The 60,948-nt window shown below is 33.1% G+C and overlaps 4 protein-coding genes across 6 annotated transcripts; all 4 read left to right on the forward strand.

The window, feature by feature from the left end:
* The first annotated feature begins 26,560 nt into the window (after nucleotides 1-26,560).
* LOC123562919 (ankyrin repeat and SOCS box protein 8-like) lies at nucleotides 26,561-29,593 on the forward strand. Its single transcript, XM_045355505.2, has 3 exons — nucleotides 26,561-26,867; nucleotides 27,199-27,687; nucleotides 28,341-29,593. Exons 2-3 carry the CDS (start codon nucleotides 27,199-27,201, stop codon nucleotides 28,941-28,943), a joined length of 1,092 nt encoding a protein of 363 aa, XP_045211440.2. The 5' UTR covers nucleotides 26,561-26,867; the 3' UTR covers nucleotides 28,944-29,593.
* Nucleotides 29,594-35,407: 5,814 nt separating this feature from the next.
* Nucleotides 35,408-38,817, forward strand: LOC123564673 (serine/threonine-protein phosphatase 6 regulatory ankyrin repeat subunit B-like). 3 transcript variants are annotated; one of them, XM_045358413.2, is made up of 3 exons: nucleotides 35,408-35,558; nucleotides 37,171-37,813; nucleotides 38,053-38,817. In XM_045358413.2, exons 2-3 carry the CDS (start codon nucleotides 37,325-37,327, stop codon nucleotides 38,647-38,649), a joined length of 1,086 nt encoding a protein of 361 aa, XP_045214348.1. In that variant the 5' UTR covers nucleotides 35,408-35,558; nucleotides 37,171-37,324; the 3' UTR covers nucleotides 38,650-38,817. The 3 variants fall into 3 exon arrangements, with proteins under 3 accessions (XP_045214348.1, XP_045214346.1, XP_045214349.1); XM_045358411.2 differs by having other exon boundaries at nucleotides 35,412-35,820; XM_045358414.2 differs by lacking the exon at nucleotides 35,408-35,558 and adding an exon at nucleotides 35,900-36,079.
* A 6,402-nt stretch (nucleotides 38,818-45,219) lies between these two features.
* LOC123564672 (ankyrin repeat, PH and SEC7 domain containing protein secG-like) lies at nucleotides 45,220-48,352 on the forward strand. The gene is made up of 3 exons (XM_045358410.2): nucleotides 45,220-45,383; nucleotides 45,741-46,229; nucleotides 47,550-48,352. Exons 2-3 carry the CDS (start codon nucleotides 45,741-45,743, stop codon nucleotides 48,150-48,152), a joined length of 1,092 nt encoding a protein of 363 aa, XP_045214345.1. The 5' UTR covers nucleotides 45,220-45,383; the 3' UTR covers nucleotides 48,153-48,352.
* An 8,656-nt stretch (nucleotides 48,353-57,008) lies between these two features.
* LOC123533743 (uncharacterized) lies at nucleotides 57,009-59,763 on the forward strand. Its single transcript, XM_045315574.2, has 2 exons — nucleotides 57,009-57,358; nucleotides 58,427-59,763. The coding sequence occupies exons 1-2, from the start codon at nucleotides 57,154-57,156 to the stop codon at nucleotides 59,608-59,610; spliced, it is 1,389 nt and encodes a 462-aa protein (XP_045171509.2). The 5' UTR covers nucleotides 57,009-57,153; the 3' UTR covers nucleotides 59,611-59,763.
* Nucleotides 59,764-60,948: the final 1,185 nt, after the last annotated feature.

Genomic DNA, 60,948 nt, shown 5'->3' on the forward strand with positions numbered 1-60,948 from the left:
TAAATCCTGATCTTGTATAGTTACTGTATGAAATAAACACCAATAAAGCTCTTGTTGACAATATTTTCAAAAAAACAGAGTAAATTCTGGTAATCATGAAAAAAGACAAAGGCCAAAATTCTGATTGCCTTGAGAATTGTTAGGTGTTCAGTTATATTGTAAATTAGAATACATAAATACCAGCTTGTGCTGTTGTGAATGACTGTTCTTTTGGATAAATGCGTTCCAAATTGTTATGTCATGTTATTAGACATCTAAATAAATAAATGCAGAAAATTTTAACACTGTTTGGTCTGAAACATACATGTATCTGGAGGGATTATGAACTTTTTTGGTGGTTACATAGGCACGGTGTATGATCAAACCTATATTTCGTGGATGAAACCCGCTTTCTTACCATTTACTTTTTTCCCATTTTCAACGTGGACATATATTGTAACTGTTTTTCTGGAACAAAACGTCCATACTGTTTAAGTATCAGTTATGGTAGGTTATCTGTTGGGCTGATACTTTCTGCAACATTTATTTTAAAAGTTCAATTCCATAAATGTATTAATATATGTATAAACATGTAGATATAATATTAGTAATTAGATTTTACCTACCGTTGTTTGCGGTAATGTTGTTGCAATGTTTGAAAATCCCGTAATATGTTGAGATCACTATTTACAACATTTTATGACAAAGTAATATATGATGCATAAACATAAGTTTTGAGTACCGCGACCGGTACATTATAATATAATGGTTTAACTATCACAACAGCAATCTTCAAGTGCCGTGTGGCGGCTGTAAAAAAGTCTCCCAGTACTTGGATTCAGTGTTGTTATATTTCTGGTCCTTTGGGATCATGGAGTCCATTCAACATATGTGAAATTGAATTCCACTTAAGCCAGTTTTAGGGGGCGTGAGAGGTGTTGCACATTTCATTACCTCCCATGAAACAGACTCAATCAAACAGAGTCTGCTATTATTCTTCTTGGTTGCATTATTTGCTTCCAAAGGATCGTTTTACAGATTTTATTGTACAGCGGAGCTTACCGCGATATTTTTCAGATTTAACTCTAAAGTACATAATACTATAATGAGAAAATAGTCTTAATTTTAGAGTATTCAAACTTTATGTTAAAGGAGGTCTTGCTATGTGTCGACAATGTTTGATAGAAATGACGTGAAATGGTGAACAATTATTCATCGTTCAGGGGTTTAAACATTGTCAGGAAGTAGCAATGATAGTGCTTTGTATTTCTGTCTACACTCTGTTTGTTTTTGCCTGCCTTGTAGAGCTACTAAGGTTTTTAAAAATGATAGATTCAAAGAATCAGTATGTTATGGCCTTATTACAGATGAATAGATCTAAAATTGAATGCTTCTTGTAATCTATTTCGAGACGAGTGTTGTTTGGTGCCCAGTATCAAGTTACAACTGCCAATGCCATAACTTAAAAATAAAGGATAACTGACATGTCGTGTAAACATATCGTGACATCAGATTACATACGTCATTTCCTTCAGTTGTGCTGAAAAGCTCTGTATGACCTATATGCGATAATTAAACTTCTTTGTAATACCGAGATTATGATAATATTAATCGATAATATATATTATTTTATTTCCTAAAACTAGTTTTAGATAGGATATATCTTATACAGAACATCAAAGGGAATTTGTGTGCTGATGCGTATGTTACATGAATCTTTTCAAAAAGAGGGAGGTGCCTGTATAAGTGTTCATTCTTAAAATGAAGGTGCCTGATATTTGAGGACGTACAGTCTTTACTACACTATAAACAAAAACCAACATACCTGTAGTCTTTTGTAACGCATCCTCCGATTAAAAGAAATACATATAATTGCAGAAAAATGCATGGAAATCAACACGAATGTTAAAGAATGGTTATAATACACTGTTAGTTCCCACATGTGCATAAATGAGCTCCAATTGTGAGGCTAATTTCTCAAAATTGCTGAATATATGGACATTTTCTTTACAGATGTTTAGTCCTGGTAGTTCATTATGCTCGTTATTGTAACTGTAAAATCAATTTAAGTGTGTGAAGTGATATTTTTGGATGATTTCGTTTGCTGTTAAATGATTGCTCGGTTTTCATCTGAATAATTTAATACTGTGCTTATCCGAAAAAGTGAAGGCACCGTAAGTTTCATCCACGTTTGATCACAAACTGTGATAGGGCGATATACATGTAACTAGAACCTACGATTGCGATACCATTTCTTGTTCTATGGCTTTGACGTTTCTGCAAATTGATAGTTCAGTCACTAAGAACTGTAAAGGAGGAAGAAAGGCCTATAGTGAAATAGTTATTTACGCTGAATGTTCTGCACGAATAATGTAATAATGTTGTGTTATTTTACAGGCATTGGATGGAGTCCGTTTGTGATTCCAAAAGAACAGAAAATATATTTTAACACAGAGTCCATAAATTAGATGTACACCAGTGTTTATTCAAACAATGGTAGACAAAGAATAGTTTACAGTGAACGTTTTAAACAAAACATTTATATGTTTTATACGATTTTAAACTTCTCATGTGCAGGTCAAAAAATATATGTTACTCATTACAATCGTATTACGTTATATATATTCATAGTGTTGTTGAACACAGACTACCCTCTAAGGGGAAAAACTCTTCCGTCTTTTGAAAATGTTATGTCATGAATGTCTCTCCCTTTCATTGTCAATATGAGTTATACTGAGAACATGCGTACGTTAGTTTTACACGTGCATTTCTGAGTTTCACATTATCATTGCCTCCGTTAGGGATTGGCTTAGCGAGAATAATTTTTAATTTTACAACGTCAACAGGGTAAGGGTTTTAGTTAGGTTTCGGGCTTATCATTATCCGGTTTAATTTTACTTCATAAATGTATTTTTGTGTAAAATTCAATCCTATATACCGTCCCCTTAATGCAAAAAGGTACCATGAGCATATGAATAATGAAGGCACTTGGTACCTTTTTGCATTAAGGGGACGATAATACGCTGTTGTAGGGATTCGTTTTGGGATGGAACGTAGCTATTTGCTTTTGAATTTTTGTTTTGGCACTGATTTTTATTGTTATCGAAGAACATTCTGAATAAAAACTCAGATACAGTGTGTAAATCTAGCTGAATAATGATGTTCACTTCTTTACATTGGTAGAAGAATTGAAACATAAGTAGGGGCCTACTAGAAGGAAATAAATCGAAACCTCAAGGAAGAATAGGCAGTTTCGATTTAACTTTTGTGTAATTTTAGGAAATGTTGTTCATACTAAAGAAATTTCTTAAAACGAGCTGTCGCCATTGATTTTTAAGCATGGAGTAAGCTTTTACGTATTGAGTCCATACAGTGAGTTATAGCATTCTAACTAATATCTTGGAATCGTTAAGCATTTTTTTTTAAATTTCTTCTCCGCTTTGAAGTAAAAACATTTGATAAGAAACATTGAATGACATATATAATTGATAAAATGAGTTAGCCAGAAAATGACCAGATTTTGGCTAAAATGATCTTTCAATAAAAAAAGTTTAGTCATATTATGAACATTACAATATTAGTTTTTGTTTCTAAACTATCTTAAAAATGTCATATCAAGGAAAAATGATGCCCGCGTCGGGAATCGAACCCAGGCCGCCGTTGCAATAAAAACTTTTCCGCTGTCTTTACAGCACATCACGGAGGAGTTTGTGTTTTAGCTCGTTAAATGTAGATATTTATATTTAAGGCATTTTACCACGAGTAAAGCGTTACAACCGCTTTTCGATTTTCATTGTAAAAATTAGTAAAAAATAACTAATTCCCATGTGTTTCATAACATATAGTCTGCCAGTAATTAAGTTTCAAAGCATTCTTTAGAAATATAGCATTAATTTCCTAAAACCTATCTTTTTTTATTTTGTTGTCGTACGATCTTGAGACCAGTGCCTTTAATATATACTTTTATGATTGTTTTGGTCCAGTTATAGTAGATGTGATGATGATACAATTTAACTGATAACAGAAAATCCTTGTTTAAACTTAATGCCAAATATTATGATTAAATGGAATTGGCACAAAATAGAATGAGATTTAAAGAGTTTTTTTAACTGACATTCATTTATTTTTATTTTTATGTTTAGGCTTGAGTTTCTTTGAAGCACTCGAAAGCGTTTAAACATTGTTCCATTCACTTAGTGTGAATGCTATAACGGTAATGCGATTTTACATAGAATATGTGCTGAATCAAGCCTTTTTGTTAATACACCTAAGTATGATTTAGAATAATAAATATCTTAAGCGGTTAAACAATGCTATCTATTTCATTTTTACGACATAATTGTCTGATTAAATAAGTACGGACAAATATATAAAACACTGAAATCGTAATAATAATATTATTTTCGAGCATAGATAAAAGAAAACGTCGTCAGACTTTTTTGTCTGCGTAAATGAAATGTACTTGCAATTGATAAGCGTAACAGAAATGTCTCAGCATCAATTAAAAATAAGTATCTATAAATCATTCCATAATCGTCTGTCATTCAAACTACATAAACACGACAAAAATAGACCTTAGAATTCAACATCTGAAAGTGCCAGTATGAATTAGAAAAAAATGGAAATGCCAAATTCACGCGGGTGCAGACAGAAAAACTTTATCAAATACTCAATGCTTCTTTCAGATATTCCAAGCTTTTTTCTTTCAAGTAATATGAGACTGATTCAATAAAAAACAATAACGTTAATATTCACCGTTTAAAAAGATTTAAAGCTAGCGCGCCTCGTGAGATCCGATCTGGTAAAAATCCACGCGAGCCGAATACAGCATCCCAGATCGAGCTACTGTTATAATAACCCTACTGTATACATAGTCTGAAAATTTAGTTAAGGTGAAAAAACACTCCCATTTCAAGTATAAGTATCGATTCGTTTGTTGTTGTTTTTTTGTTTGTTTGTTTTTTTTTTTGTTGTTTTTTTTTTGTCGTTTTTTTTTCTGCTAAGGTCAAATGTATATAAGTATTTGTTTTAATTTCAGTACTATTGCTAATTTTCTATATGATTTACATGTTGTCGATTTCTAGTATTCTTATCCAGACATTTTCATACAAAATTGCTTGGACAACCGTCAGTACATGCTGACGTGAGTTTGGTATTTGTGGGAGCATAACCAGTTCAAAATACGTCAGAAAAAAAAACAAGATAAATATTCACGTGAATCTTAATTAAAGATATTTTATGACATGCGTACAAAACAGATAAACAGATAAACAATTTGATAAAAATGTCATAGTTTTGTATAGTTTTTGTTGTTGTTTTTTGTACGGTAAACTATCATTAGAGTACTGCATGTATTTGCGACCTTCTGACATATCTTTGGTTCTTGCGGCGGTGATAATAAAACGCAAATCATGATTCAATTTCCTTGCTAAACATACTGATTATATGGCTTAAGTATGTTTGAAAGAAAATATAAGCCAGCAATTTGTTAGAAAATGATTTTTGTCACATTGCGTCAACTGGTAGCTTACATTCAAATGCTTTATTCGTTAATAAAAGTACAAGGAATAAAATTAAACAAAATGGAAAACTTTTTACTATGTATATATCGGTAATGGTGTTGATATTTAAAAAATATAAAATGGTACACTTTTTTGCACACTATTTTTATACAAATTTTATTATTTTTATATAAATACATGATTGAGATGTTATAAAGCTCCACATATTAATATATGGTTGTTACATATTCACAGAACAGTAATTCAACATACGTGTTTTGAGAACAAGTCATCTCGCTTCTTAAGTAAGGAAAGCAAAACATGTATTCAATTCGACTAGCATGTAATCACAAAAGTATTACTGGTACTCGTAGTTAGAAACATCTATACAGGTGAGATAAAACACACAAAAAATGTATTTGGAAAACATTCGTGAGATCTATGTTAGTTACTTATAAGTTACTATAACTCATTTATGGATAAATAATACCGATCCAGATACTAAGGGTCACTGTATATCATGAAAGTAAAATTAGACAGTTAGCATCGAAACTTATTACAATATTTAAACACATTTAGGCATACAAAACTAAAATGTTCGTGAGGTTCTAATGGTTTAAGTTACTAATTTGTGAAACAAAAGGAAACCAGTTTAGTCTCTCAAACAATTAATTCAACTAATTTTTGATCAGGGTAATGTTGTTGGCATTAGAGTTTTCAACGCGATTTAGACAGATCCAGGTTATTCAGAATGAAGAACACCTCTCAATAATTTAAATAGTGACAGCAATTATTTGAAGAGAGTGTTTCAAATTATAAAGTATTATAAACAATTTGAGACTCAGAGGGATACGACGTTTAGTTATTACTTTGTTGTATTTTTCTGAAGTAACAGTGATTCTCCGATTGTCAGTCGAGCGAAATTCTGCAAGCATGCTGGTGCATTCAGGGACACGCAAAGGCATTTCTTTGTGGGTGTCTTTACAGATGTCATATAAAATATTGACGTCATTCCTGTGTCAAATTATTTAGACTAGAGCGCCTGCAGCGTTCTTAGCAGCAAACTGAATAGGCGATGCTTTAACTAGAGGGTTTGCATCAAGTATGGTTACTTCTTGCTGGACCCTGAAATATTAATTAGATGGAATGAGAAAAAATGAACAGAACAGGATGATGACATTTATAACAAATATCATCTTACCCGATTCCAGTAGATTTATATCTATTTTTATTTTCACAATCTCATGTCTTGAAAATATCGTCCCAGTTGTTCCTAGAGTTAAATTATTCCCACATACATTCATTATAATATGATTAATCAAAGCACTTTACATAATCATATTATCAATATTGCTCCTAAATCAATTTAACAAATTATTTGAAACATATATACATTTTTATATTTATGTGTTTTATTTTGTTGGGTTTAACGTCGCACCAACACAATTATAGGTCATATGGCGACTTTCCAGCTTTGATGGTGGAGGAAGATCTCAGGTGCCCCTACGTGCATTATTTCGTCACGAGCGGGCACCTGGGTAGAACCACCGACCTTCCGTAAGGCAGTTTGATGAAGAATTCAACGCCCCGAGTGAGGCTCGAATCCACATCGATGAGGGGCAAGTAATTTGAAGTCACCGACTTTAACCACTCGGCCACGGAGGCCCTACAGTTTTATTCGCTACAATGACCTTACTTAGTAATTTAGCCCTTAGCCTGCTAAATTTCTATAATGGACTGGTCCATCATTCAATTTCGGCAGGGGTGTTTACTGAATATTTACTGACTGAATAGCGAACAGTGCAGACCACGATCAGCCTGCATGCATGCTAAACTTGGTCTGCGCTGGTCGCAAAGGAAGAATCGCTTGCCGCCAACAGGCTAAAGGTTAAATACTGATCCAAACAGTAGTGTAATTTACAATACAGTCAAAAGCCTAAGCGCTTTAACATAGACCATTTCTACAATGACATCAATTTCGGTTTTGAATTTTATTGCCTAATTGAATAAAGGAAACATTGAAATTTTGATAATGAGAATTCGATTATAGAAAGAAAATAAATCAATATAAATGTCAGTCAGTAATTAAAACTCAAAATATTATCATTTTTGGACGAATATATTATTATTTAGCTACTACATTAAATAACAAGTTAATCTTTAAATCAACTATCATTTTGGGGAATTGTTTCTTCTACGCAACTAATTAATTACCCGGCCGGATTGGATCATTATCTGTTTTGCAAATTTAGATGTATCTTAATTGCATAAAGGATAAATTGAAAAAAAATAACCTCTTTTCTCTAGAACATCTACAATGGTATTTTAATTATGTATTCCACCAAGGCGTTAACTACGCTCACAAAAATCCAGATTGCAACACTTTAAAATTATATAAAAATACAGAAAGCAATATTTCATTAGTTAATCCCCGTAAATATGTTTTTGAAGATGTATTAAAATGTGTTTAAGTACTGTATCTAATTAATGGCCTAACTTGCATTTTTTCAATACGGGTTTAATCTTTTTTATGGCAGCTTTCAATGAATCTCGTAAGAGGTAATCAGTTGAGTTGATATTATTGAGATGTTGTAATTTCATTGGGTCGGTAAATACAAAGAAAAAGTTCACGTCCGTTGCCTAATATGTTTTTGTACTCCATGCACTCATGAATATTGGGTACAAAGTCTATGAACTCTTTCACTGGGAATGTATATATGTCTACCAGTGGCATAAATTATATTAATGCTGGCCATTATAGGAATAGTGATTTTCAGAGTTTCCCCGTGATACAATCAGATCTATTTATATGTCATATCGACCCAACCATTTATGCTAGGTGAAGTAATTGTTTGAAAGATGCCTTTTTTCAGTGCACAAGTACTCAAATACATTCAGAACATATTCTGAAATTGTGTTACCTAACATCATTTAGTTCTACCTATAACATGTCACTCCTCTAAATACACGGGGGAGGAAGTGTCACACGAAGGATGGAGTTCTTCTGATAACCTGTCATGTTTTCTTCTGATAACTGTTACGGAGTTCCTGGAAAACGTTACAGAGTTCGTCTGATTTCTGAATGACGTGCCAAGGAATCGTAGGAAGAAATGGTAATTATTTATCTTTAAATAGAGAGAATGGGGTGTAAAACTAAAGTTTGATGATCAAGGTTGCCCGATGTCTTGTGCTATGCGTCAGAAAAAAATGTTTAGTCTAATAATCAGCACCACTACTTTGAAAAAAAGATATTTTGACTAAAATATCGAAATCGTTTGCTCATTCATACATATTATTCTTCTTATTCATGTTCTTCATCCGCAGCACATGCAATAGAATAATTTTAGTGCAAAGTTGCAAGCATATACCACTTTCTAACAATTTTATGCCCGATTTTTCAAATGTTACAGAATTCCGGTGATAACTCTGAAGATGTCACAGAGTTCTTATGATAACTTTTATTACTGCCAGGGTGTTTCTTGAGCTATGTTAAGATACTTTTTAGCTAATTTTATTATTTAAAAAGGGTGTTAACGATGTTCTAACGTAATATATTTATCCAAGGCACAGTATTGTGGTTATATAACGTACGGTATGTATCTTTTGTAAAGTTTAAAACTATATGCAGTATAATGACATATATAGTAAAATACGAATAGATAATAAATGCAGTAAATTGTATTTTTTCGTTCAATCAATGGATGTGTTAATGTTCGTGAACAACGATTTATTGGTTTCCGTTTTGATTGATCACTGAATTGAAATCAAATCCGTTATCTTTAATTTAGGGTACATCTATTTGCTGCATTTGCAGAGGCTGTCTTTTTCTGAAGTGGTTGATCGGATTAATATGTATGACTGCTGTTGTCATTGCATGCAATTCAATTGCTTGTCTAATTATGCATATTAATACTATGGCCTTTACGTTAAGTTAATATGTGGTAGGTTGAAAAGGCCAATATGCTAGGTTAAGCTATAGATAATTGTCCTTTGTTTCAGGATGCGACAGTCAGATGTAAATACTGTCACAAAAGATTCCCGACACCGTCTGAAGCAGTTGCTCATGTTGTAAATATTCATCCTGAAAGGAAAGCCGCAATTACAACATTGAGGCCATGTGGCAAATTTTAAACACGGACGTTTGATTTACTTGGGGAAGACATTGGACAGGACGAATCAAAAATATCTTATGATGAAGAAAGTGGCTTGATACAAGTGTTGACGAAAGAAACTACAGAAAGTCCTGTACAAAAACTAAAAAGAATAAACACACCAACCAAGACTGTGCATAAACAGTTGTTTAAGGACGATGGTCAGCTTGAAGCTAAAGATTCTGATATCAAAGATAAAGACCTGTTTAAAGTTAAAAATTTTATAAAATAGTTAATATTTGGTCCTTATTTGTATTTGTTAACAATTGCTTTGTTGCAGAAAAACTATACTGTTGATACTGTCCATAATAAAAGTGTAGTGGATATAATCCTAAAATAATTAATGAAACTGTGTATGGGAACGCGATATCGAACAACGCAATTGCCGTGTCATGCTATGACTTTTGAACAGGAAATGCGAAAGCGGTCCAAGCGATAGATCTTAATTCAATGTAGGCCATATCGTAAAAGGTTTGCCTGTTAAATTATATTTATACGAGAACCCAGTATTGTCAACTTGAGATTATCTGCTACCTAGAAATTTACTTTCTCAAATAAAATGCTGTCGCAGGACATTCCAGGTATTTTTTTATACGCCCGTTTAAAAACGGGACGTAATATGGGAACGCCCCTGGCGGGCGGGCGGGCTTCGTCCACAGACTTTGTCCGGAGCATATCTTTTACATGCAAGGAGGGATTTTGATGAAACATGGCACAGTTGTTCACCATCATGAGACGGAGTTTCATGCGGAAAAATTAGGTCCCTAGGTCTAAGGTCAAGGTCACACTTAGAGGTCAAAGGTCAAATTCAAGAATGACTTTGTCCTGAGCATATCTTCTTCATGCATGGAGGGATTTTGATGAAATTGGGCACAATTGTTCATCATCATGTGTCGGGGTGACATGCGCAAGAATCAGATCCCTAGGTCTAAGGTCAAGGTCACACTTAGAGGTCAAAGGATACAAGAATGAAAACCTTGTCCGGAGCATTTCTTCTTCATGCATGGAGGGATATTGATATAACTTGGCACAAATGTTCACCACCACTAGACGGTGTGTCAGGTGCAAAAACCAGGTCCCTAGGTCTAAGGTCAAGGTCACACTTAGAAGCCATTAGTGACAGCTCTTGCTTCTATTCTGAAATCTTAATGTTAAAGGGTTGTAAATTATGATATATCTCTTTATTTCTGAAATCTTAATTAAAAAGAGTTTTGATTTATGATTATGTTGTTTTCAGTTTTAAATTTTTAATTATAAGAATTGTGAATTATGAGTTGATTTAGTTTTAAAATCTTTAGATAAAAGGTTGTGAATTATGAGATGTTTTGGGTTTATTTGAGAAAGTAAATTTCAAGGTAGCAGATAATCTCAAGTTGACAATACTGCGATATCGTATAAATATAATTTAACAGGCAAACCTTTTACGATATGGCCTACATTGAATTAAGATCAATCGCTTGGACCGCTTTCGCATTTCCTGTTCAAAAGTCATAGCATGACACGGAAATTGCGTTGTTCGATATCGCATTCCCATACACAGTTTCATTAATTATTTTAGGATTATATCCACTACACTTCTATTATGGACAATATCAACAGTATAGTTTTTTTTGCAACAAAGCAATTGTTAACAAATACAAATAAGGACCAAATATTAACTATTTTATAAAAAATTTAACTTTAAACAGGTCTTTACCTTTCATATCAGAATCTTTAGCTTCAAACTGACCATCGTCCTTAAACAACTGTTTATGCACAGTCTTGGTTGGTGTATTTATTCTTTTTAATTTTTGTACAGGACTTTCTGTAGTTTCTTTCGTCAACACTTGTATCAAGCCACTTTCTTCATCATAAGATATTTTTGATTCGTCCTGTCCAATGTCTTCCCCAAGTAAATCAAACGTCCGTGTTTAAAATTTGCCACATGGCCTCAATGTTGTAATTGCGACTTTCTTTCAGAATGAATATTTACAACATGAGCAACTGCTTCAGACGGTGTCGGGAATCTTTTGTGACAGTATTTACATCTGACTGTCGTATCCTGAAACAAAGGACAATTATCTATAGCTTTACCTAGCATATTGGCCTTTTCAACCTACCACATATTAACTTAACGTAAAGGCCATAGTATTAATATGCATAATTAGACAAGCAATTAAATTGCATGCAATGACAACAGCAGTCATACATATTAATCCGATCAACCACTTCAGAAAAAGACAGCCTCTGCAAATGCAGCAAATAGATGTACCCTAAATTAAAGATAACGGATTTGATTTCAATTCAGTGATCAATCAAAACGGAAACCAATAAATCGTTGTTCACGAACATTAGCACATCCATTGATAGAACGAAAAAATACAATTTACTGCATTTATTATCTATTCGTATTTTACTATATATGTCATTATACTGCATATAGTTTTAAACTTTTCAAAAGATACATACCGTACGTTATATAACCACAATACTGTGCCTGGATAAATATATTACGTTAGAACATCGTTAACACCCTTTTTAAATAATAAAATTAGCTAAAAAGTATCTTAACATAGCTCAAGAAACACCCTGGCAGTAATAAAAGTTATCATAAGAACTCTGTGACATCTTCAGAGTTATCACCGGAATTCCGTAACATTTGAAAAATCGGGCATAAAATTGTTAGAAAGTGGTATATGTTTGCAACTTTGCACTAAAATTATTCTATTGCATGTGCTGCGGATGAAGAACGTGAATAAGAAGAATAATATGTATGAATGAGCAAACGATTTCGATATTTTACACAAAATGTCTTCTTTTCAATGTAGTGGCGCTGATTAATAGACTAAACAGTTTTTTCTGACGCATAGCACAAGACATCGGGCAACCTTGATCATCAAACTTTAGTTTTACACCCCATTCTCTCTATTTAAAGATAAATAATTACCATTCTTCCTACGATTCCTTGGCACGTCATTCAGAAATCAGACGAACTTTGTAACGTTTTCCAGGAACTCCGTAACAGTTATCAGAAGAAAACATGACAGGTTATCAGAAGAACTCCATCCTTCGTGTGACACTTCCTCCCCCGTGAAATAAGCGACTATAGCTGTCGCATGTTAAACTCGCTTACACTAATTAGAATTGATAGAACATGTGTAATAACCTTTACTTCTATACTCTTGAGGTGTGGCATTCCCTACGATATACTTTCGACGAATTTTATAATACTATCATTGACTAATGGTCGTCGCTATATGGTCTATGGCACCCAATACACCTACGACTTTAGGACTGATTAAGTAGAACGGATGATTCAATTGCTTTTCCTTAATCATCTAAATTATGACACTTGATAATAATTCGGAAATTTGAGATGACTTATGACCTGTGGAGTTTCCACTTTTTCTATTTTATGATACGCTTTCAGGTTTTTGTCAAAGTTTTTCTTTGTTAACACATGTAAGAAAATGTATTATATAACGCGAGTATTAAAGGGGTGTTTAGTAAAGGAATATTCCAAGTAAAATATATGCCACAACAGCCTCTGGATATTTTTTCTCTTTTATTTTGCAAAATTTAAAATGAACATATATTAATGGTTACAGTATTAATACTACTAATTCTCTTCGCATTGGAAAATCTGCAGTTTCGTTTGAATTTAGGTATACAAAAAATAACGATTCAAGCTGAAAATTTTTCACGCACACAAAAACAAATCACAACACATGTAAACTATCAAAATTTCTAAAAGCAGTACTTTAATCTAAGTCTCAATAATTTAGCAAGCTAAGTTTCTGTTTGAGTTAACACGTGCACTTCATAATATATGGATGGACCTGTGGGACTAGTTTGACAAAACAATAGATAGCTATATAACAGCGGCAAAATATTATACATTAAAGTGTTATTATAATAATTGAATTTATTCTTGCTAATTAGGAAGCTGCTGATGCTGACAGCATTTTATAATGAATAATATATAAGACGTAGGCTGACATGTATCCACTTTATTATATACCTACGAATTTTCTGTCTGAAATACAACATGTATTTCACTAACGAACACAGGACCCTGTATTCGACTCCCACTGGATACGGAAAAATATTCAGTGGTTGGACTATTTGCTTTAATTGTGACGTGAAATATAATGTCAAAATAACGTAATGATGCTGTATAGGCTTTCTCTGCGTCAAAACGTTCACTGTTACGTGTTTTAAGACTTATCTGCCTATAATAGTCAATTTTGTGATATAACAGTAGAAAAAGGTATAGATCTATGTATGGAGATTTAGACTTGGCAAAATCCACTTGAGCCATTACCAAAATTGTAGATCAAGGTACTGTAATAAAAGCCCTATGATACTTACAACGTTTAAAATGTTATTGGGTGATATAACTTACTGGATTCAGTATTAGGTACATTTATTTCTTTTCAAATGTGACTATTACATTCGGGAGTTTACCCTGCAATGTATCAAATGATGAGCAGATAATGGTGAATCTACTGCATTGTAAGAACATTTGAGACTTCATTAAAGGCGTCCTTAAGAAAGACATTTATTAAGTGATGACTTCTCAAAACGGCGCAGTGAAGTCATTAGGGTCATTTTCTGTGCACTGGACCAAAACGCACCAGCAAAGAAGAAAATATTAAGTTCCTTTAAAAGTTGCTTCGCAGTCTATCGAAATAGGAGACAGTGAGATTATTATAGACTTAATTGATAAAGTTGTTAACTTTAACATTTATTTTTAAAAGAATGTTTCTACAGCTGCTTGTCGTGGTCACTCTAAAAAGGTTACAGAGTTTGTGAAAGCAAGCCGGGAGTGATGTACATAGTGACAATGGACGTTGATATGACATCATTCATTCCATATGGATCTCACTGTTAAATTAGCCTACCTTCTATAACATAAGGTAAATCCGGAAAGAATGTATCAATAAATAAACATAATATAGAATATTTGGAATGTTAATTAGCATATATGTCATGAATATGTTGAATATATACATTGTAAAAGCAAATATTGATATTGATATAGTTTAATAGACACTATAAAACAGAACGGATTGTATTAAAACAATTTGATTATCTTACATACTTCAACAGTGGCAGCTAATTAATATTCGTTGGGGTCAATTTTCGTGAATTTCAAGGTTGCGTCAATCTATAAAATTGAACCCCGGCGAAATCATATTTTCAATTAATGTTACCTTTGCGAAACCGTGATTTCACTGTTTCTTCTATCAATTCAAACATATCATCATTATAAAGACACTAATTCAAGTAAATCAAGCTCCGATTCATTATTCCTTTGTGAGTGGATGAAGTTATATTGAATAAAAATGAATATTATGTAAATAGGGTCATCAATATATTTCATCCATATCAAATGTTTCAGGGACCTATGGTAAGACGGGTAATCACCGTGCAGAACTTCGAGTCAAATCATCCTGAGGAAAATTCAGTCTGGCTGCTGAAGACTCTCCAGACGTTCTAGCCGATTTGTTTCCGAGACGGGCATGACATTAAAGTCCTTGATGGCGTCTATAAAGAAACGTTTTTTCATATTGCGTGTGGGGCAGCATAAGGAGAAACTATTTTTGAAATTATTCAGTCTGGATGTCACTTCAAAATGAATAACGAGGATGGACACACACTTGTTTCATAATCAACGGTTTACAAAGATAATAGGTAAGGTCAGATTTCTCGGAAGCACAATACACCACAAACACAGCCTCAGAGCCACGCATTTGCAAAGCAGGCCCACAACAAAAAGAAGCTGTTACAGTAACGGAAAAATATTATAGACGGGTTGCTTCAAAAATCTAACAAGTACATTTTAATTTTATGCAAAATATAGAAAAAGGGGTGGGGGTAGTAGGAGGGGGCGGTTGAAGGGGAAAGTGGAACAAGGATGAATATTCAAAAGGGAATGCTACGTTCCTTAATCACAGTTACCCTACAACGTAAACCACAGCAGCGCAGACACTTACGTACAAAAGACAAACACACAGACACACACACATAACTAACTAATATGGATAAACAGGTAAGTAAGATATAATAACACTGTATGGCACCGCTTAAGCCCTACCGACGCACAAACACACACACACGCACACATAAGCAGGTAAAAAAAACCAACAATCGGGCACCGCTTTAGGATTTTGGCAGCCAAAATTAAGGTGAGAACGATAACTTACTCATAGTAAAAGGGGAGGGGATGCCAAAGGAAGGGAGCTAAAATGCAAGGGGAAAGAATTGTGGGGTGGGGGTCGATAGGGGGAGTGAGGAGAAAGAGGAAAGAAACGCTAACAACAAACAAGACAGCATACGCAACACAAAATACAAGACCGACAGAAAACAAGTTGAAAATAGGTCAGTAACCTATATAAAAGAAATCGGGGCTTTAAACGCGTTAAGGGCATGCCAACTTCGCACTTACAAGCAATATCCATGATTTATGCATGGAAACTTGCTTGAATATTGCAAAGGTGTTAATTTCTGTTGGATTTGGAATGAATCACCGATGTCAAAAGGGATGTGACAAATAGTGTTACAGATACAGCTCTCTCAAAATGCCTCTGAATATACAGCCATGCTGACAAGGTCTTGCTCGGATGGCGTTGAAAGAATCTCACTTACAGGGATTGCAGATAACCAAAATGAAATCGATAAACTTTATATCCCTATAAATCATATATTTTATATTGTTTCATGATTTGAAAATCTAGATCTGTTTTATTTACCATATAATTACTACCACAAGCGTTGAAATGTATAAGAATCTCGCGGGTGTTTATGTTCTTGCTTTAGCTAATTCTTAGATGTTGCAGTTAGTTCTAGTGATAACTGTAATGTTATTTCTCATGATCACAAACTAGTTCAATTGGTAACTAACCAGTTTCGTAATTTGAAAATCTTAATTGATTCCCTTTTTCATAAACATATAGCTATAGTCATTAGAATGTCATAAAACATCATATACAAGTTTTTGTGACATTCAATATTTTTGAGCAACAGAACGATGCATGAGATCACTAAAATATTATTGGCAGTTAACACCAGGTAAGGTAAATATAACACATAATTGAAGTTCTAAAGATATTGGCAGTAAACACAACAACTAATTACACTTAAGTATGGCAATGCTAAATATTAATTTTATAGTTACTTTAAGTTCTTATTCCGCCAGAATTATTTTTGTGACATGTCAGTCAAATTAAATATAAGCTACACCAACAGCAACTGTACTGTCTTTGATTTGTCCTTCGTTTTAAGTAGGAGATGATTTGTTTAACAGTGTGGCTACGACATTAGAACAAGGTATGTGAAAATTCAACAGCCCGAATTCATAATCTCGTATTTTCTAGATGAAGTATCTATTTGACTTGTACATAATTATGTATTTTACAACAAAAATTGTATTTATTCATTCTTAATATTCTTCCAAAAACATTTGGATTCATAAATGAAAAACGTAATGCGAGAAGAAATAAGTTTGGTGATAACTACTATTGAAGCACATTTCATTTAATCATTGCGTTTGGCAAGAAAACTGAATCATGATTTAGCATTTTATTAACATTGCCAAATTTACTAAGACATGAATCAGATCAATCATATCAAAATTTTCTATTTAATATATTTTATAAAGCCGTTGGTCTGTTTATATGTCTATAATGATATATCTTGCATTTAGATTAACGCGGCTATTTATCAGACTTTAAAAGAGTATTGTTTTCTGACGACTTTAAATACTACAACAAGAACCATATTTTATCACAGGTTAGAAAATGCGTAATATTGCCATAAATAAATCATCATACGCTGTGCAGACGTTTGCCAAAGTTCTTTATATTGTGATGGCTGTCAAATATTGCTAAGAAACCTCTGAACTCAAAACTTTCAATGGACAAAATATTTAATAATGTATAGCATTAACCATTATAAAACATGTTCTCCCGTACGCATAACCTCCAATAAAATGTATGTTTTAAACAAGCATCTCCCATTTTTTTTCCATTAAATATTAAAAACAAACAGTTGATTTTCAAGCATTTGTATTTAAGTTTAAAATATAACAATGCATTTTATGTTCAACGAAAGGTCAAATAATGACCAGTACAAAAACAGGTTTACATGTCTTTCATTTGATCATTTTCTTCTTTCTACATCCACTTTAAATGAAATGGATATATAAATTATTCAAGAGATTTATAATTGTATGATCTATGTGACATTCTAAATGCACGTATTGAAGTTGTTCGAAATTCTTCCTAATGGCCTACCTGGGCACGACACGTTACCGATGACTTAACTTTCTAAATATTCAATAAATCGTTCTTAACCTTTTTTATGATAGTTGTCAATGTCAGATATAAGAGGTATTTAGATGAATTGATATCATTCAAACCATGTAATTTCATTGACAAGGTGCACGAAAAGAAGTCTACGCGAGAAAAAAAAATGCCCTTAATAACTGCCTTGTACTCCATATACTTAGGAAATGAATCACAATTTAATACTTTTCATTCAGGTTCACAGGGGCTTGTCTGAAGTGACTGCACATGTACTTTAAGCACTATTTTCAGCAAACAAAATCAAACGTAGCATCAGCGAAAAAGCAATGAAGAACATTTATTATACAAAACTTAATAAAGCCAGCTCACATCAAATTTAGAAGGAAGGAAAGTATTTGAAAGTAAGCACAATAACCAGGGAAATTATTTCTGTTGTTTTAATCATACAGCTTAAATTGATTAATTCAGATCTTTGTGTCATAAAAATAAAAACGGTCATTTTAAATTTTATTTATGTGTCTTTACAGAGCATCATTTTCTTACACTTGGCTTTCATGAAAGTTCTTTCAAATTCACATTCTATCACACATTGGCGATAAAAAAGATAATGGGGAGTCTTAATGTCAGTCGGTCGCGATCTACTATTGTAAAATTAACGCAAATCCAAAATCCATAAACAATATTTGATATTTGTAACATTCTGTAGTCACACATACGCGAAAATATGAGCCAATTTTCCACAAAAAAAAATCTCATACTTGGCCTGTTTGCAAAAAAGTTAGAGGAAAAGCAAGACTGTGACAATGCATAGTGTCTTGCATAAAAAATCTCTCCGATAGCTATTCAGCATAAGAAATGTCCATTCTAGAGCACCAAAATACGCACTGGCTACTAACTGGAAGGAAAACAGGGACTTTAATTTTGACATTTACTTTTATTTTAGATCCTGGCCAGTTCGCATCTAGGGCTGGAAAATACCAGCTGCTACCTAAATGCCTACTTTCTGTTCCGATTAACAAACTTTCCATCGTGAGAGAATAAACATGAAACCCATTCCTTTTTTGCAGAATACACTCTAGCTGTGACAAAAATCCGTTTTAGCACCCGTTCAACACGAAAATGCACACAAAAATTGAAAAAAATAGGACATACATGTTTTATACAAAGGAAATATACTTTTTGACCGAAATACTGACTTCATTCCTATACATCGGTAGCAATGTATCCACTGAAATATTATTCTCTGTCTGAGTGACTACAACAATACTTAAGAATTCAAGGAAAACGAAGTATGCGTTTTCTTTTGCCATCCATGTTTTGCTTACATGCACGTGAATTTGGAATTTGCAGTTGAGTTAGATTATACAAACGGTTAACGGATATCAACAATTTATTTTTCTATCATGTTCGTTCAGTTTTACTCTATAACGCGTATGATTTCTATTTCGCTTTTGATTGTTGAGGGAAAACCCTATTATCACTCTGGGCATTATTTTAGACAAGAGCGGGAACCTGGGTAGAACCACCGACTTTACGTAAGCCAGCTGGATGGCTTCTTCTCTGTAAATAATTCTTTATCTCAAACGAGCTTTTGAACCCACAGTGCTTAGGGCCAAATGAGTTGATGTTAGCGACTTCAACTTCTCAGCCACTGAAGCACCCTAATAACAGTAGTATAAAACATGATGTTGTATACAACCACTTAGTTCCCATAACATGATGTTGTTGTATACAACCACTTAGTTCCCAACTAGATACGATCCGATGAGAACGCTTTGGTTATGTGAACATCTATGTCTAGTTGATATCAACTGTTCCGTTTCCTTTACGATTACTTTATAATTGAACATTTAAACAAAATTATAAATTTTATACATTATCTTAGTGTATTTTGTCTCTTAAACAAAATTCCCCTAAATTCTAGGACCTTAAATGTTTTTAGAACCCGTACTTGAACTTTCTGATTGGCGTACACAGATAACTCAAGGCAGATGTATTTGAAGTAACTATACTGTATGAACTTTAACTGATTGATTAAATTCAATATGTCAATAATTACTTTAATAGTTAAAGGATATGGCATGTCGTAGGATACACCTGAGGGATCGGTTTAGAAAAATATTATTATATGACCGAGTGCGAAGTGTGTTTTAGTCTGGTAATAAAACCATTAAGTTCAAAGCAAGTTTAAAGAATAGTTTAATTTATGGTGCTTTTTTTAATCCTTTAAATGTATAAAATGCTACTTTAAATAGGTATACGTTTTTTGTGCCGATAATGACTCTATACTAAGTTAGAATACTAGTATACGTTCTTCCACAATGAATATGACGTTGTCTCTGAAATATTCTCACGAACCATAAATTTATCTGAACAATAACATTATTTTCAGATTGGAATAAAATAATAATAATGTTTGGTTTTTCATAATGCCTTTGTTTTTTGCATTTGGGATATTTATACACGTTCTACTAAGCGGTTAAGGTTGCTTACCCCTTTTTGATGTTATTTCGAATCCTCGCTTCAGCTTTTGTTTGTTTTTAATGTGAGGAAGACATCAAGCTAACGGAAGATCGGTTATTTTATCAAGCTGCCCGCTAGTGCCTGACAGAAATACCCGAAGGAGCAAATGGGGGGTTCCTCCACAATCAATAGCGACATGGATACCATAGAAACATAGAGTACAACTGAAATATGGAGATATATGGCGACACAGAATTTTCTGTTGTGCGACAGACGGGATATTTTTGACGTTGTAAAATGGTTATATATAAGTTGTTATTTTAAAGGAAAACCTTACTTATAGCCGCCTGTAAGAGTCATTTGGTCATTACATATACATGTACAAACTAAGTAACACATGGCGAAGTGTCAAAATATATATAATATGAATATGTTAGTCATTGTGAAAGAAATATACAGCAAACATAGGTTCTAAGGATAGTTCCAGAACATTACATCAATTATAATGCTTTTATTGCATAAATTTGACATTGATAATGTCAACAAAGTTTCTGATTAAATGAATGCAGATTTATTGATACCCCACTCAAATAACATTTCAGGGCCAAATCGTTTGACGGGTTATCGATCTTGGAACTGATCCTCGAGTAAAGTCCTCTTCAAGAAAATTATAAATTCACCTAGAACGGTCTGGATGATCTAGTCGACCTTATTTGAGACGGTATGGCATAAAAAAGAAACACCTTTGCACAACCTGAAGGGAAACAAGTCTGACAAGAATTCAGTATTGATGAAGCTTCTAAGGACAAGGTGTTAATGTCATGATTTCCATACAAAAACAAAAGTGTGATTTGCTATTGGGTTCCATATTAACGGCCATAAAACTTCTATTTCTTTTTATAAAGAAACCTTAAACACCAAGATGTCTCTTAAAATAGTTCAGGTTTACTGACTGGGTATTCCTATGAATGAATCTCACACCATTTATATTTCATGATTTAAAACGTAGTTATTGTCAATATCGATAATTATTTACAATCTCACTGATTTATTTGGGGTTTTTTTCTCTACATCTTGTGTTTTATTTAAATAAAAGTTTTATATTTAGTTCTGGTTTTAACTGTTAGTACCAATGACATTTCCTCTGTCGTACTTTTTAGTACACGGTGTGGATTTTCTATTCTCGGTCCTTACGAAGTACTCGTTTCTAATTTGAATCATTCACAGTTGTTTTCCAATGTGAAGTCATCTTTATTTGCCTGCAAACTGAGAAGTTTAATGTTATTTGTGTACCAGTCGATCCTCAGAGTGTGTGAAACCATCCGATACGCTTTATCTTTATTGCTAACAACTTAAAGTTGTAGAACTAAAAAAGCCTTTTCTAAATGGCCACCAATTTTAATTTGCCATGGACAATATTTGGCAAAAAACGCCTAGTACTTCTACAAAGTCTAGAAACTTAGACATGGTACTGAATGATATCCCATACCTACCATAAACCAACCAATAACTTTCACTATTCTAGTCTTATTATATTTGTAAATATTGCTATTCCAATATTATGTTTCTCATGGAAAATTGCCACTTTCCTATGCGAAACGGTCACTTCCCCTATTAAAACCCATTGTAAACATTTGGGAGGATTTTCCCATGGGAATTTCCCATGGGAAATTGTTATTTTTTATTTTCATTTCATAAAAATGTTCTTATGGAACATGCTAGTTTATTTGTTGTTGGTATTTTTAAGATTATTTAGTTTTCCCGTGGGAAAGAATTCCTATGGGAATCCATAGGGAATTGTTCCCTAGGGAAAAGTTTCCCATGGAATGCGAGGAATTTTTCCCTAGGGTAGAATTGTTCACTAAAAATTATATGTAATTGAAATTTAAGGACAGCATGAAAAATGCGGAATGCCGTTTTTAGCAGCCCGTCTGCTTAGCTCAAAAGGGAGAAAGCAGATCTACGGAACGCGGGGTCGTGAGTTCAATTCTCGCGAGAGGCGCAATCAGCACTATGTTCTCCGTGACGATTGGATTAAAGACATTGTGTCTGAAATCATTTGTAATCCACCTCTGATTCATATATGTGGGGAAGTTGGCAGTTAGACTTGCGGAGAACAGATTTATACTGGTACATAATCCAGAAACACTGGTTAGGTTAACTGTCCGCCGTTACATAACAAAAAAACTGTTGAAAAAGTAGATGGAAAGTAGGAGAAGATAGACATGCTACCATATGACACAATCATTGTGTACACTAGGGTAGCGGTTTCATACTGACGCACTGACGAAAGCAGTGACGTCACTCTCTATGTATAAAATGATGACACAATCGCTTTGGATATAGACTATTTATTGGCAATTACAGGTTAACGCCTCTCCTGAGGCTGCCATGGCATTTTCTTTTCACTAACCGCTAACGTGTCATGGTTTATCGAGCTAATGCCATTTGATCATAACATTTTGCAATAACTTCAAATTATGACGTGTTTTCATCACTATCGTCACTATATCTAAAATAATACGACCACAACAGTGACAAAATCGTACATTAAATCAACGACTGTCAATTATTTGATCAGATATGAGTATAATATTAACAACGTTGTTCTGTTTAGCACAAATATAAATAGGTAACATGTAACCTACGTGGCTATCTGCTCTATTTAAAATTAGTGCAAAAAGACAATGTTTATTTGCTATGCACAATGAAACGTGTTTTGATATATTTTATGCACAGAAAATGTTTTTACGAAATTGCCATGCCAAGAAATAGAGAATGCTCTTCATATATTATATATAACAAAGCAATTATCAGTTTATGAAAATGAAGATATTATTGTGTGCGTATTTTTATATTTAATTCCGATGATAAGACATTTTTGGGTCAAATTACTTTTTGATAATATTGTACTCCAAGATCCACTTCAAACAAAGATTTGAAGTTGTTCTTGTCATTCAAAATGATATATGACATATGACGTTCTATCAAGTATATTTTTTAAGCACTTCAGTATAATCTTTTAAAGGTTTTATTAAAGGGGTGCTATTGAATCGATAACTTCCTCGATTAATATTTTATGCTTTGTGATAAAATTGACAATGTCGAATTGCAATAAGTAAACAAATGTTTGATTATCGTTCAAATATTTATATTTATTAAAAAACGACACGATGGGAATGTCTATATTCCATTCTGTGCAAAATATATTTGTACAGAATAGAGCAAAAGACTAATTTGTATTTTCCTTGCCTTTATTTAATTCCTGACAATGTATACGCTCAATATCAAAAGTGATAGATTTTTGTTATTTTACTGTGTTTTCTATGGTATTGAAAAATAAATATTTGCAATGTCAATAAAAATTCAATAATAAATTGTTTTTAAGTAAGCTTTTGATGTAACTACAAATAGTCAACAAGAGCCGAAGTTTACGATCACAAAGGGTATGTCCCATGAAAGAATTCTAACATTTACGTATAGTATATGTACATTACTGCAAATGTATACGAAAGCTCCAGTATGTGTGACCTGTGAAAAATACAACATGCCACATTTGTGTTATAAAGCCAAATGTTTTGATTAAAGGGAAGTCAAAAATCTTTAGAGTTTGCAAATAAAACCAAAGTATATATCTATCGTTTTTTTTTTCACTTTAAATATTAGACATTACCATTTATGTCATACATCATTCTAAAGACTTAAGTAGTCGTATTATCACGTTTTAAAATTTGCAAAATATCTTGTATTTTCAATTATCTTAAAAATAGTTTTGTTGGGGTACTTTCCTCTGTAACAGTTCAGCCATTTTGGATACTAACAATTTTAAAATTTTCAATTTTGGCTTTGTTTGTTGACAATTTTAATGAACGTTTCAGGATGTCAAACCTATCATATAAGCAAAATTACATGTGTATTTCCTTTTTTTCAAAATTGACCAAGTACTAGAATTTTGCGCAAGAAAAAATACTTTTTTTGTGTCCAAATGAAACAATTTAACATCTTCCATTAGTCAAACATCAAAATCAAAAGTTTTGCGTGAAAGTAATTATCAAGTTGTACCTCAGTCAACAAACCTACAGAAATAAGCAATTTAGATAAATCTTTGTTAAAACTAATATATATATTATTGCTTTTTGACTAGAAAATTCCGTTCAAGTTTTGCAAATGACTATCAAACTGTATCTCAGTAATTACCTTGTATATTGAATTTTAACTTTGCAGGCATCAAGCCTACTGAATGAGCTGACACTTTGTTAAATTTAATCTAACTTATGAACGTTTTAAAACTTAAATGCTTGCGTGTAACTAAATATCAAGCTGCTTCTATATGGAACAGAGTGAAACTTCTCACACTGCTTCTCAGTCATCAGACCTACTGAAATAAACAAATAAAACAAGAAAATACACTTTTGTTGAATCATATCTAAATTATTTCCGTTTATGACAGAGTTTTGTAAGTTTTAACATTTGATGGTCTTTGTTCGACTTATTCTTCGAAAACATTTTTTGATTGATATAAATACCGTATTAACATTCGTTTTCGTTTTGTGATTAGGAGATAAAGACTTCTGTATTACATGCAAATTACTGTTGTAGGAATAATTCATTTTAAATACTTTCATTCTTAGAAAAAAGTCATGGTGTCCACTTTATTTCGAAATATTACTAGGGTAGATTTGATTTAATAATTTAAAGCAAGTGTATTATTATAGGATAACGGTCCAATGTGCGAACGACAAAAACATTTGCTGCGCTGCTTAAAGTATTGTCTGTTGTTGAAACATCATCCAACCAGTTACGTAAGATTACTTCGGTGTGAAGAGGAAATACACATATATAGTTCCTTACATTTAAAATGGCAGTTATGCTGTGGCATATTATCTGTTGCGAGCCTGTACCATTTTTTGAAGATTTGGAACAAAATATTTCGAGACATTTTATACGCCTTGGTACTTAATAAACAACTATCGTTGTCTGTTTTTCATTTCAGAAGAATTATCATCGTAAGATGAATAACATGTCTGAAATTCAATATTCTACAATATACTGGTTTATAGGTAATAATCTTATTTGTTAGTTATTTCACTTCAAAATCCCTTTATTTATTCACTTCAAAATCCCTTTATTTACTTACAAAACGTTAAATGCATGTTTTATTACACATGACAGTTGAATCAAGGGTGTCACTGGATATGCTATCACATATTATTGTTGATACATGATGTACTATTCCCGTAGAGGTGAAAGCAAACAGTATTTTTGGAACAGGCGTCCGTAGATATCTCGTGTAAGATAGGTTGGCAGTTGTGTCACTTGAAACTAATGAATTCATTTATTTCAATACTTACGAGGTATCGTACTTCCTACTAGGCACTTGAGAAGATCTTCATGATGACTTCAGTGACTGACGGCCTACGAAAATACTCTGTTGTAAGGTCTGTTGTACATGATACACCTACAGCTTTAAGGTACATTTAATTAACCTTTAGCTTGCTGGCAGGAAGTGACCCGCCCAGACCAGACGCCATGGCATGCCCTGTTCGCTATTCAGTCAGAAATTTTTGTGTGAACACCCCTTCGAATAATTAATGGGATAAGTAGAACGGATGATCCAATCTACTCTACCGTTTCAATATTTGTTTGATAATTGCTACTTTGAAGCGGTTTGTTACGCACATTTTGCAATTACATTGCTGTCAGTTAGATAAGTTACGTTCTTTAACAGCGGCAACCATACTATTTTATTGGTTCTTTATGATCAGCAGAAATATTTTATTATGTAGATTTCATTGGTAATTTTGATGCTACATCTCAACTATGCGATTTTCCGGCGTAAAGATGTAAGGTAATTTCAAGACATCTTATTGCGCCGTTAGGATTATATTTAGATGTGCAGAATGAATGTAGAATAAATTTACATACCAAATTAACTTGATCCGGTAATTAATCAGTTGCGTGGAAGAAACTATTCAGACAAACGTCGTTAATTCAAAGATTAATTTGTTATATAAAGTAGTAGCCAAATAGAAACATTCGAGCAAATAGATGTAATGATTTGATTTTTTGATAAAAACTGACATTTATTTAGATTTATTTGCTTCCTGTAATCATAACTTCATTATTTAAATTTAAAGGTTTTCTTTGGGCAATCACATTTTTAACACGAAATTGATATCATTGTATATTTAATCTAAGTTAAACCTCTTAGAGTATTGACTGATTGTATTGTAAACAAAGACGGATTTGAGTCAGCAATAACTATTATATATAACGACATTGCAGAAAATGTCAAACGTAAAGTGAACATGGCTTAAATAATTGTTATAGTTTCAAGAGTGCATTAAAGAACAACTCCATAGAAAAAGTGTTCAAGTAGAAAGTTTTCGTAAAATAATTCTTCATCTTGCTTTAACACAGGACTATTTACTGGTTTAAATAAACGCCGATTTTTTACATGGGTAGGATACAGCAGTTGAGAAAAGGTATTAAATGTATCTAACGGATATTTAACTAATTACATAGTAATTATTATGATGCTGGTATAAAGGATTCTTTAGATGCCCTCAGTATAACTGAGGTACAAAAACTATAGCTTCTATATATTATGTGAAATCTTGGCTTTATATTTAAATTTCATTATGAGTTTATAAAGCTGCCAATGTAGAAAATCTTTTGTAATGAATAATATATAAGACATGTAGAACGACAATCAGCCGTTTATATTTCAAAGGCTGTTCAATACAACATTTTAAAGCAAGCACTTGACTGATATAAATTATTGAATTCTTTATTCAGCACATCATTTCATTTTAGATGGAGCTATTAGATCCAAACGTTTCACCGGAGTACGCACTGCAGTGTATCAAATGGTGTGCAGAAAATGGCGAAACCTGTGCTTTAGAAGAACATCTCAGATCCCATAAAGACAACCTAAAAGATGAACTCGTTCCTGTGTTATGTAACGCTTTTACAAAAGGTCACGATCGAGTCATTAAGATAATGCTTTCTGCGTTGGACCAGGAAATCAGAGCAACATATAGCAAAGATGAAAAGTCTTTGTTTCAAAAGTTGCTTTGTCGCGCCGTTGAGACAGGCGACAGTGATATTGTTAAAGATTTAATTAATAAAGGTGCTAACGTTAACGGCTACTTTTATGGAAAGCCTATACTACATGTAGCTGCCTGTTATGGATACTCGGATGTTGTTGTAGAGTTGGTGAAAGCTGGTGGAGATATAAACAGCGTCGACAAAAGAGGAGATGGTATTATTCACTCCATATTGACCTCTCAGCTGAACAAAAAGGTACGTTTCCTCCATAGTTCTGCTTTAAGTTTAACTGGAAATAGTGTATCTATAATTACATGTGGAAGATTGCGGAATGTTAATTAACAGGTAAGTGAAGAAATAGATATTTTAAAAACAACGACAACTGCAAAGATTGATACTCAGTCGCTCTACATTCTATAATTCACATTATATCTAATATGATTTTTGTAAAGTGAATGAATTCTTTTATTTACATATCCTACCATTAACTTTGTAACAGCATACTAAATTTTTTATATTATCAGTAATTTCAAAATGAAAACTTTTGTTTTGTTGTCGCAGATTTTGACATAAATGGAATCAAATTGACAATAACTATGTATCACATTCAAAATTGAAAGATAGAAAAAGTTTCTTTGCTCCAGTTTACAGAACCATATTAAAATTAACAATTAGCAACTACAATGCAAATTATTAAAGTAATTTTACCTTATTTTCTAAACAGTAATTTCTTCTGCCAATTAAAAAAAATTGTCACTAGTCAGTTAAAATCCTCTCCACGTAATTTACTGTTTTATAGACTAGGAGAAGTCACGTTGAATAAAGACAAAATCTGCAAACCGGATATAATGATATCTGTTATAAATGTCATCAATTGACTATTCGTCAATTTAACATTGATATTTCAGGACGCTATGGTAAGACGGATAATAACTCTAGGTGCAAACCCTCTAGCCAAATCTTCCTCGGGAAAATTGCCGATTCATCTTGCTGCCAAGAACGCTCCAGGTGTTCTTGCTGAAATCGTTAAAGATGGACATGATGTCAGCATCCTCGATGACGTTAACAATGAAACGCCTTTGCATGTTGCATGTGGAGCCGTCTGTCGAGAAACTATTTTGATACTTATTCAGTCTGGATGTCGCTTCAACATAGAAAGTAAGGATGGGCAAACACCTTTGGCAAAGTTGCTACGGTTTACAAACAATGTACATGATTTTCACACCAAAACACGCCTCCAACTTGCACATGAGCTGATTTCCATTGGATTTCGAATGAATCAGAGAATTAAAGTACCGTCTACCACTTACAATAAAGGACGGGACAAGTGTTACGATAGATATGTCTCACTCAGAAAGTCCCTGAAAGCACTCCCAAGCTTACAGAGTCTTGCTCGGCTGACAATTAGAGAATCACTTACGTTGAAAACAGGTTACCAAAAAGAAATAAATAAGCTAGATATCCCTGTAAATCTCAAATCGTTTATAATGTTTCACGATCTGAAACTCTAGATTTGTTTGTTAGTCATTGAGTAGATTATGTAACTGTGATAAGTTTATTTAGAATCTCACGAGTGTTTCATTTTTTGCCAACCTAATTCTGTTTAAATGTAGCACTTAGTTCTAATTCTAACTGCCAGTTTTATTTTCGTGATCACAATCTAGTCGAATTAATTACACGCCATATGTATGATTTGATAATCAAAATTGATCCCTTGATCCTAAACTTATATCTGCAACCATTAGAATCTTATGAAATGTCTAAGTTTTGCATTGCCTAAATGTGTTTTGAAGTTCTGATGTTTACTGCCAATATACATGCTAGTCCAATTAAATACATAAATTCATGCTATATTTTTAATTTGGGAATCTAGATTGATATTTGTAACTGTCAGCTTATTTGTTCTTCAGGAGAAAGTTTTAATTAAATATGCTCATAGCTTTCTTCTCAATCCTGTTTGTAATTTATATGTATTGCAATTCTGTATTTGCAATTATGAAATGAAAAAAAAACAGTTCTTAAAATAATAATTTATTTAGAATCTCACGGATGTTTTATGTTCACCTTACATTGTTTTGTTTTAATTTTACATTCAGTGCAGATGATAGCTGCAAGTATTTTTGTGATCACATGCTAGTCGAATAGAATAAAAGCTTTTTACACTGCATTTAACGTTTTGTTGTCCTTTTCAAGGAAAAGTTGTTCTCAAAGAAACCCTGATGTGACATTGCAAAATTTGTGCTCTGTGAATAAATAACAAGCCATATTCCACTATCATATACCTTCGTGATAATCACATCTAAATCATTCATTATAATCAAATGACATGTCCATAAATATTCTACAACAGCATTTAATATCACCATGTTCACCCAATATACTTATACGGTAGCACTGCAAATTGTTTACCACATAAAGGTTTATTTTTATTGTTTATTTTCAATTCGTAGCAAATATAGTAAAAAACAACAATTTACAAATTGACGTAATGTGACTCAAATTCGTATTTAGTTATGTTGTTGGCTGTTTTCCTTTCAGACATACAGAATTCAACTTAATCATAATATTTGGCCAGAAAACTGAATCATGATTTTGCGTTTTATTACCACTGTCACAGAAAAGTCACCAAAGTCATACAGCAATTCAGTGATTGTCTTATATCTAATACTCTAATAATTGACATTTGATATTTTTGATACAGTTTACATAAAGCAGTTGATCGGCTTTGCATGTGTTAAATGATAAAATCTTGTACAATGTATTTATATTGACGTGACTATTTGTCTGATTTTAAAACAGTATTGTTTACTGACGATTTATTTTTTTTTTTTTTGTTTTTGTTGGGTTTAACGTCGCACCGACACAATTTTTAGGTCATATGGCGACTTTCCAGCTTTAATGGTGGAGGAAGACCCCAGGTGCCCCTCCGTGCACTATTTCATCACGAGCGGGCACCTGGGTAGAACCACCGACCTTCCGTAAGCCAGCTGGATGGCTTCCTCACGTGAAGAATTCTACTCCCCAAATGAGGTTTCGAACCCACATCGATGAGGGGCAAATGGTTTGAAGTCAACGACTCTAACCACTCGGCCACGGAGGCCCCTACTGACGATTTAAATACTTAAAAACATGTGGCATATGTTTTACATACGACAGACAGATACGTTTATTTCTGAAATACGTCAAAATCATGACGACAACCCATCCACTTTTATATGAGAGTGATTACCAAACAATCCTTTACAATGATTTTTTTTACAAGTGGCATGACTTAGAAAAGACAAAAAGTTTACTTATATTCATAACCAGACTTATAAAACTCCCTAATGCCGTTCATATACTTCATAAAACATTTATCAGAGCCATCCGAGAAAGGTTAGCATGTATGTTAAAATATTGATACTGCAACCAATATCTGTCCAACCAGCAATAATAGAAGAAACAAAAATGAGTCGTGCCATGAGAAAACCAACATAATGGGTTTGCGACCAGCGACTGCGCGGATGCGCAGGCTGGTCTGGATCCATGCTGGTCGCAAAGCCACTGTGTTGGTTTTCTCATGGCGCGGCTCATTAATGAATTTTACACTTGATTTATAGGTATATCCCACGTGCATATTATACTTCCAAACTAGTGTGATGCATTCCCCTCATTTGTGACTGATATGTGTGTAAGTCTCTCATTCATTTGGTCCATATTACTTTAAGGTATAGGTCCATGTTTCGGAGAAAAAAGTTCGAACGTCATCAAATCATAGAAAGAAAGCATTGTTATACATGAAAATTTAACAGCATATAAAACATTTATATTATTCTACAAAATCATTGTCAATTTATTGATATAAGTATTGAATTCCGGAAAGGGACTGCATGAAGGGGCCACACTTCTGGACAGTTCAGCGGCGTTAAAAACTCACCATTTTTTAAAAGCTGTTAAATGTCTTCGTTTTGATGCATTTGCAACATCGTGCGAGTGTTTAAACTTTACATAAATAGGTAAAACATCGTTTTTGACAATTGTTTACATTTATTTCTTTACAAATGGCATTCTTATTTAAAGGGGGACAACTCATTAAGAATATTTTAAGTATCCAACTCTGTGGGACAAAACAGTAAAACATGTATTGGACAGATAAGTTGTGTGTCAAGATGCTGTTCATTTACTAAAAAAATCTGTTGTTTTGTGATATACTGCTAAACCTTAAATCAAATTACATGTTTCTTTCGGGCCACTTTAAAGCTATAAAGGAGTTGTTCAGGTCGTTCATAATAATATTTTGCATAAGACATTATAACACGTTTGATTTAAAGCTGTTCAATATATTCTTTTCTAAATGCCTACCTGTAAAGACGATATCTCATAGATGACCCCAGTTCCTTCAATAAATCGTTTTTATCTTTTGTGTAATAGTTGTAGATGTCAAACGTGAGAAGTAATTACATGTATTGATATAATTTGAACCACGTCATTTCATTGACTAGTGGCAGTATTGCTTATTGATTTACAAATAAATTACGATATGGTAGTTTTCATGTTGATATGGTGTACAAAGGTATGTTTAAAGTACCTTGATGTGTACATTAAGTACAACCTGGGTATTTCATATCAAAATCAAAATGTGAATTACACAAAACCGCATTTTATATCTAATATACCAAAAGACACTTGTATACATTTTTAATCATATACAAATATTACTATTCATTTAATCCGATTCATTTTCTATACTCGAAGCGTAACCATTGTCAAATGTGCATTTGGTTCTCGTGTTTTTTCATGTCGTGCCAAATCCAAAAAATGAAATGTTACATATAGCTGACGTCGATCACAAGCACATTATATACGATTCCTTCAAAAACGCCCCTTTTTCTAAAATTTAAAATGTTCTTTTAAATTTTCGCCAGCGCTTTTTATTATAGTTTAAAGTAAGCGTATCTCAAACTGTTTTTGTTAAAGGTTATTATATCACACAACCAAACGCCCAAAATTGCAGACCAGTCTGCGATGTAAGAGACTTCGTGTAACATCAACACATCAACATTTTACATTATATAATTGCAACGTGACAATCAACACATCATTTAATCATTCGAATTTCTGTTCATTTAACGCGGTCACGATTTTTAGGGATATTTGATATTCCTTTCCAGTGATCATATATCTGTATATTCGAATAAATCTTTATCCGAATACGAGTTTCATGGCGGTAGTCAGGCTTCATGTACCACAGAAAAAAATTGATACCAGGATTTAATATGCAAAAAGTGAAAAATACACAATACCAAAATGTTACTGGAACAAGTTCTTTCAATGGATATATATAACATATTAACTTTTTCTTATATGTATTTATTTATATTTAATTATCTACGAATATTTTCGAAATTATAATCTCTGAAACGACGAAATCGTCAGATAATCGGGGAAGATGTTATATTCTTGCATACCAGACGGGGATTTCCGGTATCTTTACCGGTGCTGGAAAAATCCATCTTACACCCCGGGGTGTAAGATGACTCTCGTGCAGTAAATGACGTATAACGAACTACATATATGTAGAAAAATTATGTAGTAATTTATTATTATTTAAAAAACGGAATAAGTATTTAATACCTTGGCAGTTCCTGTTGGTTCCTGATAGTACATTTCTCGATTCAAATCACGTTATTTTATCAAAAATTCATAACGTTACGCTACAACTGATAAAACAAAACCGGAACTAATCATTGTTGTTTGTTTTGAAACGTCATGACGTCTTTCCTGTTTACGGACGTTGGTTTCCCGCACTTTGTTTAAATACACTGCCATAAGAAATAGTTCTTAAACGAATGCCGTTCGATTGATTTTATTTTATTATTATTTTTTGAAATCGGTATGCAAGAAAAAGATTCTGTCACTGGTTATAGGTGCAGATGGAAATATCCGGCTCTCGGGTAACTGTTTAGGCGGTAACTCGGCAAGGAGCCTCGTTACCGCCTAAACAGTTACCCTCGAGGCCGGATATTCCTATCTGCACCTACAACCAGTGAAAGAATCTTATAATAATAATCGTTCTAACGTTTTACCGTAGTGAATGCACGTTTCTGATATGAAGACGAGACGCATATACACAAACGCGGGTTAACCGAACGTTTTGATCCGTGCATAGGATTTGGTATTTACAGCTGCTTATAGTATTACTTCCTCGAAGGAAACGTATTTGTAGTGATATTACAGAAATGTTCTTTGTTGGAATATTTATTAAACCCTCCAACAATACAAATAAATGCTTGAAAATTCGTTTTCTATGGTTTCTCTGTAGCTCTTGAGCATAAATTATATGTCATTGAATATACCCACCTCCCCTCGCCTGATTCTGTGGTTGTTCATGGGTAAAGTTTGGATCTATATCTAAATGATATCAGGCATTCCTTTACGCTAAACTATTATAATTTAGTATAAAAACTATCTTATTTGTTACTCCTCCGCGCTTTAGGATGGTTCATGCTTTAAAAGTCCACACTTCAACTTTCTGTTTTCTTTGTGGGATTGGTGTACAAAATTTGCTCGTAACTAACTGTTACCTCATCTTAAAAATTTGGCCAATGACTAATTAAAAGGTATAGCTTGTCCTCGGATATACATAAGAAGATATGTTATGATAGTATTATTAAATGACGAAATATAAAGTATTTTCTCCTGGTGTATTGTCAGTCGTACACCTACTAATGTATACACAACCATCGGAACATAATAATGGTTTAATTTACCCCGTCTTATTTTAAATGTACTACTTCTATTACAACAGATTTTTTTGTCAATGATGTGTTTGCAGTTTGTCAAGGTATGTTCATTTGCAGTGAATGTTATAAATAAAAATTTGCCATGATGAAAATATTGTTACCGTTGACTGACTTATTTAGGAGTGCAGAAACTTTCTTAAATGGTAAAACATTTCTCATTGACCCTATTTTTGAGATGAACGTTATCCTTGAAACTATCTTTAGATTCAAATTTATAAGCCATAACGTTATTCTTTTCAAAAGAAGCAAACTTATTTCCAGTCTAACAAACTAAAAGGTAGCATTGTTCCAGAGCAACACATCCAAAAGTAGTCCAACCACAAATAGAAACTTATTATAAGTGGGGAAGATAAAACAAACGGGTTGCTTCAATTATCCATAAGCATGGCAAGTAAATTTTAATTATATTAAAGACTAAAAAGGAGATGGGGTAAACGGGGATGTTAAGAAGGAAACCGGTAAGTAAAAATGTGAGCATAAAACAGGGAGAGAGGGTTGGGGGAGCATAAAACGGGGGAAATGAAGGGAACTAACACCACTGACATACATGACAATATATATAACATATATAACAAAACGAACAAAAAGCAAGTTGAAACTATGGGCACCGCCTTGGAGTGGCCAGTTACCTATTTTAAGGAAACTGGAATGAGGAGGATATGGTGGGGGAGGGGTTTAAAGGCGTTTGCCACACTAACATTTTCCCATATAATAAACTAGTTAAACAAGACAGTGTAAATAAAATAAATCCAACTGAGATAAGCTAAATTTAAGTGACAAAATACTACACCGTATAAAGCAAAACATATCCGAGGTACCAGTAAAATAATGTACTCAATAACTTGTCTGAAGGTCAGTCCGAAGTATCAATACACCAATGTACACAAGGCCTTGCAGACAAAAATCCAAAGCTTGTTATTAAATAGGAGCGTGGAAGTTCAAGATTGATTATGTTAAAATACTGTTGCAAATATAGACATTATTGTTTGACTTTTGATAAAGACCGACGTTTTATTTCAATATATTTATTTTAATGAATATATTAGCATAATTTAAATTCCAATGTTTTTATATTTGTCCTAACTTATTTAATCAATTATGTTGTAAAGCAGAAATAGATAGAAATAGATAGCATTGTATATACAATCTATTTTAAACCTCTTCAGATATTGATTGTGTTGTAAATCATACTTGAGTGTATTTCTATATATAAGGTCGCATTAACCGTGTGTTAAACACTGAAGTGAACGAAACAAAGTTTAAACTATTTGATTTAATACCATTTTAAAGAGGTTCCGGCAAAGCACCAAAAGATGAAAATATTTGTGATTCTATTATTGAATTGTTAGTACTTTCAACAGCATATTAAGGAATGTACTATTCTATATATCGGTGTGTCAATATGTGAAGTTTAAATGGATTGTTTAAATACGATTAGCTATTAAATAATGCGAAATGATTGCAGCGAAAAAGCTAAAGTAGAAGAAACACTTGTTTTTTGATATTGAAATATCAATGATATTCAAGACATACTTTAGAGAGCAGTTTAGAGGGTAAATTGTGTGTAAATAATTGCGACTTTAGGATTAACAGTCGGACAGAAAAGGTAGGACCTTGTGAATCAAGTGGTTAAATAGCGTATTTCTATGCAAAGTAGAACATTTTGGGGATCTCCAATTTAGTTTTCGCATTTATTTAATAATGACATAACTTTGTTCGCTGTAATGGTAACTATTACGGGGGCTGTTAAAAAGTTACGTTATTTCTTAACAGCCCTCGTATCATAAGTTTTGATCAACTTACTCTAACACTTTCGGAACTTATTAATTGGACTGGGGATTGATACACAGTCGATCATAAAACATGTAAGCAAGACAGAAACCTTGAAGTAGTTACAAAAATATTTCGATCTAATTATTTCTAAAGGAAGATTGTTTCAATAATCTACACTCATCATCTATTTGTCTATATTTATTTATTGATATTTGAAGTCAACGACCTAATCAACCCGGCGATTACGGCTATCGTGTTGCGGTCATGCTGGTTTTGTCATTTTTTTTAAGTATTCATGTTGTCGTTGTTCGCAGTGTGTTAACGCTCAGAAAGTCTATCTAATTCATCGGTTTTTGATATTTTCTGCATACTAATAACTAGACTGGACTGTTCAAAGACGTTCGACTGTAGATCTACATAAAGAAAATACACTTAACGAAACTTTTAACGCACACTCGATATCTTTGTCAATATCTTTCATATAATACTTTTCATATATTACTTTCATTATTTTTATGACATTTTTACATTTTTCTACTGGAAATTTCAACAAAATCGGGTGATACTATGATATCATTTTATTTATTCTAAGCTACCTCAACCCAATTTCAGAAAGTCATAAATTGCATATAAATGTCTACAGTTTACATTCAAGTGAGTTTCGTTTTAAGGCAAGAACACTTTGGCACAAGAAAATAATTTCTTTATCCTTCCATATCTTAAGAACAAATCGAAAAATCATTTGATATCTCACCATATTCAGTGAAATGTCAATATGTACGCATCTGTATCCTTATATATATGTTATTTGCTCGTTTTATCAAAAACACTACTCTACTTTGTACTTTTACCGGATTTTGATAGGATATTACCAACATATTTGTCTGTGTAAGAAACTTGATAAATGTACTATTTGAATTAAAAAGATATAGCCAAAAATATCGAAGGGCGTAAGAAATTTCATTAGTATAGTTGACGGTCCATACAATACAAAAATTGAGTGGTTAGTCTTACGCATGACTTCTTTTAGATTTTGTGTAATAAATTGCTTTATAATCAACCTGCAGAAACACTAGAAAATCTAGTTATAAGTAATGTCTTAAAGCAGACATCTTCAACATTTAACTGCTAAAACACAGCATGTAATGCTAAAGAATTGAAAAGTATATTCGTTTAATTTCAGATGGAGCTGTTAGATTCGGACGCTTCCCCTGACTACGCACTACAATGAAAATCTAGTTATAAGTAATGTCTTAAAGCAGACATCTTCAACATTTAACTGCTAAAACACAGCATGTAATGCTAAAGAATTGAAAAGTATATTCGTTTAATTTCAAATGGAGCTGTTAGATTCGGACGCTTCCCCTGACTACGCACTACAATGTATTAAATGGTGCGCTGAACATGACGAAACTTGTGCTTTGGAAGAACACCTCAGACTTCATAAGCATAAATTAAAAGATGAACTCATTCCATTGTTATTTGAATCTTTCTCAAAACGACACACAGAAGTTACCAAAATTATTCTTGCCTCACTAGATCAAGAAATCAAGACAATAAAAAGTGAAAATGGAAAGACTTGGATCGACAAATTGCTTCTAAGTGCTGTTGAGATTGGAGATACTGAGATTGTGAAATACTTGATTAATAAAGGTGCAAGTGTTAATGGCAATTTTTATGGGAAACCTGTATTACACATAGGTGCCTGTTATGGTCACTCGGATATTGTCTCGGAGTTAGTGAATGCAGGAAGCGATATACACATAACAGACAGATGTGGTGAAGGAATAATTCATTCCATATTGACCTCACAGCTGACTAGTAAGGTAAGTTATGTCACGTTTACATTGAAAGTTACACAAACAGAGAATAGAATAAGAAATTACATGGAATGAAAATCATCAGGTTTGTTAAAACTAATTATTTACAAAGCTAATAGTTTCCAGGAGATAACAAATTAGATAATTATAGAATATTTTACAAGATTTTGAAACATTTTGCAGAGATTTGTTTAGAAATGAATAAATTATTGTCAAATTCTAAACTCATTCAATATATATTTCAGGGTCCCCTTGTTCGCCGGGTAATCAGTCTAGGCGCTAATCCTCTAGTCAAGTCATCCTCAGGAAAATTTCCAATTCATCTTGCTGCAAAGAACGCTCCAGACGTTCTAGCTGAGCTTCTTGAAAACGGAGGTGACGTACACGCTCTAGATAACGTCAATAAAGAAACACCTTTGCACATTGCATGTGGTGCCGCCTGCCGCGAAACTATTCTGACACTTATTCAGTATGGAAGCCGCTTCAATATAGAAAATAATCATGGACAAACGCCTTTAGCAAAATTGTTAAGGTTTACAAACAGTGATCATGATTTCCATACTAAAACACGACTAAATATTGCAAAGGTGTTGATTTCTATTGGGTTCCGAATCAACTGTCATAAGACTTCTAGTATTTTTAATAAAGGACGAGACAAATCTTGTGATAGGTATATTTCGCTTAAGATGTCTCTTCAGGCACCGCCACCTCTGCAAAGTCTGGCACGAGCAACAGTCAGAGAATCATTAACATCGGGTTCAGGTTTACAGAAAGAAGTAACTAAACTGGATATCCCTGTGAATCTAAAATCATATATAATGCTTAAGGATTTGAAACTGTAGTGAGGTTCATACAGTATTCATTGCCATAATTTCTAATTATTTAGCTTCATTGTTTGTCCTACATTTTGTGATTTATTTTCAAGTTTTATGTGTAGTTCTAATGTACCTGTCAGTATTTTTGTGAACACATGCTAGTCAATGATGAAATACATGCTATATGTAAACGAACTGTCTTCATTTTGATTTTCAACTTTAAAGATAGATTAGATATCCTCTTGCGTTATTTCAAGCACACGTGGGTTTTCTATATTCTGTCCCTACGAATGTAGTTTCTGTTTGTCCGGGAAACATGTTTTAAGTCCTGTTTATCATATACTTTGAAGTTTGAAATCAACTTTGATTTTCTGTCTTTTCAGTATTCATATTATCTCGTTTTGTCTGAATTTAAGGAATTAGCAAACGTACTCGTGTCGCGCTATTCTGGGTTTAAAACTCTCTTCAATTTTAGGCTATTTGGACCAAACCAAACTTTCTTTATTTTCTTGTTTAGAATGGATTAAGTGCATGTTTTATTATTTCATGCCTACTGTTACTTCAACAGCAATTTCTCTATCAATATCTTTGTACACGGCTAGTCTTTGTAGTAAAAGTCTTCTATTTTCGGTTTGTATGGAAATAATACTCAAAATGTTCTATATATTCGGAAAAATCAGGCATTTTCATTTGGTTCAAATCAATTTCAGAGTAGAACAGTATTCACTATCACCTGGCGATTATAATATAAAAATACTTCTGATATCTTAGAGATATTCATATGTGTAAAAGATTTTCAATATTCTGGCAATTCAGGTTAAAGAGCAGTTTTGTTCCGCCAACTTTTGATTGTAGAATATGGTGAATATTGCGTGAACTGATCTGGCCAATGCAATTAAATCGTTATAATTGGCAAACAGTTTATATAGCAATAGTTTATCAAAAGCACATCTACAGTAATACGACCGTTAACATATGACAACAACAGCCCAATTACGACTGCCAATTACAACTGCCAATTACAACTGCCAATTACAACTGCCACTTACGCTCGTATTTAATATTAGTTGTTTTTTTTTAAGTTAAATTTTTGACTGCTTTAAACGTGAGTAGTAAGATTATGTATATACTTACGTCTTTATCAGGCAGTGCGTTTGTGTTTTTATTACAGCAGTGCCAAAAATAAAGTTAACCTATCCATCGGAATGAAATGTGTTTTGATATAGTTTACGCACTCAAACTGCACTTTGCGAAATAGCCAAGTTCACAATTTTACGTCATGTGAAATCCTTATTTATTTAGTTAGTTAGTTTGTATGGGGTCATATCACTTCTGGAGTATCTTTAACTTTGATATCCTCTTCAGACAAGGATTGAAAGCTGTTCGGGTCGTACACAATGATATATGACAGACAGTATTTCATTAAGAATGGTTTTGAAGCTCTTCTATAAAACGTTTAAATGACCTTGTTTTTAGAGCGCTATCTTATTGATAACCTAATTTTCATATTCTTCCGTAAAGAATTTTATCCTCTTTGTGACAGTTGCTAATATCAAAATGCTCAAAGTAATAAAATCTATTATCATTCAAATCTTGTTATTTTATTAAATAGTGACACGATTGGAAAGTCCAGGTTATAAATACATTCAGATATCCATTTTGAAATTCAGTGTACAAATAAAAGACAAAATGTGTAACGCATACTTTTCCTTACTGACACAATTCAAAAATGGGAAATGTTGTGTTATAATAATTTTACTATACCTTTTCCATCTACTGAAAATTAAAGTAAATATTTACAACGTCAAAAATGATTTTAAAGAAAGTTATTTTTTGTAAAACTTGGTATTGATGTAAACACAAACATTCCAATCCAGATAAAGTGCAAGGTTTTTATTTTAAAATTTCATCTTCTTTGAATTGATCAAACGAATTAAAAAAGAGCGGCATTTTGCACCTGGGCAAATGCAACATGCAACATAATTCGTATTACAGTCAAACATTTCATTAAAAGAAAGTATCATATTAAAAGTGAGTGGTTACATTATATGTTTACACAACGTCAAAGAATAAATTCACATGTGAAAAAGTTACGACCTCAATATAAGAATGCTTTACCCCCTTTGCTCCTCTTATATGCAGGAAGAAGTAAGATCTGACATATGCCAAATTCGATAGTTGATTATACAAAGAGAAAAATAACATGTTTCGCTCTACTTATCGGACTATTCTACGAAACCATGTACACGGCGTCAATAAAATATCATTTTCATTAAAAAGATAAGATCGTTAAACTCTTTAAAATATAGACACTTAATAAAGACCTTTTTTCTTAGTACATGCCTCTAGATGTAGCCAGAAGATAACCAGGCCAACTTATTGCACCAGCAGTTTACTTCATATGCTGGCAGGTTACTTAATTGAAACCCATAAATAAAACTTAATTCCAAAATAATTGCCAGCGTACGCAATTTGAAGAAATTAATGGTTTGTGGTGAAATATTTGGCCCATCAATGTGCCCTGTCGAGGTAACACCTTCAGGTATTTGCTTTCATGTGAACAGAAAAGTGTTCCATAACACTGTAGCAATTGTAAATCAGAGGCAATGTCAACTCGTAATTAATGGATAACTTAATTGATTTTCTATCAATCAATCAATAATATATCGTAACAAAATATTAGGCAAGGCGATTTTGCAAGCGTGAACAGTTATACAGTTTATATATTTGTATTTTGTTACATGATTAATTATAGGGCTAAAATACGATACAAAATATATAAACATCTAATGTTTATCAATAATATAAATTAATAAGTGTAGTATTTATTTTTATTTAATCATCTTATTCTAGTCGTGTAAAGTAGTCCATCAAAATTATCCGATTACACGCATGACTTTCCTTCATATGCCTCGTTTTGAAAATAGATCTGTAAGTCGTTATTTCAGAGGCATGCCTCGGTGCAGATATGGTAGGAACAGGAATTTCTGTGTCTTGTGAGGATATTGCTTTCGCAACTCCGAAGGGGAAACCATCAAAATAGTGTAGAGGTTTGTCATAAAAGGCTCTTCGAACTTTTAGCATGTCCCTTTGTTTTGTTTTATTTGTCGTCCAAAGACCAAAACCAATTGCTTGTGGGTGACATTTTTGAAAATCCAGGCAAGATTTGTGCGACTATTATATCATTCAAAACAAAAGAAAATATCATGTTTTCACGATTATAATGTTGATAAACTTTCTTACATATCAGTTCAATCCACTTGAACATAACGGGTTTTCTACCAGTTTTCATTTATAATGCATACCAGATTATTAGTATACACGTGTTGTACCCAACGTGGAATAAACAGATACGTATATCAAATAATAACCATTAAGATTACCAGAGTATAGAGTACCAATATCAAGCCAGCTAAAGAACAATTACTTGTAAACGTTTCCATTGTCTCTTAATTTCTGTTGTGGTGCCATTTTTAACAACCCGGATAATAATAATAAACTACGTATACAGGGATAAAGTCGGGATATTCAAACAATTTTACCTGATCCAAGCATTTTCAGTGACTTTTAAAAAACTTTGATGACAGAAAAGTAACTGAAGAATGACATTTAATCACCAGTTGTTTAGTTATTTGGACATGGTATCCTGCACCTTTAACTTAGTTTCCTGTTGTGAATTACACATCATTGTAAATTTTTTCCTCGATGCATGTCTGCTAAGGACATAATTCCCGCCTCCGCAAATCACTATGATGTTAATGGTTTGAGTCAATTTAACCACAATCAAACAAACAAACAAACTGTTGTCTAGCGTCAAAGGGAAGAATATAGCTGTGTCTCACACTTGGATCACGAAAATTAGCTCTTAATATTTTCCTTTTGGAAGTTTATTAACAGCGGAAACTGAAACTTTGATAAGGAAGTACTTACGACTTAACACCAAGACGAAACCACAGGCTTTTACTTTTCACATGTTTGAACTTCATAGGCATTCTACTGTCCTTGACAGTAACATAAACACTCACTCCCAGGTTTCGAATCCATAAATTCCTTCCTGTTAAAATCATATTTACTCATAAATTTTCTAAGTCATTGGTAATATAAATCTTTTTTATAAATGATATATTCAATGGCGTTGTACATAATAATAAAAATAAAAATAATAGCTATTACAACAATATCAATAATGACAATGATAATAATTACAGTCTTATTGTAACAAACAGCCATGACAGCACCCCTCCCCTTGAGGTCGTTTTACCCCTATTGCCAATACCAGTACTTTAAGCACCTGGTACGCCCAGACGGGCTGCATATAGAGGTTCAACCCCACGGTTAATGGTGCCATCATATACTGTATTAGATAGAAATACCGCACACTTCAAGTGAAACTCAAGTCTTGCAAAAAAACACACACATAGAACGTCATAACCCTTAAAATGTGACATGATGAAATAAAAGATGAATTGTCAATTTTGTTAATTACATGATGAATTGTACAGTTAAGAGATCTTCGTCATCGACGAATGACTTGCCGTAGTTCTGTATCACAAAAATAACAATGGCATACAGTTGGTATCTATGTGTTGTAGAAAATTTTGAAAAAGTCTGTTTTGAGAGCTCTTTTGAATGAATTAAGTGATTAATCTTTTCTGAGATTTTCGGGAAGAGAGAGTTCCATAGTTTTGCGGCGGGAACTCTGAAACTTCTATCCCCGTAGGTAACCAGTCGACTTTTTTGTGGCTCAAGGGTTGTTGCAGCGCTTGCTGACTTCAGATTTCTAGTTGGCACGTACGTCTCCGGTAAGTCTCTCATATACACCGGCGACTGTCCATGCAAGGCCTTGAATGTTTGAAGGGGAATCTTATAGTTGATTCTATCTTGTATTTGAAGCCAATAAAGATCTTTGAGGATTGGTGTTATATATTCAAAACGGGTTGTTTTCGTAATAAGATGTGCAGCTTTTAAGTACATGAATACAATTAATACCCTATTTACATCTAATCTCCGTTTGACCCTATGTAAATCCACTTTTGTGTGTTTAATTATCTGTATTGTTTGTTTGCAAATATCAATATACCACCTGATACTTAAATTCGTAACAATAAGCTTATTGTGCAGGCAATACCAGCCACCGCCATTTGTGCAATATAAACGTATATCATTTAGTTAAGTCGCATTAATAATATGCGATTGTGTTCGGGTATCTTATCTTTCTCTTTCCTATGATTCATGTATACATCCTTTGTCTAGTCATTTACTGACGCTACAATAACATTATGTATATATAGGTATCTTCTTTCAAAAGTCCTTGGGAAAATCCTGAAGAATATAACTTAACCAATCAGAATTACAGCGGACTCTGTTTGGTTGGAAAACGAGGGCAAAAGTTCCACAGGATAACAATTTCATAATTCAAAATCACCGTGATTTTATATACAGTTATATACGGATCATTCAAACGGCATTACTTTTAACTTGGTAGTCTTGAAAATGTGGTTTGAATCATGACAGTGTTAGTATTACCTAAATTAAGTAATACACGTTGACTTCCTAACATGATTATGTGGTTAGTCATCAAAAATATTACGACTTAGTTTAGCCAATTGTGTGATATTTTGCGATGCATGGCTCTTTGGCTATGTTTGGGGTGCTCTGTGCTTCCGTGGTATCTACCCTTACCTTTTACCTTTTTAAGTCTAGCCAACTGTGCAATTTCACGAATTTTAATAATTACTTTTGCATTTTAGAAAACAACGGAGATGAAATCATTCATGATAACGTCGCGTCAGAACTTGAAGCTTATAAGTATATCGTACCTAATGTAAAGGTACATGAATTCTTGTTATTTTAGGGGATTTGGGAAGGGGGGGGGGTAAATTAGGAAAATGAATTCAATGCTGTACATGGCTTTCTTCATTCTTATCTTTATCAAACTTTCAAATTATTCCGTTATTTTAAATTATAATTTTCTTTCTTTTCTTTTGTTCCCACAATCTTGCTTTCCGAAATAGTTTGGTGCCTTTTTCACGTTACAACCGCTTATTAAGTCGTACCACTTAACAGTTTCTGTTAAACGTGCTTTTCTGCTAATGCAAACTCATCAACGTTTGCCCTGAGGTACAACGTACATGGTGGTTAATAGAGAATATTACAGTTACAGAGAAAATAAAATTATCTTCAATTTGGTGTAAGACATGAAATATCTTATGAGTATTTAACAATATTAACCGTCTTTTATTCCCCACATGACCTTGAAATCGGTGTTAACCTCAACTTGACGCCACGTCTTTTGAAACTTGATGTCATTATGATATGTACAAATGACAGAAGAGTAAATTAGCTAATTATAGACCCCGATCTGATTATATTGATAAGTTGCGTGAAAGAAACTATTCAAAAAACCGCTTGTAATCTAGAAATTAATTTGTAAATAAAGTAGCAAAGTGCGCAAAGAAAACATTCGTGCAAAAAGACATAATGGTTTGATATTTGATAAACACTGACATTTATTTGAATTTATTAGCTTCCTATAATAATAAAAAACATTACTTATATTTCAGTGATTTCTATATTTGTCCTTACTTATTCAATCATGCAATTAGATTTTAAAACCGAAATTGATATCATTGTATAAAACCTCTTATGATATTGATTGAATTGTAAATAACACTAGGGTATATAAAGACGGGTTTTAGTCAGCATTCACTAATATATAAGGTCATTGTGGCATATGTCAAACGTAAAGTGAACTGAACAAGGTTTAAGAGATTTGTGTATATGCTTTGGATTAATATCAAGATTTTCGATTTTAAAACTGCGTGAAAATATGTTTAAGTAGAATGTTTTGTATATTATACTTTTATGATTATATCAAAGTCATTTCATTCATTTTATTTATTTATTTGTTTTGGGGGATGGATGGAATTGCTTTCAATTTCAGCTCGATTTTAAAATTATTTCCATTTGATTGATACAGACAGTCATATGTAATGAATAGTACTAATATGACATCTGTAACGACAAAACAACCATTAATACTTTGAATTTTAAGGCAAATATTTAAGGTGTACAAATAATAGCATTCAAATTTTAGCAAACTGTTTATTATATTTCAGATGGAGATATTAGACAAGAAAGTTTCTCCAGGGTACGCGCTGCAATGTATCAAATCGTGTGCAGAAAACGGTGAAACTACAGCATTGGAAGAACATCTTAGACTTCATAAACCTAAGCTAACAGATGAGCTCATTCCTGTGTTATGCGATGCTTTTTTACAACGCCATGATGGAGAAGTTAAGATCGTACTTTCTGCACTGGACCAAGAAATCAGAACATACTATAGCAAGAATGAAAAGACTGCGACCAATAAGTTACTGTGTTTGGCCATCGAGAGAGGAGATAGAGACATCGTTTTAGAATTGATTGATAAAGGTGCTAGCGTTAACGGTCATATATATGGAAAACCTCTGTTACATATTGCCGCCTGCCACGGACACTTCGACATTGTTACAGAGTTGATGAAGGCCGGAGCTGATATAGACAGTGTAGACAGGCGGGGCGACGGCATCATCCATTCCATATTGACCTGTCAGCTGAAAAATAAGGCGAATTAACCTACTTCTACACAAATTAAATTCGGAAAGAAATGTCCATAATTATATTTAATAATGTGGAACGTAAATTAGCAGGTACTGTAGTACTAGAACAAAATAGATAGATTATGTTGAAGCAAACAGTGATATAGAGAATAATAGGTTAGTGCCGTAGATGAGAAAGTTTATCTGGCGAGGTGGAGGAGGTTATCGGGTGAGCCGAAGGCGAACCTGATAACGTCCGGAGCCGAGCCAGATAAACTTTCTCCATCTTAGGCACCAACCTATTATTCTATTTATCTTGTCATTACTTCATTTTCCGATATTTGGCAATTTATTTTACAAAAATAAGTGTGCGACAACCGCTTTAATGACGTCATATTCGTAATGACGTCACTTATATATTGACGTGATTACCGGCAAAATCGCAATAACTTCTTCGTTTTTGAATAAAAACTCATTATTTGACCATTCATTTTCTAAGTTCGGACATTTCCAACACAATGATGATGGTTTCGCTGCAAAATTTCTTATGACAACAATATCGATCATAAGGTCACATGATCAACTGACCGTATATCACTGGTCACATGATCAACTGACGGTATATCAAAAAAGATATACGGCACCCTGATATCGGGTCGAAAATACTGCAAGTGACAGGATAAATTGTATTATTTAGTTTATTTTCTGTAAACACAAAACATCTTACAGGATTTATATACGTATAAATAATTAATACGGGTATCTTAACATTTTAACTGCAATCTAATTTTTAAAGAGCACATCCGACGACAGTGATTTGTTCATATTCGGTAAAGATCTGACAGTCTTCTATTTTTATCTTGTCAGTATGTATTTAGCGTTCTCATCTGTAATATGCATATAAAGACATGAAAGTGACAACATTTCTTTCAGATAATACTTGATTCCCATTCAAAATTAACATATACCTTATTATATTTAGCTCTGATTTGCTTATTTAAGTTTGTTATCAGATGTCTCAAACAGCATAAAAACTGAACGTGGGTTTATCTTTTTTCGGTAATTCTATATTGTACCAAACAGAAGTAGATTTAGTGAATATTCTTCAACTAAAATGCAAAAAAAATAGATCTATATCTAGTTTAACTACATCCAGTCAGTTACTTTTCTGTCTATTCAAACACGCGCGCGTGAAAATCAAGCGCTACACCATTCTACTGTTACCTTAAAGTGCGAATTTACATGGAATAATGACAAAATATTCAAATTTGAAATGATGTTATTTACTACGAATATCAACTAAACAGCTTCTGTTATTTTTCATTCTATTGATAATGATATTTTCAGGGTCCCATGGTATGCTGGGTAGTCAATCTTGGTGCAAACACTCTAGTCAAATCTTCCTCAGGAAAACTGCCAATTCATCTTGCTGCTAAAAACGACCGAGACGCCCTAGTCGAAATTATTCGACACGGACATGACGTCAATACTCCTGATGACGTCAATAATGAAACGCCTTTGCATATTGCGTGTGGCGCCGTCTGTCGGGAAACTATTCAAGAACTTATTCACTCTGGATGTCGCTTTAATATGGTAAATAATCTAGGAGAAACACCTTTAGCAAAACTGCTACGGTTCACCAGCAACGTTCATGATTTTCACACAAAAACACGACTGGGCATAGCAAAGGTGCTAATTTCTATTGGATTTCAAATGAACAGTCAGAGTCAAAAGACATCTAGAGGTTATAGTAAAGGACGAGACAAATGCTATGATAGATATGTCTCCCTCAAAATGTCCTTAAATACACCTCCATCATTACAGACCTTGGCTCGACGGACGGTGAGAGACTCGCTTACACCGGGTTCAAATTTACAAAAAGAAATAAACAAACTTGATATCCCTAAGAATCTCAAATGGTTTATAATGTTTCAGGATTGGAAACTTTAGACTAGTTTTCTTTACTATCAAATAATTACTCACACCGTTGTTAAATTCATCTCAGAATGCGCAGATTGTTTTTATCTTAGCCTTAACCAAATGTGTTTAAAACTTGCATTATGTTCTTATACTCACGGGCATTTTTATTTATTTCATCACAAGCTAGTCGAATTATTAAAGTCAAATTTAATACATGTTATATACAAGTTCTTTGTTTTAGTTCTCATTATAAAAACGAAATGGTTTGTTTTCGCATAACTTTAAGAATGTGGCAATAACTGCAGAACAAGTTATTCGTGCAGTTTTGTGAAGATTAAGCAACTCGAATTCATAATCCCGTTCTATCAAAATGATTTATGTATAATCATAGAATTGTGCGTACATATTTTAAATAAATGTTTGATTTCAGCATTAATAACAATGAATAGAAACTGTATCATTGTTCACCATGTTGGCATGTATTCGTATTGATTATCAAGTACATATTTATATCTTTTTATCTTTTCTTTTTCAAACAAAGTGTATTTAACTTAATCATTATGCTTGCCAAAACAACTGTTCAAATCATGATTTTGCGTTCTATTAACATCGCCACATTGTCAGTGATTGTTTCGTATTTGAAATTATTTGATATTTTTATAAGGCTGTTGATCTGTCTTGTACGTGCAAATTGAAAGATCTAACACTTAGACTGACGTGACTATTTGTCTGACACTGTATTGTTTTTGATGACTTCAAATACTACAATATGTGATATATGTTATTGAAATACTTCATGTTTCCACGAATATCCCAGTCAGAACTGGCTTTGCTGACGGTTGAGACATGCCCTATGACATTTATATGCGAACGACTATCCAAATTGTGAATATCTTACAAAGTTTAATTACATTTGTATAATAACCACGTTGTCTCCATAGGACACGGACCCTCCCACATACTGCGCCATCCTCTAAATAGCATTTTTTTTTATTATGAAAGGGCCATAATTTAGAAGAAATACCCACAGAAAAATAGTATATTATTTATGGTCATCTTCACATTAAGGTCCTTAAACTGTGAAACGTTCAAGCATATCCTTTCAATAGTGTTGGCAGAGTTGGACACACAAGATTTTTCAGCAAAGCTATCAAAGAACCATAACTGCGGTAAAATAACCACAGAAAAAAAATCCTTTCTTTACGGTCATCTGCAAATGAGGCTAATAGTGTGGGAGGAGTTGGACACACAATATTTTTCTCTTTATTCTATATTGCAAAAGTATCAAAGGGCCATAACAACTGCGGTAAAATAGTGACAGAAAATAATCCTTTCTTTGTGTTCATTTTCCAATCAGGCTTATAGTGTGGGAGGAGTTAGCCACACAAGATTTTTCTCTATATTCTATATAACAAAAGTATCAAAGAGCCATAATTCCTGCAAAATTGTCACAGAAAAAAATCCTCCTTCCTTTATGGTCATTTGCACATCTATGAAAGTTTGAAGCAAATCCAGCTGATAGTTTAGGAGGAGTTGGACACACAAGATTTTGGGACGGATGGACTAATCATGCTTGTAGAGATACATTCATATTAAATGTCATGTACACTTTTTGATTAAAAAAAAAACAACTTCCAGTTCTGCACTGGTACGCATTTATACTGTGCTTAGCTATAATGTATTAAGTGTGTACTATTTTACATTTAACGCACAGCACTGATTATCACACAAATACTCCTTCTGGCTGATTCCGCCAAGGTGTCCGTCCATACCTTAAAAAAGATAAAGATTCTATTCTGTTCTGTTCTTAAACAATGCCCTGAAAGGCAACTGGGGTCTTCCACCAGCAGTAAAAGCTGGAAAATCGATATTCAACCTAAATTGTGTCGACAAGATATTAAACTTTACTAAAATGATAACGCCATCACCCAATATATAACATATATTTACACAATCTTGCTTCTGCAATAAATATTTATTCTTGCAACGGCAAAAGACAATTTAAAAAATGAAATTTACACTTGATTTATCAACATAACCCGCATGTATATCATAGTTTAAAAAAAAATACACTATATTTTACCTCAGTTGGAAGGACGAATTATGACATGTAACTCTTTCTTTTGACCCATATTTCTTTATCGATCTGTTTCTTAAAGATCCACTTCAAATGCAATGGTAAACTTTTTCAGGTCTTTCGAAGTGATATATTACATATGGCACTTAAATGCCTATTTTGAATACGAGATCTCATTAACATGTTCACGTTCGCTTAATTCAATAAATTGTTTACATCCTGCGATAGGTGTGAATGTCAAAAATAAGATGCAGTGATAGTTTTATTCCTTATTATAGTCTCATCTTTGTACAAACAATACAAGTACATAAAATAATTAAAATTTATTTATTTATTTGGGTTTTACGGCGCGCCAACACAGTATAGGTTATATGGCGCCAAACAGGACTACAAATTTTGATATCATATCTCATTTACATCGGAATAAAAACATGAGGTATTGAATCAAAATTTGCCTACCTGCTGGAATCATAGAGTTACAGCAAAACCAAATGTTAAGACCCTATTAGTCGCCTCTTACGATCATACAAGGGTAAGGCAGTGGTTCCAATTCTTTTCATACACAGATCGTCCCAGAACCACATGGGGCCAAAAAATTAAAAACATCAGTACACAGTTATTCAAAACATTAGAATTATAAGAGACTTGTGTTATACTACACTATGTCTATCATTCACATGTACATATAACTACAATGATAAAACCAAGATGTTGTTGCTAATCGCTAATAAAAAAAAAAAACAAAAGCTAATAAAAGTACGACCTAAAATTACATTGAAGCACAACACAACTGTCCATAAGATAGCACATTCGACCTTTCTCAGTGTTTAACTCAGAACCAGAACATTGCCATTAAAAGGGGCGTACCTCCCTCAAACACATAATCAGAGCTGGAGATTGTTTATCCTGGTGTAGACTTTGACATTAAATAACTATTTTAAGTCTCACGTCAAAAGCCATTATTATCTTAGACTCTATTAGAAACATTAACCAATACATTCCAAGTTAAAAGGGGCATACCTCCGTCAAAATTCAATCAGAGTTATGGAAATTGTTTTTCCCAATGTAGAATTTGATAGTAAATAACTATTTAAGTTTCAATTCAAAAGCTATGATAGTAAAATAGGAATCTGTTATTATAAAAAATAAGCATAACCCTGTCATAGTTCAGATCTGAGTTATGGGGATTGTTTTACCTGGTGTAGACTTTGATAGTAAATAACTACTTAACTACTTTAATTTTCAGAATCTTTGATGGTAACAGAGATAGTTAACTTTATCAAAAATACTAACCAAAAAATTCTAAGTTTAGAAGAAGACACTTTTTGCACACTGGCCTTCCAATCCTGAGGTCGGGGGTTCGATCCTCGGCAACTACTCGGGAATTTTCAGAAACGCTTTTCAGTGTTTCCCACCCAACGAGAGGTGTATTGGTCAGGAACCCAGGCAATCCTTGCGTGTATCAGTGCTATACACTGGGCACGTTAAAGAACCAGGCGGTCTATTCGCAACGAGCTAGGCTAAGTTAGCCGGACAAGCCTGTATCTGACTTCTGATCTCTCTGTCGTGGGGGCTTTGTCTCACTCTGTCCCCCTCTGGTCAGATCGCTCTATGTCTGTACTAGTAGAGGATGAATTATGCGCCCTGTGTGGCTGCATTTGAACTATGTAAAGCGCCTTTGAACGTGAAATTGATCATGAAAAGGGCGCTATATAAATCTGGTGTAATAATAATAATAATAATAACTCTGTTCAAATCAGAGCTATGGGGATTGTCCATCTGGCGTAGACTTTGATAGTAAACAACCACTTTAAGTTTCAAGTCAACATCATCGATAGTAACGAAGACATTTGACTTTACCAAAGACTTTAACCAACGCCAGGGCGAGTGCAATAGCTATACTTTCTCTTCGAAACGTCGAGCTAAACAGGAAAATGAATTGATGATACCTAATTTAAAATGCATTGATGATAAGAAGCTTACAGCTGAATTACATTAAAAAATTTATTCTTTTTTAATTTTTTCTTTTGTTTAATTGTTTTTTTTAGAAAGATCTAAGACAACCAAATGTCACCTTATTAAGATCATAAGAGACTGGATTAGCAGCAACCTCTTGTAATATACAAAGTATCATACATGTTAAGATACCAAGTTGTATGGACATTATTTACATAGATAAAACATTCTTCTATTTAAAATGTTATAACAGGTTTTGGCACTTAATCTAATCAACCTGGAATCACCGAGGAATAGTTTCAACTTACCCTTATCTGAAAATGTTAAAAAATCTTGTTCGACTTCTGTTGCTTTTTGCGTTAACTGCAAGCGTATATCATCATACAAACTACATTTTAATAGTAATTGTTCTGTTTCTATGTTATTACAAAACGGACATTTACGCTGTTCAACTGCAATGTTCTCATACCTCCCCGTCTCTATCCGTAATGGGACCTTATATGTAAAAATCGTAATTATCTATATAAGCACTTTGGAAATCTGGAACGCAGCGAAGCAAAGTAATTGCAGACTCATTTTTATTGAGTCTGGTAATGAGAGTAATGAAATGTGAAACTTCGCTTACGATCCCACAGTACCGTCTTAACCGGAATTCTATCATAGCAAAATTGAATAGACTCCATGATCCAAAAGGACCAGCAAATAAAACAACACTGAGTACAAGACTTTTTTCAGCCAACACACAGCAAGTAAAAACAGTTGCGATTGTTAACAAAATCTGAAAGATGTTCCTTTGGAAGCTTAGAACGCAACTAAGCAAATTAAAAGGAGGCTCAGTTTGAATGAGTATGTTCATGAAAGGTTAAATTAAATGTGCAACAGCCTCATGCGTGCTAGCACCAGCTCAAGCGTATCTCCGTGGTCATAAAAGAGGTAGGCGGGAGAAAAATACCCTACATAATTGCTGATTTGTAGTCGTGATACTTAAGGAATGAATTTAAAAGGTTTGTTAGAGGTTAATGATGTTACAATACAGACCGTAACAGCGACAATTCTTACCTGCAGAAGAAGAAGAAATGAAGGTCTACAAGATGCTAAGAAGTTCACCGGAAAACAACAGATGATAAATGCATAGTATCTATGGAAACATTAAATAAAAATGTATATGTGTACATGTATATTCACTAGTCTATGTAAACTTTAAAACATTACTCATTGATAAGTACGTAGGCAAACACACATGTGTTATAAATATGTAATGCAACTAAAGAAAGTGGAAAATAATGGCTGCTTACTTTTAAAATATGACATTTAATTGTAATAGCAGCTCTATGTAAACATTCAGTTAGCGATGGTAAATACACTTATTCTGGATTCCATTCAACATATAATTATAAAATGCTTTGATGAAAGATGTACATGATTTATGTTTAAGACTGTTTGTTGTATCTTATGATGTAACTTTGTATGTTTCAAAACTGCCAATGCGGACTTTTACAGAAAAAAATATGTAACACAAAAAGCAAGCAAACATTACTGCCAGACAAAAAATATAAGTGTGGCATATGCAGATATGCAGTATATTCATAATATAATGACAGCCTACTATCAGAAATGAAACGAAATGAACAATCTATAGAACCTATACTTGAATGAGTCAAGTGTAGGTTTTTGTGAAAAGAGAAATACATCAGTGACAATGCATCCACTGAGATAGTTCGCATTATAGTAAACATAATTATATTGTCTTATGCAGCACGTGCACTTAACCAGACAATGATAAGAACAATTTTTATGTAAGAATCCCTGTCCGCTCAACACGAAAACGTGTTTTAAATGTGTGTTGTGTATTTCTTGTGAAACTATTGCGTTACTGCTGATGTCTTTTTTTTCACATGGAGGAAATGGGTTTAATATACACAGAATAAAATTGCTAAGCACTTCGCTAAACCATAAGAATCTGCCTTTACCAGTATGCAGTTCATGTAACAACAGCATGATATAAAGAAAAGTTGTTCATATTATCATGTTTTTAACTGCTGATCAGCCTTACTATGTTTATTTGCTCAATTTCGTAAAATTTATCTTTACAAAACAATTAAATTATAATGGATATGATTATCACAAGTACGATGAACACAATACATTTGTAACAGATTTTCAGAGTTTGGGAAATTATCAGAATGTTTTAAATCTTTTTATTGTTGCTAAAACAGCAGCCCAAATATTAGTGTGCATGCGCAAATCATTATTGTTAAAACAAATGTTTAGTTCTACTACAAAAAAAAATATTTTGTTGGTTGGGATAAAATCCATGAAAATTTCGCTTTATTTTTTTACCTTGAATTAAATGCATTATATTGATATTAAAAATCGAGGCAGTTAGCAATTTTGTTCAGTGTGCATAAATGAGTTTCTGAATGTAGCTTCGACAGTCACAGTTTTGTCTACATGCATGTGAAGATGGTATCCGTGATTGGGTCAAATCCGTACAAACTCTAAGCGGATGCCAACGATTGGTTTAACAATCATCTATGGTGAAGTAGTTTTTTTATAGTTTTTATTTATTCTTTTTGGTAGCTTTTGTCTTACAGACGTGCGTCTTAATGTCAATATTGATAGTTTAATACATGTGACTGTATATGAACACCGGTTTCCCGGCATGATACAATTATATAATTGTCCCAGAATAATGTGCAGATCTTTTTCTGGTTGACATCAGTCAATTTACCTTAAGCTAACTTAAAAGTATTCTTTTCCAAACTTAAAGATACGAAAAGTAGGTGTCCAGAAAGTTTACAAATTGCCTTATTGAATTTAGAGATATTTTTTCTCTAGAATTAAGGACCTTCCATGTTTCAAAAATCAGTACTTGAACTTTCTGTTTCTTTATAGGGCTGTCGAACTCGGGTGTCTCACACTCGATTTATTTGCAATAATTGTTGCATTAGCTTACGCTATTTGATTAAATATCAAATGACAATGACTTTTTAATAGTTTAAAGGTAGGGCATGTCCTTGGATGTACTTCAGATAATTTCTTATAATAATTTTATTAAATGAAGGTATGTGAAAAGGTCTATCAATAGTACTCGATACACCCACTAATCTGTGGTCCATCCAGTGATTCACGATGTCTAATTTTAGCATAATCTAAATGTATAAGTACTATTTCAAACCTGGTTGATTTTAGGTATTTTTTTTTCAATAATGACTTTGTAGTTAGGTTCGATAAGTTCTTCTACAGTGAATTATACTGTTAGATACATTAGTCATAGAAAAAGGATTGGTACCGACAAATGAATGTGGTTTGAAAGCATGTATATCTCTTTTATTATTGTTGTAAATTGAATGTTTCTTAAAATCACCATTTTATGAGCCACAAGCAACACTTCCATTCTGATATAATTACACAGACTTCAAATAAACTTTAGTATACATCACCTTACTGATGGTCGGGTAGTTCGGAGTTAAACTACTAGGCCAAGAAGGACCCTATTCCTCTTTAGTATCTGCTATAACCTAGGCCGAGGAGGACACTAATTCCTCTTTAGTATCTGCTATAACTTTGGCTGATACATTACTGTTGACAATCCAAACTATTTTAACTTGTGTAGTTCAGGGCCATTGAAACATTTCGAACTTATCGAGAATAAAATATGTTAGTTCCATTAAAAGCTGGACATTTTGGCACACAATTTGTAACTTCATTGGAGTAATATAATACCTTCATTTAGGAATTTATTGTGACTTTTTGTTAAACATTTTATATGTAAGCACAATTATATATTATACTTTAATTCGGCATGGACACGTTTGCATAATGATTTATTCAAAAATCAAATTGCACATGCATATTTTAGTAATGATTAGCATAAATAGTTAATGTCTTAGACAATAAGACATATCAATCCAGATAATCCAAATACACAGTTGTTTAATTTCAGATGGAATTATCATATTTAAAAATAATCCGCAAATTGAGTTTAGAAACTCCTAAATAAAATTGAAATCCTTGAAACAGCTTTGGAAATGCAAGCACACAAGAAATAAATGATAACAGTTAAAATGATATATTTGAAGGTAAATTTGCGAGTATTAAAGTTACGCTGAACCATTTGAAAGAAATGCATGGAAATTTTCAGTAGAAGATTTTGGTCCGCTGTTGCCACGCAGTAATATACAATAAGTGTAACTACAATGTATATCCATTCTTTGACAGATTTGCAATACAGAATTATAATTAATTTTAAATCTATGAAATTGTGGAAAAAAAATCAAAATTATCATTCTTCAGTTAAATACTGGAGCTCTTTCATTGGCCAAAATACACTGAAAGTTTAGAATATTAGTTGAAAATAATCTATAAAGGTTACCGAATATTCAAAAAATTCCGGGTAAAATAACTACCTCGTTTATTTCTGAACATTAGCTTTACTTCTTTATACAGCTATTTTTGGTGAAGTCTTGCAAATTACTTGCAAATGTTGGTGCTATATAATAATAGTTACTATGTTGGAAAGCCTTTATTACATATCGCCGCCTGTTGTGAACACCTGGAACTTGTCACATATTTGATGAAAGCATTGTGAACTATAAAAAGATTATCGACGGATGTTGTGAATGTATCACTTCTTCCATATTGACCTCACGGCTACTAAATAATCGCTAAGTAACAAAGTGGAGAGATGGTTATGTAGTTCACCGTCAATATGTTAATTAGATGTGGCGATGGATTCCATCAGGAATGAGGTGTCGAGAGTGATTTATATAAATTGTAGAACTTCCTTCACGAACGACCTAAAATAAATTATGTATAAACTAAACTTTTATCCATGGGCTTTTAGCGTGTGAATGATAGATAGCGGCGAGTTATCGTTACTTACTAGGTGGCGCAACGTGTCCCGGTCCATCATTCGGATTACTTCGAGATTTATCTCACACAAAAACAAAGAAAGTTTACTTCCGTGTTCTATAAATTCAATTTAAACGTCTTAAAATGCCGAAAACTTGTTGTTCCGTACCGGGTTGTCATGAAAGGGGAGGACATGAATACCCGAGTGATCCTATAAGAAGGGCGAAATGGGTACAGGCCGTTCGACGACTTGATGAAAACACAATGAAAATGTGGACGCCAACAAAATCGTCCGTCGTATGCAAGAAACACTTTACACCGGATGACTACATAAAGGAGACTATTTTTGGTATGATAATATGATAAAAACTGTATAATTTCTCGCCTGTAGCATGTTTTTGTATTGCAATTTGATTTATTTCAAAACGAAAGTACCAACTGACAATTATTTTGGAGTGGGAGGGGTAATGTTTCAATGTACTGTCTTAATTTATTTCATCATAAATAATGGGTTATTTGTTGGGTATGTAACATGTTTGACTGTCTTTCAATCTGTCAAGGACTAAAATTCAGGTCATAGGGGTCATTAGTCAAAATAATTTGACATTGGATTGTTTTATATTTGTGACTGGCATTCTAAATGTCAAAACTTGGGAGGACCCAAATAATGGAGGATGAATCACAGTACAAAGTCATGTAGAGTTATTGGATTTATCGCGTGTATACGCACAGTAAACTGTAATCGTGTACAGTAAATACTTACGTTTAAATCACCAGCTTTGTATTTAGGTAGTGCCTAGCTGTCCGGTAACTGCATGCCTAGACTGTGCTCTAGCAGTCCGGTAACCAGACGTGTTACCTTTCTGCCCGTTTTTTTAGCTGTGCGTTAATCAAATGCGTTCATGATTTATCTGTTTTTTTGGCGTTTTTTTTTTTTTTTTTTTTATCAAAATAGTGTGCTTGTTATTTAGTTGATAAATTGCTAATCATCAATACAATCAATGAATAGTTGTGCTAAAATGCAGATGTAAACTAAACAAAAGACAAAAATATTGAATTTTGGTCTGAGTTAAGCCTGGTATTTGTGTACAGGTTAATATTGCCATTTTCTTTGCAACCAAGGTAATATTAAAATGATAAATTCTATTTATTACACTTTCTAAATAAATTGATTACCGGACGGCTAGAAAAACCCTAGCAGATAGGCTAGGTGTCCGGGTTCCCGCAAGGCTAGACAGTTTCTTTGTGTTTATCCATGCTTTGTACCTTACAAGTTAAAAGGCCGGATAGTCTATTTACAAATCTAGGGTATGACAAACGCCCTTGAAACGGGTATCTTGTATCTTTAATGAAGTACGATATTGCTTATAAATTAAAATAAAATCATTAAACATGTCTTTTATTTCTTTATTTTAAGGATTGAAACCTGGATATGAACGGCTTCTGGCAACAGCAGTACCTAGTATTTTTCCTTGGACAACAGCGGAAGGGGAGACAGCAAAAAATAGGAAAGAAAGAGCTTTGAACAGAGATTATAGAAAAAGTGAATTAGATAGGTCTTGTAAAGAAGACCTGGAGAGAAGTTTTACTGAACATGTTGATTTCGCAGAAGAAGTAATAGAGACTGAGACATTCACAGCAACACCTCTATTTGAAGATGAATTCACTGTAAAAAGCTGTATGACCCAGACTGATGAGACACCAATGTTCTCAATTGAGAGATTTTCTTCCAACAATGAACTGATACATTTTTATACAGGTCTGGAGTCATATGCTAAATTTATGTTTGTGTTGAATTCTTTGGGACCTGCAGCATACTGTTTGAAATACATATATTTTCAAATAAGTGGTATATCTGTTGAAAACCAACTGTTTATGACTTTGATGAAGTTAAGGCGATATTCAACAAACTTTGAACTGTCAACTTTTTTCTCAGTGTCTGAATCAAGTGTGAAAAATATTGTTTACACATGGATTATATTTATGTCAAAACAGTGGAGGGAAGCCAATATATGGCCAAGTCAGAATCTGGTGAGGTATTTTATGCCGTCGGATTTTAAATTAAAATTTCCAAAGACGAGAATCATAATTGATGGAACTGAATGCCCAATTAAAAAACCTAAAGCACCTAGAGCTCAGCAGTCTACATATTCAACATACAAGAACAGAAACACTATTAAAGTTCTTGTTGGCACAACACCTGGTGGATTAGTAAACTATATTTCTGAAGCTTATGGAGGGTCTACCAGTGACAGACAAATTGTTGAAAGGTGTAAAATTGTAAATGCCTGTGACCCCGGGGATAGTGTAATGGCCGATAAAGGTTTTAACGTTCAGGATTTGTTTGCGACAGCAAATGTACGAGTTAATGTACCAACGTTCTTCAAAAAGAAAAATAGAATGTCTGGGAAAATAGTTGTTAATGACAGGAAAATATCCAGTAAAAGGGTACATATTGAAAGAATTATTGGACTAGGAAAAACTTACAAGATCTTGACATGTCCTTTAACGGGCACGGAAACAAAGTTGTCATCACATATAACTTATGTCTGTTTTATGTTGTGTAACTTCAAGACGTGTATAGTTCCAAAACATGCTTAGCACATAGAGTACGACATAGTTTCTGTTGACAGTTGTTGATGTCAAAGAAAACACAACACTTTGATATAATAAATATGTATATATTGAATACTTTCTGCATATTATCAAACAAGAGATTAAAAACAAGTAAAATAAATCAATTTCAAAACTTCATTCTGTGTTTATTCCTGAAGTTAAACTTAGAAAATGAATACTTGATGTAGCATCAGTACAGATTTGAAAGATTTATGTCAGACCATTTTTACTAACTACGCACCCATTTGATACCGTGATATCGTTTACATCACTGACATTCAAAAATGATATCAAATGTATTCAAATATATCAGAAAATTTTTTTAATTAGATAATCATTGTACCATTATTAATTTTAAATCAAGTTTTATTGATATCTTTAAAACAATTTAATGATATCAATGATATCTATAACTCATTTAATAAAATCAAATTATATCAATAATTTTTACATCACAAAATGGTTTTCGATATCAATGATAGAATCAGGATGATTTTTTGATATAGGTATTCTATTTAACTGAAGATATTCTTGAAAAAATAAAAATAAAGTTCTGATTCTAGCTGACTAGTCGCAGTGACTTTACAGACAGGTCAGGTTATCGCAAATAAAAACATCTGAGAGGTGTTTGTTTTCTTAATATATATATGACAATGAACTCAGTCTATATATGGCTTGTAAAAATGTTTTTCCAGCAGGACCATTTTGAAATGGCTTTCAAAGAAAGTTTTTTGCGTGATTGAATGACTGTTGTTTGAAAGGCACTACTAATTCATTGGTCTCACTTATGAAAATGATTAGTATTAAAAGTCTTTCTTGAGTGAACCAGTTAAATAATCTCAATAGTCAAATAATAAAGGTTGTAGTTTCATTTGTTTTGTTTTTTTTAATTATTTTTTGTGGTAGATGGGGGATATATATTTTTTACTATTATAATGCCATTAGTTAACACATAGCCTTGACTCCATTTAAATCAAATTCCATGTGAACCATAGACTAGCTCCCGTCAGTATGTTCTGTCAGATTTTTCATTTAAAGTTTCTTTCATTAACAGTGGAAGTAACTCCAACAGGTTGTTTCTGTATTAATATTATTATTACCCCTGGCTCCAAACATAGGTATATGGTTTAGTCCTCAGATAAAAATGTGCTATTTTACAGGTTTGAAATTTACCTATCAAGTGTTTACTGTATTTATTTCAATAACCATTCAGCCAGGGAGCCAGCCTATGCGAACCAGAGTAAACCCATTTTTCAATAGTCATATTCAATTTTTTTCTTTCACTACTTTCAAAGTTGTGCAACAGGCTTTGGGTATATTTTT

The sequence above is a fragment of the Mercenaria mercenaria genome, chromosome 2, assembly GCF_021730395.1.
Source record: "Mercenaria mercenaria strain notata chromosome 2, MADL_Memer_1, whole genome shotgun sequence".
NCBI lineage: Eukaryota > Metazoa > Mollusca > Bivalvia > Venerida > Veneridae > Mercenaria > Mercenaria mercenaria.

What these genes read in the sequence shown, in the direction of transcription:
- LOC123564673 (XM_045358413.2), top strand. Translation starts at nt 37,325, where the DNA reads ATGGAGCTGTTAGATTCGGACGCTTCCCCTGACTACGCACTACAATGT. An exon ending in CCTCACAGCTGACTAGTAAG is followed by an intron (nt 37,814 to 38,052) that starts GTAAGTTATGTC and finishes TATATATTTCAG; the next exon opens with GGTCCCCTTGTTCGCCGGGT.
- LOC123533743 (XM_045315574.2), top strand. Translation starts at nt 57,154, where the DNA reads ATGCCGAAAACTTGTTGTTCCGTACCGGGTTGTCATGAAAGGGGAGGA. An exon ending in CATAAAGGAGACTATTTTTG is followed by an intron (nt 57,359 to 58,426) that starts GTATGATAATAT and finishes CTTTATTTTAAG; the next exon opens with GATTGAAACCTGGATATGAA.
- LOC123562919 (XM_045355505.2), top strand. Translation starts at nt 27,199, where the DNA reads ATGGAGCTATTAGATCCAAACGTTTCACCGGAGTACGCACTGCAGTGT. An exon ending in CCTCTCAGCTGAACAAAAAG is followed by an intron (nt 27,688 to 28,340) that starts GTACGTTTCCTC and finishes TTGATATTTCAG; the next exon opens with GACGCTATGGTAAGACGGAT.
- LOC123564672 (XM_045358410.2), top strand. Translation starts at nt 45,741, where the DNA reads ATGGAGATATTAGACAAGAAAGTTTCTCCAGGGTACGCGCTGCAATGT. An exon ending in CCTGTCAGCTGAAAAATAAG is followed by an intron (nt 46,230 to 47,549) that starts GCGAATTAACCT and finishes TGATATTTTCAG; the next exon opens with GGTCCCATGGTATGCTGGGT.